At 53.2% G+C, this 61,423-nt stretch overlaps 1 protein-coding gene across 1 annotated transcript; it reads right to left on the reverse strand.

Annotated features, from left to right (window-relative positions):
* Positions 1-4,499: 4,499 nt before the first annotated feature.
* PSTPIP1 (proline-serine-threonine phosphatase interacting protein 1) lies at positions 4,500-53,301 on the reverse strand. The gene is made up of 15 exons (XM_029237448.1): positions 52,839-53,301; positions 32,355-32,455; positions 31,931-32,005; positions 24,322-24,356; positions 23,975-24,081; positions 21,601-21,663; positions 20,863-20,961; positions 19,868-19,913; positions 18,767-18,846; positions 18,060-18,158; positions 16,881-16,977; positions 16,250-16,340; positions 13,739-13,794; positions 13,410-13,543; positions 4,500-12,440 (listed from the first exon to the last, which is right to left on the reverse strand). Exons 1-15 carry the CDS (start codon positions 52,869-52,871, stop codon positions 12,309-12,311), a joined length of 1,248 nt encoding a protein of 415 aa, XP_029093281.1. The 5' UTR covers positions 52,872-53,301; the 3' UTR covers positions 4,500-12,308.
* Between the last annotated feature and the right edge of the window lie 8,122 nt (positions 53,302-61,423).

Genomic DNA, 61,423 nt, shown 5'->3' on the forward strand with positions numbered 1-61,423 from the left:
GCATTTTGGTGAGTTGTATAATTATTTCATTATATATTACAATGTAATAATAATAGAAATAAAGTGTACAGTAAATGGAATGCGCTTGAATCATCCTGAAACCATTCCCCTCTGCCCCCGGTCCATGGAAAAATTATCTTCCACAAAAGTGGTCCCTGGTGCCACAAAGGTTGGGGACTGCTGCTCTGGAGGGCAAAAGAGCCACTTTTTATGTCTGAATTTAATGAGTGAGCTCCCCCACTGCACCAGTATTTCCCACCCTTGTCTGCACATTGGAATCACCCAGGGAACTTGGAGAATACAGATGCCTGGGTCCCAGAGCTTCGGAAGTGGCTTGGGGTGTCCAGAGTGCAGTGAAGGCTGAGAACTACTGCTGTAACCTGTTGCCTTTTTTTTAAAGTTAATTTTATTTGGAAATGCGGAGTTACAAAAGAGTTGCAGGAATAAGAATTGTACATACGAGGCCCGAATATCCTTTACTTAGATCCACTGAGTGACATTTACCCCATTTGATTTGTCATTTGTATTCTTGCATATGCTCTCTCTCTGCGCGTGCATCATGGCCCTTTAACTCTAATACTTCAGCGGGTATTCCCTAAGAATAAAGATACTCTGTAACAACCCCAATACAGTTATCAAATTCAGTACATTTAACACTGATAAAATAGTTTAAAATACGATTCACATTCTAATTGATCTCATAATGTCCTTTGTAGAAGCTCACCCCCACCCAGTTCTAGATCTGGTCTAAGATCAAGTATTATAGGTAGTTGTCATGTCTCTTTGGTCTCCTTTAATCTGGAGCATTTCCATAGTTTTGTCACTTATGACATTGACATTTTGGAAGAATACAGTTTCTCCTTTTAAATGATGCCGCTCATTTTGGGTTTATCCGATGTTTCCTCTTGATTAGATTAGATTGAGTTTTGCATTCCAGGTGGCTGGAACACTATGTCATATGTCCTCTCAGGAAGCACAATGTCATCTGCCCCTCAGTGGTGATCTTAATTTTGATCACCTGGTGTATCATTCAGAGTCCAGTGAGGGGGAAAAAGTAAATAGGAAAACTTTAATATAAATAATTGTTAACTGAGTAAGAGGTAGTTAATGACTAAAAGGGAAAGAAGAGAGCTCTAAAGCATCTGAATAGAAAACAGCTACCACACCGAGGATCAAGGGACGAGAAGACAAGGAAGGAACTTAGAACCTCAGAGGAGGGCCCTGTAAGCCTGACCAACAGGAACATGCTGCCTGCCCTGTGCTGCAGAATCAACTCCCTGGAGGTGCCTGTCGAGACATGAGAGCAAAGAACAATCGCTGTGGAGGATGCTGCTGGGATCCAGGCCAGACTGAAACATTAATGGTCTCTTCCAGCCCTGCTTTCCCCTTCAGAGGCCGCTGTTGGCCAGCTGGCGAAGAGAAATGTAGTTTGCAGAGTCCCAGCTTCAGTGTGGCACGGAAGGGAAAGGAAGGCAAGTTTGGAGCTAAGAGGCAACAAACTCATACCTAGCACACCTGGACAGGATGTTTTCCACTTTCTCCATGGTGTAGTTACTGTTTTTCCCCTTCCAACTCAAGCAATCTCTGGAGGTATAAGACCATGTAAATATTCCACTCCTCACCAAACTTCTGCCTAGATTTAGCAAATATTGCTGACTCTGGCCTGATTCAATCTTTCCTATGATGATTGTTGTTTTAGATTCCATCTTAAAATGATGATTGTGAAATACTTTTTTCCAATTCAGCACTCCTTCCTCATTTACCAGTCTGCCCTACCTCTCTCTTCCCCAATTATTTATTTTTATATATCTTATTTATATTCATTGTGAACTGATGGATTCTTCTTTTTTCAATGGTCTGTAATTCATTATTGTCCTTTTGTTTTTTGTTTTGTTTTTGGTTCTTAAATAGTTCCAGATGTGACCAGTGGGAGCCCCTTTAAGTTGTCTCCTACATCCCAACATTTTTTTTAACACTTCTATTACTTCTGACATAACGAGATGTTCCAGATTCATCTTGTACCCACCTCCCCTCAGCCCTGGAATCATTGTTTCTCCAAGGAGCCCTGGTCCCTGGCTCTAGCTGTACTCATCACTACAGGGGTGTCTTTGCTTCTCATTCTATCAGAGTTATCTTACTGCCTTTTAAAAGTTGTTCCTAATTTTTTTAACAAAAGTAATAGTGCTTTAAAAAATGTAAACCATACAGACACAGATAAGGAAAATGTGCCCACAGGTAAGCAAGTTTAGCAGTGATATGTACCCTTCTAAACTGTTTTCTCTACATATACAAAAATAGACTTGGGGGGCTTCCCTGGTGGTGCAGCGGTTGAGAGTCTGCCTGCCGATGCAGGGGACACGGGTTCGTGCCCCGGTCCGGGAAGATCCCACATGCCGTGGAGCAGCTGGGCCCGTGAGCCATGGCCGCTGGGCCTGCGCGTCCGGAGCCTGTGCTCCGCAACGGGAGAGGCCACAACAGTGAGAGGCCCGCGTACCGCAAACAAAAAAGCAAAAAAAACAGACTTGGTCCTGGTTTGTGGTTTTGCTTTTTGCTATTATATGAATTCTATTCTATAGGTGCTCTTTTTTTCTTCTCAGCAAAATGTGTACTATTACCTGTATCAGTCTGTAGAATTTGTTCTTGCATTTTGTTAGCTGCATAGATATATTAATAGTATGATTAACCAATGTACAGTGGACAGGCACTCGTTGATTCCAGCCTCACTGCAGTGAACACCTTCGTACACATGCTGTCAGGCATTTAGAATGTTTTTTTGATTTTAAAAAACTTTATTGAGGTGAAATTCACACAGCATAAAGTTAACATTTTAAAGTGAACAACTCAGTGGCGTTTAGTACGTTCACAGTATTGTGCGGCCACCCCCTCTATCTAGTTCCGAAGCATTTTCATTACCCTGTGTTCTACATCTTTGCGTGGACTCAAGGATAGATTCTTAGTAGTGGTTTACTTTGTACTTTTAGATACATCCAGTTACCCTCAGAAAAGTTATACCAGTTTATATTCCCACTAGCAGTATATGAAATTCTGCATTTTCTGACAGCCTTGTTGATACTTTGGGTATTGGAAGATTGTATGTTTCTAGAAATTTGTCTATTTCTTCTAGGTTGTCCAGTTTGTTGTCATATAACTATTCATAGTATTCTCTTACGATTTTTTGTATCTCTGTGATTTTGGGGGTTATTTATCCTTTTTCATTTCTTACTTTGTTTGAGACCTCTCTCTTTTTTTCTTGATGAGCCTGACTAAAGGTTTTTCAATTATGTTTATCTTTTCAAAAAAACGGCTCTTGGTTTCATTGATCATTTCTGATGTTCGTTTGTTATGTTTTGGTCTCTATTTTATTTATTTCCTCTCTGATCTTTATTAGGCCCTTCCTGCTGCCGACTTTGGGCTTTCTTTATTCTTTTTCTAATTTATTTGGATGGTTGGTTAGGTTAGAAACAAGGCTTTTCTTGTTTCTTGAGGAAGGCCTGTATCATTATTAACTTCCCTCTTAGAACTGCTTTTGCTGCATCCCATGGATTTTGGAAAGTTGTGTTTCCATTTTTATTTGTCTCAAAGCATTTTCTGATTGTCTCTTTGATTTCTTCTCTGACCCATTGTATTTTTAGTAGCATGTTGCTTAGTCTCCATGTGTTTGTGCTTTTCCCGTTTTTCTTCCCGTAATTGATTTCTAGTTTCAGACTGTTATGGTTGGAAAAAAATGCTTGATGTAATTTCTATCCTCTTAAATTTGTTGAGACTTGTTTTGTGATCTATCCTGGAAAACACTCCATGTGTACTTGAAAAGAATGTGTATTCTGCTTTTTTTGGATGTAGGGTCCTGTAGCTATCTATTAAATCCAACTGGTCTAATGTGTTACGGCCACTCTTTCCTTACTGATTTTCTGTGTGGATGATCTCTCCGTTGATGTAAGTGGGGTCTTAAAGTCCCCTACTATTATTGTATTATTGTCAGTTTCTCCTTTTATGTCTGTTAATATTTGCTTTATGTATTTAGGTGCTCCTGTAATAGGTGCATATATGTTAATGAGTGTTATATCCTCTTGTATTGATCCCTTTATCATTATATAGAGTCCTTCTTTGTCTTTTGTTACAGACTTTGTTTTAAAGTCTGTTTTGTCTGATATGAGTATTGCTACCTCTGCTTTCTTGTCATTTCCATTTGCATGAAATATCTTTTTCCATTTCCTCACTTACAGTCTTTGTGTGTCTTTAGCTCTGAAGGGAGTCTCTTATAAGCAGGATATAGTTGAGTTTTGTATTTTCGTCCAGTCAGCCACTCTGTGTATTTTGATTGGAGCATTTAGTCCATTGACATTTAAAGTGATTATTGGTAGGTATGTACTTACTGCCATTTTATTACTTGTTTTTGTAGCTCTTCTGTGTTCTTTTAGTCTCTTCCCTTGTGATTTGATGACTTTCTTTACTGGTATGCTTGTGTGCCTTTCTCTCTAGTTTTTGTGTGTCTATTTTAGGGTTTTGATTCGTGGTTACCATGGGGTTTATATATGCTGATCTATAACTATATCTGCCTATTTCAAACAGGTAGTCATTTACATTCAGACACATTCCAAAAGGTGTATATTTTCTACTCCCCTTCTCCATATTTTGTTTTTGATGTCCTATTTTGCATCTTCGTGTTTATCCCTTTACTGATTGTTGTAGTTATAGTTGTTTTTACGGTTTTTTTGTTTGTTTTTTAATCTTCGTACTAGCTTATTTAAGTGGTTGATCCTCAGCCTTTACTATATATTTGCTTTTACTAGTGGGATTTCTCCTTTCCTGTAGATACTTCTTGTTATAGCCTCTTCCTTTACACTTAGGGAAGACCATTTAACATTTCTTTTAGGGTTGGTTTAGTATTGTTGAATTCTTAGTTTCTGCTTGTCTGACGAGTTCTTTCTCTCTCCTTCAATTCTAAATGATTATTTTGCTGGGTATGTGAGGTTGCAGATTTTTCCCTTTCTCGGTGCCTTTTTTTTTTTTTTGCGGTACACGGGCCTCTCACTGCTCTTGCCTCTCCCATTGCGGAGCACAGGCTCTGGACGCACAGGCTCAGCGGCCATGGCTCATGGGCCTAGCTGCTCCACGGCATGTGGGATCTTCCCGGACCGGGGCACGAACCCGTGTCCCCTGCATCGGCAGGCGGACTCTCAACCACTGCGCCACCAGGGAAGCCCTTTTTCGGCGCTTTGAATATTTAATCCCGTCTGGTCTGCAAGCTTTCTATAGAAAAATCAGCTGATAGCCTTATGGGGGTTCCCTTGTATATGACTCTTTATTTTTCTCTTGTTGCCTTTAGAATTTTCTCTTTAACTTTTGCCATTTTAATCATGATATGTTTTGGTGTGGGTTTGTTTGGGTTCATCTTGTTTGGGACCCTGTGGGCTTCCTATATCTGGTTATCTGTTTCCTTCTTCAGGTTTGGAAAGTTTTCGTACATAATTTCATCAAATACCTTTTTGACCTTTTTCTTTCTCTCTTCTTCAGCGACCCCTGTAACGTGAATGTCGGTATGATTGATATTGTCTCAGAGATGCCTTAAACTGTTCTCATTTTTTACTGTTTTTTGTTTTTTGTTTTTTTTTGCTGTTCTGATTGGGTGATTTCCATTATTCTCTCTTGCAGATCACTTTCACATTCTTCTGTATCACCTAACCTGCTGTTAATTCCTTCTAGTGTGTTATTCATTTCTGTTATTGCATTCTTCAGTACTGACTGGTTCTTTTTTATATTTTCTAGTTCCTTGTTAAAATTCCCACTGTGTGTATGTATTCTTTTTGCTAATTCAGTTAGCATTCTTATTACTAATGCTTTGAACTCTTTATCTGGTAAATTGTTTATTTCTGTTTCATTAGTTGTTTTTTTCAGAGGTTTTCGCTTGCTCTTCCAATTGAAACAAACTCCTCTGTCTTCTCATTTTAACTTTCTCTGTCTCTGTGAAATTAGGTGAAACAGTTACCTACTGCAGTCTTGAAAAGGGGTATCCTTGTGTGGGAGCAACCCTATACAGTCTGCACATGCCCAGTGGCTTTGGTGGGGAAGCTAGATCTGACGTGAACACAAGTCACATCTTTCTCCAGGGCATGCTGGCAGCTGTCACCTTGGTAGAAGGTGGGACTGCAGAGAGAGGGGCTAGGGCCAGAGCCAGGTGTGAGAGGTGATGTGCCTTATTCTCAATGGCTGTCACCATGCTATTAGGGGCAGGTTGGGTCTCAAGTTGCTGGAGCAGAAGTTCTGAGGGTCAGGTCCAAGCTAGCTCTGTTCCCTTTAAAGTGTGTGCCCTCTGATGCCATCGCTGGCACACTCACCCCAGAACGGAGCAGTGCTGGCGCAGGCTGCGGCAGTTTGGCCACAGTCAGGGATCTAGACTGCTTCTGACGTGCTGCCTGTGTAAGCAACAGTAATGGCTGCCTCTCCCCTGTTCAGATGCTGCTCCACATCTGAGCCTCCTTTGTCTCTTCACTCAGCCGCTGCCATGCTCACCCTGGTGTGCAGCTGCACCTTAGAGCAAGTGGGGCGTGTGTGGGCACTCGGTGTGGGTCGGGCCTGGGCTGTGGAGGTCTGGCCATAGTCAGCAGACAGCTTCTGAATGGGCTGCCTGTGTAAGCGCCAGTCATGGCTGCCCCTGCCCTACTTAGACACTGCTCTGGGTCTGGGCTACCTTTGTGCCTCACAGACGAGCTTTCCTCTTGGCCAAGACAGCCCTTGCCCCAGTGTGGAGCTGCTTTTTGGAACAAGTGAGGCCAGAGCTGTTGCTCGGCTCAGGCTGGGTGCATGCCAGGGCAGTGGTGGGAAACCGGTCAGAGACCTGTGTAGTTTCAATCTGCCCTGTTTCAAGAGTAAGCAAGTCTGTGCTTGTTCCTCATGAGTCGAGTCCAGGCTTCCCCCAGCCCTTCTGTTAGTGCCATCAGCCCTCCAGCCAACCGAGGGGTCTCATCTTCCTGGGGCACCCAATATGTGGCTGGAACCGCTCACTCCACAGGAAGGATCTCTGCCCGTGTAATCTCCGTGCTCGTTTGAGTCCCCTCCCGAGGGCACAGGTCCCAACCTGATCACTTCTCTTACCTTCCTGCCTGATTCTTTGTGCATCTTTCTTACAGCCTTGGTTGCACAGGAGTCTTTCTGCCAGTCTCCAGTTAGTTTTCAGTGAGCATTGTTCCACATGTAGATGTATTTGTGATGTGTTCACTGGGGGAGGTGAGTCCCCCATCCTACTCCACCATCTTGATCTGTTTTTGACACTTTGGATATTATCAGCCTTTACCTTTTCTTCCCATCCAGTAGATGAAAATATGTATGTCTTTGACTCTTAGCTAGGACTCTTAAAGCTGTTTCAGCCATTTGTATCTCCTGGATTTCCAGTTTGTATCATCTGCCCAGTTTGATAGGTTTTTTTTGTTTTTTTTTTTTTTTGCAGTACGTGGGCCTCTCACTGTTGTGGCCTCTCCCGTTGCGGAGCACAGGCTCCGGACGCACAGGCTCAGCGGCCATGGCTCACGGGCCCAGCCGCTCCGCGGCATGTGGGATCTTCCCGGACCGGGGCATGAACCCGTGTCCCCTGCATCGGCAGGCGGACTCTCAACCACTGCGCCACCAGGGAAGTCCTGATAGGTTGTTTTTTGTTTTTCTTATAGATTTTGAACAGAGTTAAGTTTACTTGGGAAACTTTTCTGTGAAACTCAATGTCTGTTGCTACTGTGAATGGGGTAATGTTGCTGATACATTTGCTAATTGGTTACTGTTGGTGCGTAGGAGCCCCTACTTTTTGGGTACTTGATCTTATATGCAGCATCCTTGCAGTTCTTGAAAATAATTTGCATGTTCTGTGTGGTTCTTTATTGCAGTGTCCCTGAGATTTCCTGAGGGTACTGTGCAGTACCTTGCAGAAATTTTCTGAGTTTACCTACTGAATACCTTTTTGGACAGTGCTGAGTACATGGCTAGTCGTGGGGGAAATTAACTCATACACAGGTCCTGGTCTCTTGAGTTTATCCACTGAAAGTAAAATAGATACAGAATTTATAATAGGATAGAAAAGAGACTTGTTTATGTTTGTATCCCCAGCACCATAGTGGGACACTCAGTGTCTGAAATGTCACTATGGTGCCATAAGAAGATGGTTTTCAAACTTTATTTTTTCAGCTGAAGAGCCCATTAGCTAGAAAAGTTCTCAGTGTTCGAAATATTTATGCTCAAGCTCAGCTGGCAGAGAATTGGATTCAGTTTGTCTAAGGTGTGACCAAAGCATCAACATTAAAAAAAAACTTGTTAGGTGATTCCATTGAGCAGCCAGGGATGAGAACCACTGCTGGTCCAATAGGTAAACTCTACAAGTAGAGCTTGAAATGGAGTGGGAGCGCTGCTTCTCCTCCCTTTGGCCCCTGCTAGGGCTTTGTAGAGCACAGTTAGAAAGCCACATCCCTGTGGTCTTGAGAATCCTGTGAGGGTGCTGAGGATGGGGTGCCCACTTGCTGGTGGTGACCTTGTTCTGGGCTTGTGCTGCTGCTTCACATGCCTGTATGGGAAATAGGCAGATATTCTGGTTCAGCCAGACAGAGCCTAACAGCTACCCCTGTGCTGAGGTTGCCAGGCCTGCGAATAGCTGTGGGAACGTGGTTGGAGTTAAGTGTTAGACCCCAGTGGTGCATGTGTCCAGTTCGGTCAAATAGTGCATTGCTTCTCCTTTCCTCCTTGTCACCTTTGGGAAGGAATTACCGACATAACCAGCACTCTCCAGAGGGCACGTTAAGTGAGGATGCTATACCAAGCGCAAAGTTACTGTTGATTATAGCCAAGATTTGGAGGTGGTGGACTTTTTTATTAAAAATGATCATCTCATGCTTTTAATTAGCGCTTATATCTAATTTTGAACTTTACAAGGATAGCAACTTACACAGGGGCTTATTGCACCCATCTTACTGATGATGATACTGAGGTCCAGAGAAGTTGTACCTTGCCTAAGACCACACAAGGAAGCATGAGCGTGGATTCAGACCCTGATAGTCTGACTTCAGAGGCCATGCTTTTCCTCCTGCTCCATTCTGGCTTTGAGCAGCCCTCTGTCAAGAAGTGGGCCGCAGTTATTTATACACCCAATTACACACACACCAACAACCTCTTTATCTGTCACCATCTCCTCTGCTGGGAAGGCTGTCTGTCCAGCTGAGGTTGTGACCTGGTGCACAGAGATTGGAGAAGGCTGCAGAGGCAATGAATCTGACTTAGATTCATTCGTGGGTTTCTTTTTTCCTGGTATAAATTGTGACCCCAGAGTTGCTTTCAATTCTATTCTCTGGCTGCCTAAATGACCGGAGTGCAGGCTCTGTTATCTAACACTCATTACCCATCACCCTCCAGGACTGTAGACACTGCGGCACCTATCAGAGATGATGATAAATATCTAGGCCAAAGGTTTTTAAAAAAATCTTTGCAGTTGAATGGAATGCTCAATCAAGATGACAAGGTATTTTCAAGGAATAAATAAAGCACTGATAACCTAACTTTCTCCTCTTTTCTTTCCTCTTGGCTGCCCATATATGATCTGATGCCAGTGGTCAGTCTACTTGGCTGTCCTGCCTCTTCTGGGCCTTTGCACAGACTTTGTCCCTGCTGCTACTCCTCCTCCACCTTCTAGTCCACCTGGGAAGGGGAATCTCTTCTCATCTCCTTCCTTTCCACTCTTTCCATTCCTGGCTCACATCCTGTAAGTTACCAAGTCCTGTTGATCTATTTCCCTCGTTCTTCCAGAATTGCTCTCCAGCCCAGTTGCCACTTCCTGGAGAAGCCACCATCATCTCTGTGTTGGACGGCCTGCACCTGGTCTCCCGGTCCTACTCTTGCCCTACTCACTGTCTACCTTGTATCAGAGGGGCAATAGTGTCTCTGTTCTACTTCTGGGGTGAGTGAGCTCTTTGACAGCACCCCCTTATCTTAGTACCCACCCCCCCATTTTCAAATACAGTGTCAGTCACACAGAAGTCATCAAAATACCTTGCTTGATTGAATTACTTCTGACAGCTCTCATATCTGGCTGTCCTGGGCAACGTTTCTGGGCCAGGCAAGCATTTGTGTAAGCAGGGCTTTAGTCACTGACTTCTCTCTCTCTCCTTCAGGGAGCATAAAACCAAGCACAAGTTTACATTTTTCTTTCCAAACATCCCTAGTTATAAACCTCAGCTGTGTCAGGGACAGGTATGGTCATTTGGTCAGTTCACTTGTACAATATGCTTTATAAAAGACAATTTATTTACCTTTCAGGAAGGATTTAAGCCTCAGTCTGATTTTTTTCAGAGGCCCAAAGCCCTTTCCCACCCCGTCTGCCATACACCCTCTGGCGGAAGCAGTGGTGGGGTGGCATCTAGCGGAGGGTAGTTGGAGCCGTGCTTCCAGGACCCTACCCTGCACCCAGGGGCTGCCCTGTGCCTTTTCACCTCTGCGTGGCCCCAGCATGAATAACACTGGGTGGAAACAACCCTTTCATGCTTTGTAGACTTTCGAGGTGTTCTCACACCTGATTCTGAGGTCAGAGGCCACAGTCCGGCCATCCCCCTCCTTGACCAGGTGTCATGTTTGCTTAATCAAACCCACTTTTTTGCTTAAGTGATGAAGATAAGGGCATAAAGATGGACGTCTGCAATAAACAGAGGAACAGCCCTCTTTACCAGCCCCTCCTGGTCATCTTCCTAGGGCAGAGCTTGGTCAAAGGCCTCATTTTTGCTACTGTGGCATCTGATGTTTGCCTGAGCACGTGGAATGTTCCTCCGTATGGCTGCCAGGTGGACGGCTGGCCAGGCAGAGCCAGGACCCGTGGGAAGCCACAGGTCCACGGCAGGCTTCCGTGGGTGCCATGAGCTCCCAGTCACAGAGATGTTGAAGCTGACAGGAGTGCCTGGTGCCCAGTCGTGCAGGACGTCAGATTAGATTCCCCCAGAGTCTCTTCTAGTTCTAAATCCTGGAGAATTCAGTGATGCCCCTCACTCCCTTCTCTGTCCCTGCCATCACAGGCAGGCAGGAGCAGAAAGGAACCCCTTTCCTTTCCTGGAACAACTTCCCCTTTTCCTTGGCTTATCTTGGTCACTTGTTCCCAGAAGCCTCAGGACTGCTTGGCACATCAGGACGTTTCCTGTACTGCCGCCAGCTTTCTGGTCTATCTGTTCCCCTCCACCAGGTCAAGGGCCCCTTGAGTAAAGCCAGTGTCTGAGGCATTCCTCCTCTTGAGCTCACAGGGGGTGGGCCACAAAGGTTAATGAACGAGCAAGCGAAGTGATGAAGTCCCAGGGAAGGTGGTCTACGGGGATAGTAACAGGCTCACTCAAGGTGTGCCCGGTGGAGGAGGCCCCCCCGCATGTCTGGCCCTGAGTCGGGGCGGGCTGCTGGCCTGCTGTGCTGGCAGAGTGTTGGGGCTCCCACAGGCGAGCACTGGGGAGGCCTAGGACTGCGGAGCGGCTGGTTCCCACTGGCTCTCCCCCCCGCAGTCACTCCCCAGGCCCTTGGCATGGCTGGAGCAGGGCCGTGGCAGGCCTTGGGCAGCAGTAGAAGTTACATTTCTGGGGCCAAAAAGACAAAGGCCGGAGAGCACCAAGAGTGGAAGAAAAGCTTGGCCACCTCTGTGCCCAGGTCAGCCCGCATAGACTCCAGGCCTGCCTAAGCAACAGTGCCACAGCCCCTCCGCCTCGGCAGACCTGTCACCTGTTTCCTGCCTGGAACTAAGCTTGGCTCATCCCCAGAACGTTCCAGGTGTCCCTCCTCCCTGTGCTCACACACCTGCCCTGTCCTGCTGCTCTTGCCTTCCCTGTGTTCTGTCTGCTGCTGCCCTGGTCTAGTCCCTCTGCCCCAGGAAGCCTGGTCTCCCCATCCCAGCTGTCCCGAACGTCTCCTTGCCCCTACCCCATCCTCCCTGACCGCTGCGGCCTTCTCCCATTGCCCGCTGTGAACGTGTCTCCCTGGCAGTTCCCCGGGACCCAGGGCTAGGGTACCTCCCCATCCCCAGCAGACCAGGGACAGACCTGAGCTGGGGCCTCAGTGACAACACTGCAGGTGGGGAGCTCTGCTCTCCTGGGCTTCTCCCCTCCTTTGCCTCCTCCGAATTGAGCACTTGGACACGGGTGCAAGGAGGAAAAAGAGCGCTCCTTTATTCCCTGTGGGAAGGACTGCTCGGGAGCAGCCGGTACCTTTCCTGAGGGTAGGCTCTGTCTTGAGGCCCCTGCGAGGCCAGGGCAGCGGTGGGGGCACTGCTGGCCCCGTGGACAGGACAGGTCCAGGCGGGGGCTACTGCCCCTTCCTTAAAGCTTCTCCAGGTAGGAGCCAGGGACAAAGCCACGCTGCCCATTCCGTTGCACTGTCCACCAGCCATCCTCCCCTTCCTGGATGACCTCCAGGATGTCCCCCGCAGAGATGTTCAGCTCATCGGAATTCTGGGCAAGAGAATGAAAACGCATCAGGCTGAAGGGGGCCTGCTGGGAGGGCCTCTGGTCAGGCGTTCCCCCAACCCCAGGCGGTAAATGCCAGCCTGTCTCCCAGATGGGCTGTCAGCTGAGACATGCCGGCCTCCTGGGGCTGCAAGACAAGGCCACTCTGGGCTAAGGCAGCCCTGGAGACATAGGGTGTGGGGTGCCTCGTGGGGCTCAGCCTCTTGTCCCCTCTGGTTTGTCATTGTGGGCCTCCCACACAACCTGGGGCTTCTTCCCCTGCTTCACCTCCCTGCCAATCCCTTCTTCCCCTCCCTGCTTCAGACGCTGCAACCTAGCAAGTCAGGTGTGTTTGCCACGCCCGCACCTCTGCTAGCCCTTGTCACACAGGCACACCATCATTCTCCTGGGCTGTCTCCCTGTCCAGGGACCAGGCTTCGGGAGTCAGTGCAGCCCGCCGAGCCCCGAGGAGATGCTTGGCCTCAGTCCCAGTGGGTCTGGAGTCCAGCTCTGTACTCCCTCACCTCAAACTGGGAGCAGATTAGACTCTTTGGGGATCTGGGCACAGCTGCCCTGTGGCTCCTTTACTCATCCTCCCCTTGTGGGCTTCAGAAAATCAACCCCGGCACAGCTGAGGGCCTCGTTCCGACCATGGCTTGTTCTGGGTGCCCGTGGTCACGGAGAACAAGGCCCTCACCCGTGGGTGCAGAGCCTGATCCTCAGACCGCTTCCTCAGATAGCTGCAGCTCTGCCAGCTGCTGCACACGCGCACACCTGCCTGTACACCGCGTGTGCTTGTGACCAAGGCCCTCGTGCCGTTCATCTTTCACTCAGCACGTCCACACTGGGCCCCGCCCAAGGGCCAGGTGCTGTTCTAAGGGCACCCACCCCAGCCCACTCAGTGCATGTGCCTACGTGCGAGCACACCCTTGGGCATGCTGGTGCCCTCCCAAGGAGGGGAGGGCGGGGCCTCACCTGGGCTGTGTAGTCATAGAGCGCCCTGTAATCCTGGGCTGGCAGGGTGTGGGGTCCTGGCACCTCCTGCACAGCGATGGCAGCATAGACACCCTCATTCCGATCAGAGGTGGGAGTCAGGGTCTCTGTGGAGGCTGAGAGCAGGGTGAGGCCTGGCACCCGCCCCTTACAAAGAACAGTGGTCCCTGGAGGCCCCCCTGATGTGGAGCTTCCCCAGACTTGGCCCAGCCTCTTCCCAACCCCTAACCTCCCAGCTGTTGGAAGGCCCATCTGTGCCAAGTAGGCATCCTCCCCTTCACCCCAGGTTGACAGTTGTCACCCCCAATTACCCGCAGAAGCTGCTGACGATGTTGTTCTGGGACTTCCATGCAGCAGCCCAGAGAACCTGGGGACAGGGAGGAAAGCAGGTGAGTCGGGGTGGGATGGGGGGAGTAGATGAGGCAGGGAGCCCACAGGGCTCCAGGGCTGGGGTTGCCCCTAGCCTCCAGGCACAGATGTGATTTATGGGCTGCCCCTCACCACGAGGGCTCCCTAAAGAGTGGTCCAGTGGCTCTTGCCCAGCCGCACTCTCCCAGTCCCTCACCCTGTAGACATCTTCTCAGTACCTGCTCCCTGCAGGGCCTAACTGGGGGCTCTAAGACCTCTGTGCTCCAGGGCCCAGGCCCTACACCCACCAGGCCCCTGCTCCAGCCTCCCCTGTGGGCAAAGGAGCTGCCCCCTAGAGCTTGGCCCACTCACACCTCGCTAGGACCTTCACCAGCCTGGGCAGCCCAGCCGCTCCCCGACCACACAAAGTGAGGTCCAGGAGGCAGTGCTGGGCTAATTCACCCCTTACCTCGTGCCTGGCTCAGACCTGGACTGAGCTGGAGTCATGGAAGTTTGTTGAATAAAAGAGAGGAAAAAAAGGCAAGAATCAAGAGGCAGAGGCAGACACTGGGGTACCTAGTAAGGAACCAGATGTGGGTGCCCCGAAGCAGACAGTGCTAAGGGCTAAACGAGTAGAGGCTGATGCTACTTCCCCCGCTCAGGAAAGGCTTCCTGGCCTGGTGGGGTCAAGCCAAGTCTGCAAAGACTCAACTTTATCAGGTAGAGACTGGAGTGCAAGGCATTGCTGGTGAATGGGAGAGGAGTGCAAAGGTGCAGATTGTACAGACAGAGGAATTTGGGAAGTGGAGTGGACCAGTTTGGGGTGTACAGGAGATAAGACTGAAATAGGGACCAGGCCAGACCCCCAGGGGTCTTGAGTGCCCAGTAAGGGGCTGGGCCCATAGGAGGCTGTTCTGTAGTGCCAGGTGGGACACAGAGACCTTTCCCAGGGTGGGAGAATCCGGGACCCCCGCCCCCTTGCAGGGTTTGTGGAGCTGAGGGCCCAGGATGGAAACACATGGACAGGCATGCGTGGACTTGGCACACGTGGGAAGGCCTGATGCTAACTTGGGCCCTGCAGACTTAGTGCCTGTGGCACTCCTGCCCCTGACAGGTAGGGTTAACCCAGCAGGGCTGGGGCTGGAGGAGCAGCTCGTCGAGGCTGTGTGTGCCAGGGCTGTCTGCGCTTTTGACTCCGTTCCTCTGTCCACTCACTTCCTAGCCAGTGGCCCCTGCCCGTCCCCAGCCCTGCCTGGCTTCTGGTCCCCACACGGTGGTCCCTGCCTGTCCCCTGCAACAGCCAGGCCTCTGCCTGTGCGACCTCCTTCCCTCTTTACCTTTCATGCTCATCAGACCCCTTTCTGTCCTTTCTTGATACTGCCCCAGGTGAGCTCTTCTGTCCCGCTGTTTAAGTGACCACGTGTGTTGGGATCTGGGTCCTCACTGGGAGTGCAGGGAGGTCTGAGTCCCCTAAGATTTTGGAATGATAGCGAGGGTAGGAATGCCCTCCTCCTGGGGTTCTTACTTTCTCAGGCTTCCCAGAGGAGCATGCCATGGTGCCCACAAGCCTCTGCCTCCCAGGAGCCTTCCTGCAGGGCGGCTCCAGAGGCCTCAGAAATGAGCTGTCCTCAGAGGACTGGGAGCCTGTCACCTCCACCCCACCCACCTCTCAAAGGCAGGGCCTTCTCTGCAGTGGGTTGGAGGGAGGGAGGAGGTCACGGAGGCCTGGGGGTGGGGGTGGGGCGCAGGCACCATGTGAAGCCCATGGATGCTCCTAGATGTGTACAGATGGGGAGCTCAGGGAACTGGCTCCTGGGTAGGGGGGCCCCCTGAGCAGGCCATGGCGCTCCCAGTGGGCTGTCACCGTCGTCACCCAAGGCCTGAACCAAGAGGGTCCTTAGGTCTGAGTCTGACCCCAACACGCATAGGCCCCGGGCCTAGAGGAGGTGTGTGACTTGTGCAAGTGACACGCTGGGGCCTGACACCAGGACCCTGGCACCTACCACAGCCAGGCCAGGGAAGGGGCCCTGGAAAAACCTGGAGAATTCTCCAAGAGTACTGGCTGTAGGGCCTTCTCCTATGCCCTGATCCCGTGCCAGTGGGAGACGGTTGCCACTGCAGCCTGACTGTCCAAGGCTCCAACCAGGCTAGCAGCAGAGCCCAAGGGGTCAGCCAGCCTGGGGTCTCCCTGGAGCTCTGAGCATAGTCGCTAGTGAATAAGGGAGCTGTGATTCTTTAATGCCTAGGTCCCCTCGGGCTGAGGGTGTCATGAGATTAGATTGAACCTGTCTTGTCCCCGAAGAGTGCCCAGCACCTAAACCCTGGCACCAGGCACATAATAGATGCCCAATAAATACATGTGGAAGAGCCAGTTGCAGGAGGAGAGGCTGGCCTCCCTCCCTGGCAGCCCCCGTTCCCCACCCCTGGCCCCACCCTCTGTATCCCGTCCGGCTGGCACCCAGCAGGCGGCTCACCTCTTTATCATGCCACAGGACGGCTGAACACCAGGGCTGCTGGACAACGGGGCAACCTCCCGATCATAGTAGTTCTGGTAGGGCACCGGAGCTGCAGGCAGCAAGCGCATGAGGCCGAGGGTGGCAAGGGCAGGGCAGGCAGGACCTGTGCCACTCGGCACCCCATCCTCTCCCCATCCGGAGACCCAGACTGGGGCCCCACCTTACCATCCTTGCCCTGGCCACCTAGGTGCTTGAGGACAGGGCCTGCTCCCTTCCTAGAGATATCTCACTGTGGGTACCGCCAAGACCGAATAGTCTAGACTCAAGATTTAGTGGTACCAAGCAGGCTGGAGCAGGTGCTCTGGAGAGGCTTCCTGCCTCTGTCCCTATCCTCATCTCCCCATCCAGTGTCAGTGTTCTTAAGCTCTGCTCATCCTCTATCTTGGATGAGGCGGCAGGCTAAGGACCCAACCAGGGGACTGCACTGTCCCTGACCCCTTCCCCGGGCCTGGCCAAGGCTTCTCCACCCAGAAAGGAGCTGTGAGCCACCCCAGTTCTGTCCTGGCAGTTGAGGCTCAGAGAACCTGGGCCAGGCCTAGGGAAGGCGGGCCTGGACCCAGAGGCTGTGCTGCCCGTACGTGGGCCTCACCTGGGGGCTCAGTGCCCGTGCTCTTGGCCTGGATGAAGCTGTCTATGTCGGCATCCACACTGCAGCCTTCTAGCGTCACTCGCACCTCTTCGTAGAGCTGGGGGCAGGAAAAAGCAGAGGCTGAGGGGCCAGGCCTCACCTCCATGCCCACATTGTCAAGCCTGCCCCCACTTCAGGTCTGAACTCTGACCAGGGGCCTTGAGGTGTAACTGCCCCAGGCCTGCCTGAGGGTTTAGAGCCCTGGCTGACAGCTTCGCCTGTTTCCGGAACACCTACTGTGCACAAGTTCCTTTGCAAGGGATTTACCCCACTCCTGTTCTCTGAGGTAGACACTGCTTCCTCATTTTACAGATGAGGAAATTCAGAGGAGAGTGACTTGCCCAAGGTCACAAAGCAGGAATTCAGTGTGCTGGGCTTTGGATCCGGTATGAGAGGATTCAGAGCCCACACTCCTTCCTCCGCTATAAGTAGGTCACCAGGTGGGCTCAAGTCATTTGGGGAGAAAACCCCCAAAACTCCTCACCCCATAGGCAGAAGGGGTTAGGCAAGTAACAACAGCGGGCATCAGGGAGTCAGGGCTGCCATGAGAGAGGGAACTTATGGCTCTAGGACTGCAAGGCCCCTGGCAAGGGAGGTGGCAGCCCCTCTCTGCTGAGGAGGACCCACCCAGCCCACCGGGCATGTAGAGCTCAGTAAGGGGGAACCAGGACACCCTGGAGATGTCTAGAGACAGAAGAGGGACTGGACCTTGGCTCCTGCAAGCGCCAGGCCTGGAGCAGGGCAACCGAGGGTCCCCCAGCCTCTCTGCAAACCTCTGAGGTGCTGTGTCCACCTCCCTTCCCCATCCCAGCAGAGGGAGCATGTGCTCTGTGGCTCTGATAGCAGAGCCAAGGCCTTGGAGCAGGGGTGAGCAGAGAGGGCAGATGCCAGGGTAACCACAAAGCCCAGTCTGCAGGCAGAGAGGCTGTGGCCCTTTGTGGTACTGAGCTCCCTGTACTCGGGGGCCTGGGGCAGTGGCTCAGCACTGAGGTCGGAGACCCCTGAGGCCAGGGCTCGGACCACAGAGGACTAGGTATTTGCTGACAGGCTCAGGTGGACCTGGGTGCGCCACTGCTAGGAAGCTGCCCTCTCCTCACGCCCCCCTCCCACTCCCTACCCCTCCCTGCCCTCAGCCCCTACCTCATCATCCTTGACGCACTGCATGGAGAGCTGGTTGCAGTGCACCCACAGAGCATTGCGGAGGATGGTCAGCCGGTCAAACTCTTGCAGCTGAAAGGCCTGGGGGAGAAGCAGGGGCGGGGCGGGGGCTGCTGCAGGGCTGGGCCAGGCCAGGCCCCACTCAGCTCAGCTGGGACTGACCAGCCAGACCCCTTCTGCTGAAGCCAAGCCGAAAGGAAAGACTCTTCCTGGGCATCCCCACCCCCACCTCTGTGCCAGCTCCTGAGGCTTCTGGGGAGGGAAGTTGAACTGCCTGTGGGCTTCCTGCCCCGTCCTTCCTCCAGGCGTGGGGGAGTGTAACCCTGGGGAGCGTCTTAAGAGGAGCCCTGGACCCTGGATCCTGAGGCCTGTGTCCCAGGCCCTGCTAATCAGCAGAGCCCAGGGAAGCTATGGGTTTTGTCTGAGCCTCAGTTTCGGCTTCAGCCAAAAGGGGCGAAGGATGCCTGCCTGCAGAAGGGGACCCAGAGCACAAAGCCAGGCGGTGAGCTCCCCAGGGGCAGGGACTCAGCACAGGGCCTGTGGAGTGAGTGGATGAGTGAATGAAGGAAGGAATGATGCCTTTCCCGCAGCACTGCCTCTTTTCCCCCCCCGTGAAGCGGCGGGAGCGGGGACGGGCGTCCCTCCCATTTCGTAGCTCGGGAGCAGCCTCCACGCCGGGAGTGTCTCACCTCACAGGTGGCCCGGTGCTCCTGCTCCCACTCGCCCCGCACCTTCTCCAGCTGCTCGATGTTCTGCCTATACACACGCTCTGGAAGCACAGGCAGTCCTTGGGGAGGCCAGCGGCCTAGACACCCCCCACAGGCCACCCCTTTGCTCCTGCAGTGCCCCTGCCCAGAGTGCCCTCCCCCTCCTTAGAGATACCTGCCCTGGCTGCTGGTGCTACATCTGAACGCTCGTAAGGGCCACCCACTGTGGTACTGCCCTTAGGGTGACTCTCAGCTCCCCCTGTGGTCCAGCTGCCTGGGGCTGGAGCAGAGCCTCATACACCCAAAGTCAGAATCTGGGCCTCTCACCATCCCCAGGTCCCACCGTCTCACTTTCCAAATGGGAAACAGGCTCAGAGAGGGCAGCCCTGGAGGAGGGGTGAAGGGGAGCATTGGGAGCTATCGGGCTGGGAAGCCAGCAAGCTTGGACCATGACCTCTGTGGCCCCAGCCAAGGGAGCAGCTGGGTCCTGGGAAAGGCAGTGCTAGCAGGAGGGAGAGCCTTCCCAGGGAAAGGGAGCAACGGTAAGCTCTCTGTCCTAGGAGTTGTGTCAGCAGAGATAGGGGTGTTGGGGTCTTCTGGCATCAGGAGAAGGATAGAAGAGACAGAAGCCCAGAGAAGGCTCTGATGGGTTTCAGTGTATGTAAGAGAGAGAGAGGTGTGTGCGATGAGTGGGCCTGTCTCCCTTGATTGTGGCTGTGAAAGTCCTGGGCCCTGGAGCCAGATGGCTTGCGTTCAAATACAGTTACTACCACTTATTGGCTGTGTGACCTTGGGCAAGTTAATTAACCTCTCTGTGCCACAGTTTCCTTGTCTGTTAAAAAAAAGGGGATAGTAATAATGACCACCTTGCAGGATTGTTTTGAGTGTTAGTTAAAACATGCAAAGCACCAAGAACAGTCTTGGCAAATGTGAGAAAACGAATGGTTTCGTTTTACTTGCATAAGTATGGAAATGAGAGTGATGAGCGTGACTGTGTCCCCAGGGTGAAGGAAGTGTGCTGTGGGGGAAGGGATGTCCAAGCCACCCTACCCCCTAAGCTGAGGAGGTGGGCTAGCCACGTACCTGCCTCCATGGCTGAGTCCTTGCACTGCTTGGCTTTGTTCTGGCTCTGAAGAGACAGAGGGAAAGCAGCATTGAAGCCCCGCCCCCGGGAACCCCCCAGCCCAGCCCTTGGGCTCCGAGTTTCCCTGGGCAGCCCTGAAGGGACTCTGTCAACCCCTCTCTGGCCACACAGGGGGACACTCAGGAGCCAACTGTGGGCAAGTTCTATCATTAACTCCAGCCTCACCCTACAAGGGCCCACAGCCTGGTTCCAGTAAAAAAGGAATAAAACAGAAACCTGCACTTCATGCAGGTACATGTGAAAACTAGATGTTGAGACCTAGAGGGAGAAATGTAGACCAGGGGCCGGGCCCTGGGGCCCCACGCCCACTGCTGAACCCACTGGCTGAGGCTGGGGCTCTGTCCCTGACTTGCTGCCACCAACTCACCTGCAGGCCCCTGCCCTGTCTGGGCCTCAGCTTTCCTGTCTGTGCAATGGGCAAAATGTGTTCTTGAGCCCTGGCATCTCTGACACTCCCACCCTGGCCAAGAGGCCAGAGCAGTCAAGAGCTTGGGTTCTGGACAACCTGGGTTTGGGTCCTTTCTCTGTTTCTGCCTGGCCCTCAGACCTTGAACAAGTCACTTACCATCTCTGGGCCTGTTTCCTCTCTGTGACATGGGCCTACTGAGCCCTTCTCCAAAGGGTTGTGTGAGGGTTAGCATCTGCTCTCATTGCCCTGTGAGCTCTGGGCCTGGGCTGCAGTGGGCCTGCTCTGAGGAATGGGTCCTTGGGTGCAGCCTGGAGATGGCAAAGGGGATCAAGCTGACTGTCTATCTAGACCCTGAGATTCTAGGAAACCCATTTCACAGACAGAGGGATGAAGGTTCAGAGCGAGGTGAGCAGCCAGGATATCCCAGATGCAGACCTTGCCTTGGAGTGTCTGTGGCACCCCTTCCCTCCCTCCCCACCCTGCCCCAGCCCTGTGACACCACATGGCCTCAGGGGCTCCACGCACCTTCTCCACCTGCTTCTGTTGACCATTGGTGCTAATGCGCTCGAAGGCCTGCTCGGCGTCGTCTGCATCTCGGCACTTCTGCTCATATGTCTTCTTGGACTGGGGGGTGTGTGTGGAGGGGCGTGACTTGGGGGCCCCAAGTGAGGCTCCTGAGCCCAACCTCCCTTCTCCCTGTTGGGGGCTGTGGATGGGTTGGGGGCCTCCTCACCAGGGACAAGGATTTGGGGATCCAGAATGGAGATGGAGAAGGGAGTCTTGTTCCCAGGCCCCTTCCCAGTGGGGACAATGTAGCCCTGCCCACAGCCCCGGCCTCTTCACAGGTGTGGTCACATCAAACCGCCAGCAGGGCCCTTAAAACGCCATGCATCATCACGATGCCAGCCTCTGCACACGTGGTGGAGCTATTTTTCTCCTTACTCAGTGAACTAGGAGACACACCTCAGGGGTCCCTTCTCCCTCCGCCCCTGGAGTCCCCAGCTGACAGCCTGGATGACCCCTGTAGACCGCTGTCCGGGACTGGCTGCTTGCCCATCAGTCAGGAGCCCCCCAAGGTCAGGCCGTGGGCCAATCTGCATGGCACCCTGGGAGCAAGTGCAACACCAAGAACCCGACAGGCCACTGTGCCTGTTGCTGGATGGAGGCCTGAGGCAAGCCCTGTCCCAGGTGCCCAGTCCAGGGCTCCTGGGATCCACACCCTGACCCCTGCCACCCCTCCAGGCCTAAGACCCTTGCACTCACCTCCATGGCCTTCTTGTGGAGCAACAGCTTGCTCTTCTGGACACGGTCCATGATGGCCTCATACTGCAGGGGACATGAGGCTCTGAGCTTGGGGCCGTGGCCTCAGGACACTCCCTTAGGCCCAGAGGACGGGGTGTCCTTGGGATGAGGCCCAGCATTCCTTCCTGGCTCTGAAGGGGGTGGTGACAAGATGCCCTCCCTCCCCCTCAGCCTGCTCTTTCACAACTACTGCTCAGAACAGAAAGCTAGAGGAGCCCGGGGCATGGATACACATGGTGTGTCCTCTCCCTGCAGACCCCAGCCAGGACTTGGTCTCTAGCCCGGGAATACCCAACCTACCTACGTGCACATGTGCACACACACGCATGCTGTCCTTCACTCACAAGCCTCTGTACCCACTCAAAGCCATCATACCCCGTGTACACACGCTGGCACACACACGCACACACATAAGTAAACGTTAACAGGCCCCCACACTCCCCCTTGCATATACACAAGGCCTTCACAGAGCAACCTCAGACACCGCTCACAAGTACACATACGTACACTCTCCCATGTCCGCCACACACAGCCATGGGCCCTGTGTACACACCCCAGACTTGGTCATGGTCACCCGCTGGTGCACACGGGGCCCCTGCACCTCCACCTCGCCTCCCAGGCTCCTTGTACAGACGGAGAGGATGGAACTCGGCCTGGACAGAGATTGACTCTAAGGATAATGGGAAATGAAACACCTCTCGTGTTGGGGCTGGAGCCGGTTCGTGCCTGGGGTCTCAGTGGGGCCGGTGCCAGCGGGGAGACCTCGAGAAGCCACCTGGTCACACACACACACACACTGAAACACATGCCCATGCTCACAGGTGTGTAGAGGTGTCCTCTCGTTCTCCTGGGTGCACACCCATGTCCATACATGCACACGTGTGCACACACACCCAGGCAGCCTTCCCCGCACACTACATCACGGCTGTCCTTCGCTTGTGGGAGCCCTGATCACACCCTGGAACTGTCCCTCTGTCCAGAACAGCTTTTTCAGGCATCACAGCCCCACTGGCCACAGGAAAGCTCAAAACGGCCATCCTGGGGCCTCGCTGTCACAGTAGATGCTCTGCAAGCAAGTCCCAGCTCAGAGGGGTCGCCTGCTGCAGCTCCTTAAGGCTGGGCCAACTTCTGGGGCTGGCTTGGAGGACCCATCGTCTGCTCAGGAACCCAAATTTAGAATCGTGAAAGCCTGAGGCCCCAGCTGGCCAGATGGGCAGACAGGGAGTACAGCCACACTAAATTTCTGTGGCCAGAGCTACTAATCGGAGCCAGCACCCTGCCTGTGAAGACTGCAAGGGGCCTAGTTCTGGGCTGGGTCCCCCAAAGCTTGGCAGGTGGATGTAAGTGTCCCATCCCACAAGAGGGAAACAGGCACAGAGAGGGTAAGTGGCTTGGCCGGGACACCCAGTCCCAGCCTGGCCCCAGCCATGAACTGTTGCCTTCTGTCCCTTCACACTCAGTTGTGTGGAATTTTCCATTTTCAGTTCTTTGGACAGTTTACAATAATGCTTCCTCTCCAAGCAAGAAGTGCTCCTGTGCCCTGGCCTCTCCCACCCTGTCCAAGGCACCACGCTCATCACTAAGGCCCTGAGAGGCTGATCATGTGTCCGTACCTGCCTTCCCAGAGGGCCACGTGCTCAGCCAGTCAGAGAGTCTCAGGCTTGGGAGGGGGCCCTGGGACACAGGGGTCACCAAGCCCACCTCCCATCCAACCTCTGCAGCTTCCCTGACAAGTAGCCTCCAGCCTCTGTTTGTATACCTCCCATGATGGGGACCTCACTTCCTCTCCATGCAATCCCTCCATCTAGGGACAGCCACACCCTACAGATGGGTGAACAGTACCTTTGGATGCTGAGGTAGGCTCGGCAGCCCCCACTCCCCACAAGCTCTGTCTGTTCCCCTCAGCCTCAGGCAGCCCTGCAGAGTGGCTGCAGTGACTGACTCCCAAGTCTTCCTTTCTCCCAGGTAAACAGCCCTGATCCTTGGGCTCAGGACCAGTTTCTGGTGACTCCCCAACTTAGGTTGCCTCCTTTGGATACCCCCAAGCTGTCATGGACCCTCTACAGCCTGTTGTAGTAGGATGATCAAAAAGACCAAGGTCTTTCCCTCTTCCTGGCCTGAGACAGCGCAGGGGGAAGACCCCCAGTGGGGCTTTCAGGCCCAAGAGCTGGGCCCTGGTCCCAGTACCAGGCGTCTGTCCACAGCCCCCTCTCCTCCTTCAAATCGCCATCACCCGCAAGCCTGGGGTGCTGCCCATCGGGAGAGCCCGTCCCCTACTGCCTCCACAGCGACAACAGCCACCGCCCACTCGAGGCCCATCCCCGCGCCCCCTTACCTTCCTCCTCTGCTCCTTCTGCCTCTCACGAAACTCCTCCAGGCTCCGCAACTCCTCACGCAGGGCCAGGGCCAGCTGGATGTGGGCGCTGCCCACGTTCTCCATTTCTGGGGGTGGAGTAAGGACAGTGGTCCCCGTTGTCAGACCTGGTGGGCCCCAGCCACTCACATATTTGCCCCTGCCTGGGCCAGCCCACCCCAACCCCACAGCTCATCTCTGTCACCCCCAAGTCCTCCACCAGCCTCGACTCCCGGCCAGCATCCATCCATCCCCAACGGTGGGGCATCTGGCGTTCCCAGAAGGTCCTGTCACCCTGCAGCCTGGAGTGGGGAGCAGGTGGGACTTACGCTGCTTCAGAGAGTCAAAGGAGGCCCTCAGGGAGCTGCAAAACAGAAAGACCAGGGTCAGCAGGAGGACAGTGCAGGGGAACCTGAAGTCCTGGCTGGGCCAGGGGACTTTTATTTTGGTGGGAGGGCCCTGGCTTACTCACACACACTGACCTAGATCCCAGGGACCCTCTAGCCAGACTGTGACCATCCGCTCAGAAATCAAACCTCCCACTGTGACAGAATGCTCTTGGCTTCTGCACATCTTCAGGGCCCTGCCTCGAAGCAGGAGAGGGTGGGGTTCAGACCTGGCAGGTGGCCTGAGGACATTTTGGAGGGGGCTGTGGGGGAAGAAGGGGACAAGCAGGGCAGAGGTGATGGAGGGGAGAGATGTAGGGGTCTTCGGACAGGATGAATAGGAGGTACAGGTGAGGACAGTGAGAAACTGAGGGGCTCCCTGGTCCCTGGCTAGGTGGCTGGGTGGATGGTGGTGACACCTCTGAGAGGGGCCAAGGAGGGAAAATGGGGAGTTATTTTAGGGTGCACTAAGCTTGGGGTGCCTGAGAAAACCCAGTAGGAGGAGTTAGGAGGCACCAGGTGTCCAGTCTGAAGCAGACATGCAGACACTGCCCACTCCAGAGAGGGCACCAAGGAGAAAGGAAAGGGAAGGGGCTGGCTGGGCATAGGAGGTGTGAGAGGGTTATGCCCAAGGGTAGGGTTGCCAGATGGAGCAAATAAAAATACAGGCCACCCAGTTAAGTTCAAATTTCAGATAAACAACAAATAGTTTTTGAATGTCAACATGCCCCATGTAATATTTGGAACACACTTAAATTTTAAAAATATTTGTTGTCTATCTGAAATTTAACGGGGCATTCTATATTTTATCTGGCAGTCCTGCCAGGGGGCTGTTTCCCAGAGCTACCAACGGAGTTGAGATCTGAGCAAACATGTCGGAGCCCACTCGGGGCCCAGTCTTGTCTGCTGCTTAGAGCAGGACTGACGGTAAGTGCCTCGCCCCAGCCCATCAGCTCTCAGGGGCAGGGGCCTCTCAGAGGAGTGAGCTCCCCCTCCTGGCAGAGGAGGGAGGTGACTTGGAATCCCAGGCTAGGAACCTGGGTAGGGGCTTCCTGCTCTGGACTCCCAGGTGCGTTAGAAGCAGATCCTGGAGCCAGACGGCCTGAGTTCAATCCAGGCTCTGCCACTGACTCTTTGTATGACCTTGGGCAAGTTACCTAGCCTCTCTGTGCCTCAGTTTCCCCTTCTGTAAAATGGGGATAATAGCACAAACAGAATGGTTATGAGGATTAAATGAATGTATATGTATAAAGCACCTCTGAGCTGGTGCAAAGAAGATGCTTTACAAGGGTTGCTGTTGTGCCACCCTCCCCTGAGCCCACTACTGCACACCCTGACCTGCGGGTCCCCCAGGCCTCTTAACCTGACCTGAGCTGTAGCTCCAAAATGCCCCACCTAAGGGCTTACTGCATGCCCCCTCTTATCAGAAACCCCCACTGGATTTGTCTTCAGGTAGGGGGTCCCCTTGAGGCAGCCGCATAGATTGGGCACCTTTCACCCCCACTCCCTGCAGCCCTGTGGGTACCAAGACTCCAAGTGCACAGAGACGGTGTGTGGAGGTTGCAGATTGGCCCTGAAGTGAGGCTTGTCTATCTCAAGGGTAAAATTCTCTGCCTGTGTTTATGGCCCCTTAACTCCCCCCTCACCAGGACGCCTGAGGAGCCACAGTCAGTCGAGGCCGATAGGGGAACTGAGGCCCGAGTGTGGCCAGGCTTGCTGGGGTCACACACAGGCAGCGGCGGGGATCCTGTTGCTGGCCGCATCCTGCTGCAGCCCATCCAGCCTCTCTGTGGGGCAGCGCTCCCGCCCACTGGTGGCCATATGGCCACATGACACCCAGTGAGACAGCCCTGCCCACCCGCCTGCATTTCCCCTCAATCCTTGCAAGGCAGGCTTCACAGGGGGGGCTCCCTCCTCCCATGGGGACAGTTAGGGAAACTGAGGCCATGGAGGAGCAGCAGACCAGCAGCAGCAGCATCACCTGGGAGTTTGTTAGAAACGCAGATTTCAGGCTCCACCCCAGTCCTCCTGAAGAGGAAGCTTGGAAGAGGGGCCCAGCACACTGTGTTTCAACAAATCTCCAGGGGCTGCTGATGTACGTTCAAATGCTGGCCTAAATTATGTAATCCTCACACCTCTGCCAGGCGGGGAGGGTACCATCATTATCCACATTTTACAGATGAGAAAAACACGGGTCAGAGAGGTAAAGAAACTGACCATGGCCACACAAGTGGAGAGAGCTGGAGCCTTCTGCTTCTTACCAGAGGAAGGAAGGGGCGATTGCCATGGTGACCCCACCTGCCCTGGCGGGGGGTGGAGAGGTCAGGACTCTTCTCTGACAGAATTGACACCTTGCCAGCGGTTACACCTCCTTCTCACACACTCATCTCCTGCCTCAGTCTCCCCATCCATGGTTAGAGCCTCTCTAGGTCCAGTATGGCCACTTCTCCATGCCCCATCATGACCCACAGCATGACCACACCCTGCCCAGACCCCTCCCACAGGCTGGGGCTTGCACACCCACTGCTTGGTCCTCACCTCCTTTTAGACTGCACGTCTCACAGACACCTCAAACTCAGAGTGTCCGAAACCGGACTCATCGCCCTACAAACCTGCTCCTCCTGCAGGGCTCCCTTCTCAGCAAAGGCACCACTGTCTACCAGGTTATGCACACCAGAAACTTACGAGCCGCCCTTGACTCGACCCTCCTCCCCCTCTGTTACCTTCTTTTTCACTTCCCAAATCTCCTATGTGTCCACCTCTCACTGCCACCACCCTATCCCCTGCCCCATCACCTCCAACCCTCCAGCTTCACTTCTCACCTGTTATCCCCTGTTCTTTGGCCACCTACCAGTTCCTTCTATATGCCATGTTCCTTCTTGCGCAGGGCCTTTGTACATGCTAATGCCCTATGTGCAGCATCTTTGCCTGGTTTCCTCTTCTGTCCCTTCGGAGCACTTGTTCCTATTGTCATCTTGGGTTGATACCTTGAGTGCCTGTCACAGCACTGAACTGTGAGGCCACTGAACAGCGGCAATGCCTGGTTCTCCTCCCCATTGTCCCTAGGATTACAGCCCAGAGCGATAAGTTCCAAGGCCTTTCTCAACTCCAAACCACTCAGGGAAACCATGACCCAGATTTCCCAGAGCTCTCCTCTACCGTGTCTCCATCACATGTCAAGGATGGGGACCCCTGGCAAGCCTCTGACCTCTGTTATCAGTCACCAGTGTCCTCATGTGTAACTCATCCCATTGCCCCTTTCAATCCTGCTCTCAGGACACTCAGCCTGGATTTCTGTTCCAAACAGTCTGAATTTCCAGTGTAAATGTCTCCTTCTGTACTTCTATACCACCATGTGACACGCATCATCTCGTGGTCCCTGCTTTGCCATCCCACCCCCTGCGCACCAGCCAGCCAGGAGGCCCCTGCCTCCCAGCTCACAGGAGATGGGCCTCTTGCTCCCCTTGCTGGAGGCTGGGCCTGAGTGAGCTGACCCCAGAGGAGCCCTGATGGGAACAGGGCCCGCCTCTCTCCCTCCAATATCCTCAGTGATACCTTCATGCTCTGAGCTCAGAGGAAGAGAGATCATGAAAAAAATCCCTCTCTTTTGACAGGAAAACACAGCGTTTTAGGCTGTGACAAGTGGGGGTGAAGCAGGGACGAGAGGGTGTGAGGACTCAGGTGGGGGCCGTCCTTGCTCGCGGCTACTGCAAAGGGGCTCGCAGGAAGCTGCCCCCAGCCCTGCCTCAAATCCCCTTTATTTCCTGAACCCCTGCCCCATGCAGCTTCTACAGCTTGTGACACCCGGCACCCTACGTGGCACAGGATGAACGAGAGGTGGGGGGAGGTGACAGCTTTCCGGGGGAGGTGGTATTTCAGCTAGACCTCGCAGGGGAGAAATGAGGGCAACAGCCAGAGCAAAGGCCCCAAGGTTGGAAGGAGAGTCAAGGTGAACTTTCTGTAAGGGCTGGATGTGTGGTTTAGATGTTATGGGTAAGCCCCTGCACCCACCTAGCGCTTCTTTAAGATGCATTTGAAAGGGCTTGTGGGGATCCCTCGAGTTGGGGACCAGGTCTTATCTGTGTGTCCTCCATTGCCACTGCCCAGCAGATGCTTGCTGAGTTAATGTGTGAAGGAGGAGAATGCTAAGCATCACTTGAAGGTGGGAGTAACCTTGTTTTAATATATGTGGCTGAGTCTCCGGCCTTCTGGCCAGTCTGAGGTCAGGGGATGACACAGAAATGCTCTATTTCAGGCAGCAGGGGTGGGGAGGCTGGCCTGCTTCACCCTCTCAGCTCTCGCTGGGCTATTTCTGGGGTCACTTCACCCCTTGGCTTTTGTCCTCCTCGTTCACCGCATCCAGCCTATGCACCCCCAGCCCTCCGCCCACCCTCCCAGGGGCTGAGAATGAGCATCCCACGAGACACAGGGGCCTTGGCCATGGGGAGGCAGGGGGCTCCCCCTGACCAGGAGACGGGCCCTGGAGGATGAGCTACAGTCCCCACATGGAGTGGCCAGGCCAGCTTTGCCAGGTGCCAACCCCACAAGTCTCCACGGCGACAAGGAAGCGACCCATGTTGTCATGGTTGCCACTCACCCTACCCACAAAGAGCCCTCCCTCCGCGTTGGTGTGGGATGGGGCAACCTGGTCTAAGCCAAGACCCTGACAGGCAGGCAAGGCCAGAGTTTCTGGGAGAGCTTCCTGGAGGAGGTGGGGCATGAGAGGGCCCTTGGAGTGATGTTCTGATGCAAAGGACTGGGGACGAGAGTGAAGTTACCCTCAATGTGCTAGACCCTGGCTTCAGAACAGTGAGGCCCTTTGTTTTAAAAATTCTGAATCCCTCCCAACTCAGCCTAGGGCATGGCACATAGTAGGTGCTCCAAACATGCTTGGCTGGATGATGGATGCTTGGCCCACGGTTAAAGAAAGGAATGACTTAATGGTGTCACCAACCCTAGTACGTGCCTTGTGGATCAACAGCAATAATTGTGAAGTACCTACTGTGCATAGTCAGCTGAGCTGGGAGCTGCAAGGGGCACAGCCCTACGGGAAGCAGCAGGTGAGCTGGGATGGTCTGCCTCCTGCCTCCTGACTCTCTGGTTCTGAATGTGCCCTGAGCTTTCCAACCTCCAGCCTTTGTCCGTGCCGGTCCTCTGTCAGGAAGGTGCCTTCCCTTCCCCTCCACCTCTCCCAGGAGGTGCCCTCTGCTCTGCCCTGCTCCTCTGGCCACCCCAGCTCGATGGGGAACTCGGGGCAATGCTGGTATGCATGCACTGCTCCCAGCCTGCTCTGGAACCCATGTGGCTGTGCAGAGGTGCCCCTGTGGGTTTTGTTCCTGCCTCTCCTTCCACTGGTTAGGCTGAGCCTTAGGGCCTGGCCCTCCCAGCCCAGGCACCAGCTCCTCCTTGGTAGGCAGCAAGGTGGACCCTGACTCTCCTCCCTTCCCTGGCCTGGGGCCCCACCCTGGTGCTCCCACCTTGGATGGAAGCTGTGTCTCTAAGGATAGGGCCAGGGCCAGGGAGGGGCTGGGCCTCAGAGGAAATGGTCTGGGCTGGCCAGGCAGGCTCCTTAGCGTTAAACTAAACCGGGTGACCCCAATTTATCTTACTTATAGAGGGGCCCATGAGATCGTAAAGACTCCTGCTGTTTACTGAGCATCTCTGTGGCTTGGCACTCTCTGCTTGACATTGTGACTGTCCAGAGCAACTCTTGGGAGTGATTGTCCCCTTTCACAGCTGAGGACCCAGGGCTCAGAGAGGGGGAGTGACCATCCCAGGGTCACACAGCATATAGGGTAGGGCAGACCTTGACCCACTCGGCCTCCTATAACCACGCAGGGAATCAGTGCTGCCCACAGCCTCGCCCTGGCCACTTCTGTGCACCTCTCTACCCTTCCCACTGCTCACCTGGCTCCATTCCCACTTTATTCTCTTCATTGGTGGCTTCTCCTTCCTTATTTTAAGTCCCCTGTGACTCACAGCCCCCTGAGTGTGCTTCACGCAGTCCATCTCCAGCCTGACCTCCCACCGTGACCCTGCCTGGAGCACTTCCCCCAGGAGGTCTCCTCTCTTGTTGGGAAAGTTCTCCTTTTCCAGCAGGCCTGGGAGGGCAGGAGGTGGGCAGGGACTCCCCCTGGGTCATGCTCCCTTGATTCCACCCCCTGCCTGGAAGACAAAGAAGGTCCCCACAGACTTCCATTCGTTCCTCACCATGTCCTGAGCCCTCCTCTGCGCTGGTATTCAACCTCGGCCCTGCCATCTTTATCTGCTCAACAGCCCACGGGAGTGGACAGATGAGAACCCAGTTCAGAGAGGTTAAGTCACTCGCTCCCAGTCACACAGCTCACAAAGGTCAAGTGGGGACTGGGGCTCCTGCGTTCGTACTCCTGAAGCTGCCGTTCACACTCTGTGGTCCAGCACAGGACCCTTGGGCCTTGAGCATTCAACTCCCCTGGCTCACACCACTCTTCAACCTTCCTCTAGCCCTCCCTAAGTTTTCCCCGACTCCAGGTTGGAAGCAGGGACCAGCCAGGGTTGCCTATGTCTTTAGGAGACTTAGAGCGTGTTGTTTATTCAGACAGTCAAACAAGGGGACCCGGTTCTGGGCTTTGCAGCTGACGGGGTCCAGGGCCACTTTCCTTGGGCAGAGTCAGACGCTCACAGGCCTGACCCCTGTGGGAGCAGGGGCAGGGGGCAGGGGTTGCTATGGCAGCCGTAGGCTGAGTGAGGTCTTGCGGCTCTGGGGTAGGAGGAGAAGGACTCATCAGAGCCCTACCAGGACTTGGAGTCCAGGGTCCTGTCTGCCCCTCAGCCTGGCTCGGTCCTCATGCAGTAGGGAGAGTCCACACGTCCCGAGGCAGCCCCTCCACTCCACTGTTAGAAAGTTCTCCTTAGCTGCCCTCAAATCGTCATTCTGTCTCCATCTGCGTCCCCGCCTGACAGTCCGCACACAGAGGCCCAGGCCCCAGGGCCAGAGAGGCCCAGCGGCTTCACAGCAGCAAGTGCCCTTACTACCTTCCCTCCCAGCCAGGCCTGAGCCAGCCCTGGACTCACATACTCCTCTGAGGAAGGTCGTACTGTCATCTGCTCACCGATGAGGAAATGGAGGCACAGAGTGTCAGTGACCCCCTCACCAAGGTCCCAGGGCTAACGGGTGAGGAACTGGCACCCCCACCTGTGGCCCCACAGTCCTTCCTGGAAGCCTGAGCCGATGCTGCGGGGTCTCGGGCAGCCAGTGGGGTCCTGTCACCTCCCCTCAGGGCTCTCAGGACTTAGATGGAGGCCGCCCAGAGGGTGCGGGCTGTGTGCAGGCACCTGAGGACAGATGACCTCACCCCCTGCCCAGGGCCTCCTTGGTGCTCAGACTGCTGGCTTTCTTCCCACACACAGAACCCGACCTCACCCAGAATGCCTGACTCCCAAGAGAGATGCCCTCCAGGCACCCTGCCCTGGGAGCCATCCAGACCCTCGCCGGCCCTCCCCAGTCCACCCCACACGGGGAGGCCCTACACCCTGTGGAAAGTGCCTGGCGAAGCAGGAGGGGCCCTCTTACTTGATCTCTGTCTGGCCGCCTGCCTTCCGGGCGATCTGCACCAGGTCCTTCCCATACCGTTCCTCTGCCTGGGCCCTGCAATGACAACCCATGGGCGCTGCGTCTCCTCCACTTCCGCCGCCCGCGGCTCAGACTCCGCCGGCGGTGGCAGGAGGACCTGACGGTCCACCCGCTCAGCCTCTGGGGGCCAGCTGGCCGGCGGGCTCCTCCTTGAGAAGGATAAGCCTCCAGCCCTTCGTCTAAATAAGTGTTGGCTAAATTCAAGGACATCTGGAGGAACATTAGATTATTTGCCCACTTGGGGGAGGCCCAGGCCGGGACAAACAGGAGAGTCGCGCTCCTGGCTTCTTACAGCGGGGTGTGGGGTGGGGCGCAGCCAGGACGGGGGCTCGGCCGCTTCCCAGGGGCTGGGGGAGGGGCTCACCTCTGCCTCAGCAGCTCCTCCACGTCCTTGCAGGTCCTCCTGCCGTCCAGCAGCCGCTGCAGCAGCACCTCGTAGCCCGTGTGGGCCGTGAAGTCCCTGCACTGGAGCACAGGACAGAGAGGCGCGTGAGGGCCGCAGCCGGGCTGCATGGGTCGGGGCAATGCAGACGGCAGCCTGGCGAGGATGCTGCTGACCTCCTCCAGCCTGTCCTCCCCGTCTGCCCTATCCAAGAACGAGCTCTTGGGACTCAGGACCTGGCTTTGAGACAGGCTGGGACCTGGGCCCCTTTGCTGCAGTGCTGCAGTGCTGGCACCTGGACACACCTCTCCTCAAGCTACAGAATACAAAGAAATTATATGGGACTAAAAATAACGGCGTGCGTGTGCATTTGGGGCAAATTCTGGACCCAAAGATACAAAAGACCGAGAAAACCTCAACTGCCACTTCTGAAGAGCCGGGGGAGCAAAAGCTCCTTGCACACAATACCAGCTAAAGGGTGGGCAAACCACCTAAGCTACCCCTCCAGCCCGACCCCTGGACACACCCCAACCCTCACCCCGTATAAAGAACAAGTTCTCCCCCCTTGAGCGAGCGGGCAAACAAGGGAACGTGTTGTTTGTTCTCGCTCCCCGGTGCTGCGGCAGGGGCCCCAATAAAACCTTGCCTGAATTTCTTGTCTGGCCTCTGATCAATTTCTATTTATTAAGGAAGCCAAGAACGCTGGTTGGTAACACTTCACACAGGCACACAGTAGGTCCCCCATCTGTGGAGGTACCAGGTGTAGGTGAGCCCCTTGTGGATCAGAGCTCATAGTCAGGACACAGCAACTCTAATCTAAGACAGCCATGGGAAGGGTCCCCACCAAGGCTCCGTGATGACAGCCTTTATGGGGTGCCCCACACTGCTCACTCCTGTCACCTTCTCAATTACCCTCTTATCTCAGGGGTCCAAGTGAGAAAACTGAGGCACAGATGGGTGAAGTGTACCCAGGGTGACACAGATTGAAAGCAGCAGGTGTGGCATTGAACCCAGGCTGTATTATTCAGGTCCGTGCCCTTCACCCCCCTGCACTCTACAGCCTCTGCAGAGACAAGAGCAACTTCTGTTCCCTGATCATCCACTGTGTACCGGATGCCACGCCGGGCTCCTGCACCCATCTGCTGAGGTGGGCCTTGAGGTGGGCCTTGAGGGTCAGGGCTAGGGCACATCCTAGCACACACTTAGGACACACCTAGTAGCCCAGGACACCCAGCACCCCCTAGGTCCGCCTCTTAGCCAGGATGGTGGGGAGAGGGCCATCTTGGAGAATTCACAGGACACAGCTGCCTCTCTGCCACCCGTCCTGCTGTTGATCTGACTCTCACCCCTGGAGTGGGTTCTGAGCTGCTGGTGTAGGAAGCTGGGGGCGGGAGGTAGTACTTGAGGAGAGGGTGTTTTTCTTCAAGGTCTAAGGAGAATCAGACGTGGTAGAGAAGGGCAGAGATGCCACAGATTGCTCCAGATGGCCCCGTGCCAGGCCCAGCCCACCTTCAGCAAACTCAGAATAATGGAATCTGCAGGCCTGTAGGATGGTTAGGATCCCAAGCTCACACCCTCCTCCTTAAGCAGCACTAGAAATTCCTGAGACCCAGGTTCAGCTGCCCACTGGGTGACAAGCAGCGGGCCTGGGCCTTGGCTGACTACTCAGAACCCCAGCAGGAGGGAGGCAACCCCCCAACTCCTGCAGGCCTGTCCACCACAATGTCCAGGCTAGTGTGCACCAGGCTTCCATTTCTGTAGCTTTCATGGGCCACTTGCCTACTAACCAGGCAGCAGACCACGGCTTCCTGCCCCTCAGCCTCTGTCCTCCCTCCGGACCCCCAGGACTAAAGCCTGTGGCAGCCAGCGAGGAAAATGGATCTGCCCTCCCCCCTAAGGGGGTCACTCTGAGCTGGACACCAGTATTCAGGGCCAAATTCCATAGACCACCAGAACTGGGAAGCATCTTGTCCAGTGCCCCTCAGTCCTTGGGGAAACTGAGACCCAGAGAAGGGAAGGACCTGCCTGAGGTCCTACTGGCGGAGGCAGGACAAGTATTTGGACTTGCAGGGCACCTGCTGTTACTCCCCGATGCCTCTGGGAGGGGGGCCTGAGCAGGGAGACGCTGACCAAGCCCAGCCCTGCAGCGGACACTCTGCTTTTCCCTCCCAGCCCCATGCCCAGTTCCCACTCCCCAGGGAAACCCCACTGTCCTTCCTGAGACCCCCAGAGTGGAAAGAGAAGCAAAAGCAAACCTACATTGGCCATTCTGGAGGAGGTGGCAGGCAGAGGGGTCCTGCAGACTGGGTCCTCAGGAGCTCAAGTCCCCAAAGCACTCCAGATTTGAGAGTCTGGTCCAGCCCCTGCTCAGAGCGCGCTGGTGCCGGCAGGGGCTTTGGCCAAGTGAGCCACCGTCACAAGTGACTAGATTGTTCCAAGGAAGTGCCTGAGTCCCTGGGGCCTGCTCCCTGCCAGTCTGTACCCCTCCTCCAGCCCACCACTGCCTCTTCCTCCAGGGCTTCTGACTCATGGTTCAGAGCTGGGCACAGCTGGGCTCAGGAAGCTGCTGAGGAAATGAACTAACCAATCATTCAATCAGTTAATCAATCAGTCCTGCAGGCTTACTGTCTAAGGCCCAGCACCAGAGTCACCTCCTCCAGGGGGCCCATCCTGGCCTTTCCTCCCTGCACCTACCCAGCTCCATCCTCTAGGCGTCCAGGGCTCCCTTTCAGGGCCCTTGCTGACAGGCTCAGCCTGCCATTTCCACAGTGCAGAAGCTACTAGAAGGCAGGGCCTCCCATCTCCTTCTGTCTACCTGCAGCCTCTGTCACCTGAGACCTGCCTGTGGCCTTGCCCTCTGTGAAATTGCTATTTATTGAGTCCACTTACCACACACCATACCAAGAATATCACAGCTGTTTTCTTATTGAAAACACCACACACCCAGGGAGGTAAGGACGGTGATAAGGAGGAAAAGAGGGGAAGTGACTGCCCAAGTCCCTCAGCTGGTAAAGATCAGAATCTGGGATGTGAACCCAGGTCAGCTTGTGCCCAAACTCACATACCGACATCAGTCATTCAGTAGACAGTCCAGCAGCTCTTTTACATTTTGAAACATCAAAAAATGATTAAAGGGGCTTCCCTGGTGGCCCAGTGGTTGAGAGTCCGCCTGCCAATGCAGGGGACACGGGTTCGTGCCCCGGTCCGGGAAGATCCCACATGCCGCGGAGCGGCTGGGCCCGTGAGCCATGGCCGCTGAGCCTGCGCGTCCGGAGCCTGTGCTCCGCAACGGGAGAGGCCACAACAGTGAGAGGCCCGCGTACCGCAAAAAAAAAAAAAAAAAGATTAAAAAAAAAAAACTTTTGAAAATGATTTCCCAAATTCTCTCTGCTTCAAACCAAAGCTGTGTTTCAGTCTGTCATTCAGTTACCATGGATTCACAGAGGCCAGCTCTGTGCCAGGCTGGTTCAGAGGAACGCTGCCCTGGAGAAGGGCCGTGCTGGCTCTGCAAATGAGCTGCTGAGAGCCGGCAAGCAGCCAGAGGCCCCGCCCTCACCATGTGGCACTAGGGCGATCCACCCCAGGGGAGGGTGCCAGGTGGCAGGCAGGTGCGGTCCCCTCTTTTGGGAGACCTCCCTCAAGCCAGATGTGGGACCCCAGGCCTTGCCACCCTCACTGTGTGGCCATTCTGGACCTCCTTTTCCCCATAGAGGGGTCAGATCGGGGCTGCAGGAGGAGGTGCTCAGGACAACTCTGGCAGGAGGAAGCATGGTCCTACCTCAGCCTGAAGGCAGCATGTGGGAGGCCTGGGTGCCGGGTTGTGCTCAGGGACAGCCCACCTGCTCCCTTCTCTGGGTGTCTCTGGCTGTGAGCCACTGTCCAGGCCCGCCAGCTGACCCCAGCCCTGCCATGCCCCCACTGGGTGGGTAGAGAGCTAGCCTTTGTACACACTGCCACTTCCTCCTTTTTATACCCATACAATTCTTGGTGGCTGCACGGGCTAGGCCACAGAGACCAGGGTGCCAAGCAAGCCACTTCCCTTCTCGGGACCTGGTTTCCTCATGGAGGAAGTGAGGGCAGAGGCCAACCTCTCCTAGCCCTGACAGCCCACCCTCTAGGGCACAGCCCTATCAGGGCAGATTGGCCGCCAAGTCAGGGAGGGGGCCCGGGCCTGGTCTGAGAGATTGGACAGAGTTCAGCAGACCAGATACAGGTTCACACCCCACCCTGTGGTCCTGGTCATTCTCAGCCTCTACTTCCCTCCCTGTAAAGAGAAGCCTAATTGTTCCCACCACCTAGGTTTGATCTGAGAAGCCAGTGAAATAATGTACACAAGAGAGAATAGTAAAAGCAAGGTCAGAGGTTGCCCTGAGCCGGGATTACCCCCATTTTACAGATGAGAAAAATGGAACCCAGAAAGGTTACCTAATCTGCTCAGGGGCCCTGAAGGGCACAGCAGGGATTTGAACCCAGCTCCCCCAGACCAGATCTTGGCTCATTCCCTCACCTCTCTGCAAAGCTCCAGGCTCAGTGGCTGTTCCGCAAGTGCTAGCTCCCCATATGCCCTACCCTGTCCCTGCCTGCCTCTCACCGCGCCCCCCCCCCCCCGCCCCCACCACCACCAGACAGAACCCAGATGTGCCAGGCTGGAAAAAACAAGTTATCTCCCTACCACACACCCTCCCCCACCAGAGGGTCCATTTAAAAGGCTGCAGAAGCCTTTTCAAATTTTCCCTTATGTGGAATTCCAGAATATAAAGTCCCTCAGAGGACAGCTAAACCTCTAACCTTAGAGGGAGAGGCCTGGGTTTTGGTACCAGGTCTGATCTGCCAGGAAGAAGCTGGGTAGTCTTAGTAAAGTCCCTTGCCCTCTCTGGGGCCTCCTGACTGTGAAACAGGTTTAGGGACAGGAAGTGACCTTTAATTGCCCTTCCAGCAGGGAGGCTGCTGTCTGTCTGCTGGCTTTTGGAAGCCATGGCAACCATGGCTGCATCTTACCTAGAGAAGTCTGAAGTCTGGGGTGGGCTGGAGCTCCCTGAGGGGAGTGAGGCCTGGGGAGGGAGCAGTTGGGAACTGGCACCATGTGTTTCCTGGGAACCAAGTGGAGGCCGGGAAGGTGGCTGGGAAGAGCTGCCGGTAGTAAGCGAGGGAAGAGTCCCCGAAAGAAGCTGCCTGGAGTGGACAGTGGGGAGCAGCTGGGAGGGGTCAGACGTGGACAGCTGCAGGGGACAGAGCCCGCCGAGGCAGCCAGGAGAGGAAGAGCTGACCAGTGCGCGTTTGCTACCCGCCGCACCAGCTACAGCAGCACCAGGGAAATAAGGGGTGAAGTACCCCTTTAGAGCTTCCAAGCCCGCGCCCCACGCCATCTGTGGAGACACAGAAGCAGCAGGCAGTGGAGGTGGCAGAACACGGCGAGTGCAGAGACGGACCCGTTCTCTGTCCCCCGGCATCGGCTTCCAATCACAGGCCAAGTGGGGAGACTGGGAAACTTTCAAGTGAACAAGAGTGAGATTTTGATATGTGGTGGAACTGGAGGGCGTTAGACCTGAAAAGGACTAGAAATGCTCTAACACGTGCCCAGGGTAGAGGAAGGGAGAGCTACCAGTGGCTTTGGAAGGTGGAAGGAAAAACATTAAGTTTCCTGCTTGCACCCTAACCAAGTTCAGAAACCTTCTGTAAAATGCTAGCCATGCTTGTCAAAAACCTTTCTAATAACTGATGTGCTCTTGGGTTGCTAGGCGCTCTCCCTCTATATATATATATATGTATATATATATATATATTTTTTTTTTTTGACTGCTCTGCACGGCATGCAGAACTTCCCCAATTGAACCCACACCCCCTGCAGTGGAAGCGTGGAATCTTAACCACTGGACCACCAGGGTAGCCCTATATATTTTTTCTAACATTTTTCTTTCTTTCTTTTTTTAAAAAAATCACCTTTTACTAGTGAAGAGGAGACAGAACAGGGAGACTGGACTTACTCCCTTCATCTCAGGAAGCCCCAGAAGCCAAGGACTGCGATTTTGAACACGGTTACAGGCCTCATGGTGCCCAGGCTGCTTTGCCCTCTCCTTTTACCGCAGTTTAACAGTTCTCTGCGGCCAAGGTGCCTACCATGGCTGGTTTATTAACAACTAGTCCACTGTTGCTTGTCTGCTGTGGGCTGAGAAACCAAACCACTGGGATTGTCAGCACACCTGAGGTAGTAAGCACTGAACTCTGGAGAAGGCAGCCCCCTGGAGGCAGAACGTGGGTCTGTTTGCCCACTGGGTCCTGGTGCCCTGGTCTGCACGGCAACACTCAGCAAATACACTGGACAACGGCTGAGGAAGCGTCTGAGGGAGGCCCTCGAGCTGACGTGGGTTTATGACAGCTCCTGAGCTGCCCCATGGAGAACACCAGACCATTTGTTTGCAATTCAATGACTCGTTATCCAGCACCTTTAAATAAGCCAGACAGACTTGTCCCCTCTACTTTGTACAATGTATTATTATCCCTGTTGTACAGATAAGGAAACTGAGGCTCAGAGAGGATAAGCCAATGAATAGCAGCTGGGCTCTTTCCACTGCCTCACAGCTGGTACCCCGCATCTCCACCATTATTGGCTGCTAAACTGAGGAAAAGCAAAGGACCAGACACCCATGTATGGCTTGGTTGGATGGATGGATGGATGGATGAATGGATGGATCAGAGACTTAAGTGAGCAAGCCGGTTGCTTACCCAGAGTACCCCAGGAGGAGGGTTGGGTAAAGAGAAGTTCCCTAGTCTCAGCCCTTGAGGAGCCATTGGGGAATGTGGTCATTTGCAGAGCTTTGTGGGGCCATCAGGAGCAGAGGGCGTGTCTGTGGTTGGTGCCCCCAGAGAGGCCAACTCCAAGAGCCGAAGTGGCCCCAAATGTGCAACACAGGTGAGCCGCTCTGATGCATGGAGAATGCCCCATCGCCGGGGTCTATAATCAAGTTAGGGATTCCGCAGAGAGGACTCGAGCCTCAGGTGATGTGCTGAACTAGGTGTTCTGGGTCTAGCTGTCCCCTGACTCAGAGACTGGAGGGGTCCATTCATAAGCAGACAAATAGGGGGGTGATTTACAGCTTTTCTAAGATGGCCCAGGATAGGTGGCAAAGGGAGAGAGCCAAGAAAGCTTCCTCTTAAGGAACAAAAGCACATTGAGTGTGGTTAGATGAGCTACTCTGGGTTCAGCTGGGCTGACAGGGGCTTGGGATTAGAAATGAGTTTCCAGAGGGCTCTAGCTCTCCACTGAGCCCCAGTCTGAGGCCTCCCCTGGGCCTTAGAGGGCCCCTTACTCAAGCAGCCCTGCTGGATGGGCCCCTGAGACATCCAGGCCCTTGACCTGGGGCCCAGCTGGGCCCCAAGATTTGGGGAATCTGGAGGCGGGGTGCTGATGGTTACCTGCGGCCTTCAGGGGGCCCCGTTGGAGCCCTGTGAATGTTCAGGAGCTCTCAGGAATCCCACGGAGCCGGGTGTGGGGGCCAGGGGAACAACACAAGCAACAGAAGGGGACCAACTGTGCATATCTGGGGCCTCTTATCTCAGTAATACCGACCCGGGGAGAATGCGAGGATGAGAGAGGTTATGTAACTTGTCCAGGCTCAAACAGCAATTGTGTGGGCATGTGTGGCTTCCGACTTTGTTCTTTTAAATAGGCCTCTTCCAGTGTCAAGCAGGAAAGGCCTCCTCTACTGCACTGCCCTCCCCCATTCTGTGATGTACTTCTCACTTCCCCTCTGCTCTTAAAAGCCCAGCTCGATCCCCCACTTCTCCCTCCTGCTTTATGAAACCAAAACGTGTAGTAGTTAGCACAAGAGGTGGGGCAGGGAGTGAACACGAGTTGGGGCAGAGGCCTGGAGGTGGGGATGAGCCCCTCCGGTTTAGGAGACCGGAAGCTTGATGCTCAGAGCTGTGAGTGGCTACAAGCCCAGCAGAAAGCAGCAGTGAGGGGTCTGAGGGGCTGGAGCAGGTGTCTGAAGAGGTAGCCTGAGGCCAGCTGAGGTGGAGCCCTGAGTCAGGCAGACCAAGTGGTGGGACCCTCCCTGGAGGTAACGAGGATCCAGGGCCAGGTTCCAAATTCAGGGGAAGGGAACAGGATGGATGGGATGTGGATGGGTAGAGGCCAGTGTTCTCCATGCCTCTAATTCCCAGAGAAGCCTGCAATGTCAGGACTGTGCCCTTACTGCCCCACGTCACAGATGAGCAACGGAGGCTCAGCAAGGTGAGTGACTTGCCCAGGTCACACAGCTCCTCTGTAGTGCCCCCCACTCAAGTTGATTAGGCAGGGAGTTTGTAGGATCCAGCAGTGGCCAGGGCTGAGGGCAGGTAGGGAACATGGTTGGAGGGCAGAAGGGAAATGAGCCACCCGATGCTGAGCCCCAGAGGAGACTCTGACCTGTCAGCAAGGGCAGGCACTGACCATCCCCTGCACGTGGCCAGCTGCACAGGGCTCCTTGCTGCACGGCCTCCAGCTTGTAAGTAACCGGCCAGGGACTGGGGACCGGCGTCTGTGGCCCAGGCGCTGTCTCTGCACGTCTCCTTCTGCAATTATCACCCCTCCCACACCTCCTACACCTGCCGGAGGATGGCCCACAGGGAACACCTCGACAAGAGAAAGTCCAGGTAGGGGGCGTGGGAAGACCCCAGGCACTGCGTCCTCGTCCTGGCCAGTCCCATGCACACAAGTTGAGCAAGTTACTTAAGCTCCTGTGCACAGATTCCCTCCTCTGTAAAATGAGTGTGAACACACTGTCCACTTTCCCTGGGACTCTGAGGACTAAATGATATAATATATGTAGGAGCCCAACAAAGGGCACCCTGAAACTTAAGGAGCTCCTGGAAAATGGTGGCCATGGTGATTAGTACATATCAAGTAAAAGTAAACCAAGAAAGGAAATAAAAAAGGAGAGCTGGGTTTGAATCCTAGCTGGTTGGAATCCAATCGACTGCTTGCTTCCGATCTCTCAGCCTTAATTTTTTCACCCGTATAGTGGAACGCACACTGGACTCCAAGCCCTCACTGGGCTGACGTGGGGTGTCTTGCTTGGTAGCTGTGAATTGCTTCAGGGTGAGGACTGACAGCCTCCTCTGGGCTTGAGACTTGCTCAAGAGACAGAGATGGGCCCCTGGGGTGCAGGAGACCCCCACTCCTCACACCTTTCCCCAAAGGCAGGAACAGACACCCACAGCCCCTGGATTAGGTCCCTCAGCCTCCTCTGCTGGCCTTGGTAGGTTCTGGGCCTCAGAGCTGACCCTGGGCTCTGGCTCCAACGCCTTCCAAGCCCAGGGGCTTCCTGGGCTCCTGTACCTGCCGAGGGTCTATATGCGGGGCTTCTTGCCCTAGGCCATTAACATTCATTTCACCACGTCTATCTTTTAACCACAGTAATGGATTTAATACAGACAAGGAGCCAGAGGCTGAGAGAGTGGAGGGACTCACCAGGGCCACACCGTGAATGCAGTGGAATCCAAGCAGTGCATCGGGTTCTAAAGGCAGTGTGAGAGACAAAGACGGCGCCTTCCAAGCAAGGGTTCTGTGTTGGAGACTGGGAAATTGCTTCACCCTGCCCAACACAGCCAGTGTGCATCCGGCATAGCGCAGCACTGTGGGAAAATACATCTCTAAGTGGAGCAAGATGCCACCTCCAGGGTTCTGGGGCACTGGGGCTGCCTGAGGGAAGCCTGTGCTCTCTGGAACCATTCACTGCTTACCTTTCCCACTCAGGCCCTCACTTGCACCCGTACGTTGGTAGGACTCAAACCAAGACCTTTGGACCCTGGAATGCAAACTCCTCCCCTCAATGAATCTGCAGTCCCTCTAAGGTTGGGGGTGATCTGAGGACTAAAATAAAATTCCAGCAGCCTCATGGCAGCTCCCGCCCTGACCCAAGACCTAGTCTCAGCTGCTGGTCTTCCCCTGGCCCTGGAATTAGCCGCACTGTTCCTTTGGTTCCAGTGTCAATTTGCATCCTCTTCTGGGTCAGACTGAGAACAACTGCAGACGCCAACACAGCACCTACCACGGTGCTGCTCTACGCTGTGCAGACCCCCACAGCCCAAGCTGTTAGTATTCACGACAGCTCCAGAGACACTGATCCAGACTTCTGTGTTGATCCCCTGCCTACCACCTCAACCCTGCTTGCATGGACTGACCCCAGCTGACCTCCTGGACCTTCCTACCACCTGCAGTCTGGGGGCCCCAGGCCTGGGAGAGTGGGCTCAGAGCTGGTCCAAATGAAGGGAAAACATTCAAGAGGTGACAAAGAAGAGGACCCCTTCTGCTTCAGTGGCTGCCATCTGGGCAGTTGGGGGTAGAAGTCCTGGTTTTCAAAGACCCCTCAGGTCTAGGCAGGCCCAGGCCAGGGTGGACATCAATTCCCTCAGGGCCGTCTCATGATCCACTGAAGAAGTCGGTGACCCCAGCCTGTGGGACAATCCTCCTTGAAGAGTGAGAGCTGGTGGGGCCTCAAGGAAGCTCAGAAGTCATGGGCCTTCTCAAGGGGCCAGAGGTAGGGCAACTGTAAGGAGGAGCCCACCATCCCCAGGGGATTCTCTCTAAGGACGGTGTCTCTCCAAGTATGTCCAGGTTTGGGAGAGTTATAGGGGGTTTGTCATAGACTGGTGGCCAGTCCAGGTTGGCAACCTCAGGAAGGCTCAAACCTCAGTTTCCTCACCTATAAGAACATCTCTAGTGTGGAGAAAAAGGAACTCTCCTACACTGTTGGTGGGAATGTAAATTGGTGCAGCCACTATGGAGAACAGTATGGAGGTTCCTTAAAAAACTAAAAACAGAACTACCACATGACCCAGCAATCCCACTTCTGGGCATATGTTCAGAGAAAACCGTAATTCAAAAAGAACACACACCCCAATGTTCATAGCAGCACTGTTTACAATAGTCAGGATGTGGAAGCAACCTAAATGTCCATCGACAGATGAATGGATAAAGAAGGTATGATACATATATATAATGGAATACTATTCAGCCATGACAAAGAATGAAATAATGCCAATTGCAACAACATGGATGGACCTAGAGATTATCATACTATGTGAAGTAAGCCAGACAGAGAAAGACAAATACCATATGATATCGCTTATATGTGGAATCTAAAAAAAAAAGATACAAATGAACTTATTTACAAAACAGAAATAGATCTGCAGACATAGAAAACAAACTATGGTTACCAAAGGGGAAAAGGGGGGAAGGGATAAATTAGGAGTTTGGGATTATCAGATAGATATACATTACTATATATAAAATAGATAACCAACAAGGATCTACCATATAGCACAGGGAACTACACTCAATATTTTGTATAACCTATAATGGAAAAGAATCTGAAAAAGAATATATCAATATATAATATGTATAACTGAATCACTTTGCTGTATACCTGAAACTAATACAACATTGTAAATCAACTATATTTTAAAAAATTAGAAATAAATTAAAAAAATAAAAACACCTCAACTCAGGACCTCAATAGCTGATAATTTTGAAAAAAAAAAAAGAACAAAGTTGGAAGACTCACAATTCCTGGTTTCAAAACTTACTACAAAGCTACAGTAATTAATATAGTGTGGTACTGCCATAAGGACAGACATGCAGACCAATGGAATGGAACAGAGAGCAAGAAATAAGCACTCACATATATGGTCAACTGATTTTCAACAAGGATGGCAAGACCATTCAATGTGGAAAAGACAGTCTTTTCAACAAATAGTGCTGGAGAAACTGGATATGCACATGCAAAAGAATGGAATTGGACTCCTAACACCATATACAAAAACTAACTCTTAAAACTGAACAACAAAAAGATAAACAACCCAATTCAAAAGTAGGCAAAGGACTTGAATAAACATTTCTCTAAAGAAGATATACAGATGGCCAATAAATATAAAAAAATATGCTCAACATCATTGGTCACTAGGGAAATACAAATCAAAACACCAATGAGGGACTTCCCTGGCAGTCCAGTGGTTAAGGCTCAGAGCTTCCACTGCAAGGGGCACGGTTCAATCCCTGGAAGGGGAACTAAGATCCCGCATGCAGCGTGGCACGGCCATATAAATAAATTTTTAAAAAATAAAATAAAAAGGCAAAGTTTAAAAAAAAACAAACACCAAAGAGATACCACTTCATACCTACTAGGATGGCTATGATTGGGGGAAAAAACACACAGAAAATAACAAGTGTTGGTGAAGATGTGGAGAAATCAGAACCCTGTGCATTGTTTTGTTTGGGGTTTTTTTTTTGTCTGTTTGTTTGAAACCTTCGTGCATTGCTGATGGGAATGTAAATGGAGCAGCTGCTGGGGAAAATAATTTAGCAGTTACTCAACATGTTAAACATAGGATTACCATATGATCCAGCAACTCCACTCCTAGGTATATACCCAAAAGAATTGAAAGCAGGGATTCAAACCAGTATAAGTACACCTGTGTTCACAGCGGCATTATTCACAATATTCAAAGTGAGGGAACAACCCAAGTGCCCAATAACAGACAAATGGATAAACAAAATGAGGTATATACGTAGAATGGAATATTTTTCAGCCATAAAAAGGAATGAAATTCTGACACATGCTAAAATATGGATGAACCTTAAAGACATTATGCTAAATGAAATAGGACAAATACTGTCTGATTCTACTTATATGTGGTCCCTAGCACGGCAAATTCATAGAGACAGAAAGCAGAGTAGGGGGTGAGAAGAGGGATATAGGGAGTAATTATTTAAGGGGTACAGAATTTCTGTTTGAAATTTGAAAAAGTTCTGGAAATAGATAGTGGTGATGGTTGTACAACATTGTGAATGTGCTAATGCCACTTAATTGCACACTTAAAAATGGTTAAGATGGTAAATTTTACATTACGTATACTGACCACAAAAAAAGTAATTGTATAAGGTTATAAGGTTAAAAAAAAAACGAACCCTCTACCCTCTACTCATTCACAAGTGAGTCAGATGAGGTCACGTAAATGGTAAAAGCCAGATATATGCTCATTTTCAGCAACAGCGATACATCCGAAACACCAAAGTTATCTACACCAATGGTTCTCAGCCTTGGCTGCACTTTGGAAACTGGAGAACTTTGAAAAATACTGCTCCTCCACCCCGAAATTTGCATGCAATTGACCTGTGGCAGTGCCTGGGCATTGGTATTTTTGATCCCTGTCACATTTCTGATCTTATCTCCAACTACTTCCTACCTCTGTCACTCTGCCCCAGCCACACAGGCCTCCTTGTCCCTTGAAGAGGTCAAGCATTCTCCTGACTCAGCCCATCACCCCCTTTTCCTCTCCAGTATAGCTCAGCTTCCGCTTTTCCATTTCTGCAGTTGGGAAGCCCTGATCCCATCTGGCTGCCCCATCCCCACCCAGGCTGCTAGTCTCTGGAGCACCAGCAGACACTTCCTGTTGCCCAATAGTGGGTGGCCTGTCAACACCAGCAGAAGAGGATGTCACTCACCCGCCTCCTCTGTCACTCATTGCTCAGGGTACCAGGTCTCGGCAAACCACCACACACTCTCACTGACGCCAAGGGCTTTCTGAACTGGCCTGGGAAGGTAGCAGTCAGGTCTAGCCCAGCAGCCCCAAAGTCCAACGGAGTGGTATCCCCAGGCCCACATCCCCTCTATAAGCCTCAGTCTTCTCTATAAAGCAGGAATAAGAATACCAACCTCATGGGGCTATTGCATCTTGTCACCTGAAGCCATAGGAGTGACTCTCTAATGGTGGAATTTAATATGCAACGGTGAACAGAGTTGGGGAGGCATCCTGAGACTGGGAGGATCCACATATGAGGCTCACCCTGTAGGTGCCTATCCAATTATAAGTAGGGATCCCTTGGGATCTGTTACTGGTCTGCTAACTCCTGATGCTGAGCAGAAGAATGTGGTCCCCTGAGCCTCTCTATCTTCAAAGCCTTTATCTTAGGTGAGAATCACTCTGACATCCTACAGATGAGGTAACTGAAGTTCAGAGAGGGGAAAGGATTCTCCAGGTTCCCCTCAGCGAGTGAGGGTGGAAGCTTCACAGAGGCCTATTCCCCATTCTGAGACTGGAAGACAGGGAGTGACTGAGCCCATGAGCGAGGGGCCTTCCGGAGCTAGCACAGCAGGGAGCCCTAGCATGGGCAGCCCGCAGGGCACAGGGTACCACTCTCTCTAGCTGGACGTGAGGCAGTTTCAGTTTCCACAAGTTCCCTCCATCTTGTGGTTTGCAGCGTCAGCCAGGCTCTAGGCAAGGTGGGCGGGCATCCTACCCACAGCCTGCCGCCTCCAAGCCTCTGCATGAGTGGAAACATCCATCCCTGGAGAGGGTGCAAAAAGGAAGAAAGCATCTTTGCCTTCACTCAAGGTTGGTCAAGACCTTTCACAAGCCGGCAAGGGCCTTCCCTTCCTACCAGTCACCCTGCACAGTCCTCTGGGCCAGAAAACCATCTTGCAAACCCACTGTGCCCTCTCCCCCTTCCACACCTTTGCCTGCACCATTCCTTCCACCTGGAGCACCCTCTGCCCTCCTGCCACCTCCCAAATCCTCACCAACCCTTCCAAACCCAAGCAAGGCTCTCCTTCTCCATCCCAGGAGCTGGCAACCCCGGCTGGGGGGAGGTGCCAGGAGCAGCTAGGAAAAGTCCATGAGTTCCTGGGAATTGGATCAAAAAGAGGGTCTGGAGAAGCAGATCTTGTTTTCCACCAATAATAAAATCAAAGGTGTGGGTTATGTTCTTGGCTCAGGACACCGCCTCCAGGAAATCCTACAGGAGAGCATCTGCAGGCATCACAACGGCAGGGCAAACACAACCACAGACCTCTGCAGTTACCTATTGCCATTAGACAGCCAGCCGTGTCCTGTGGAGTGGGCGCTGAGGAACCAAGTTCTCAGGTCCCAGCGGGCACACGCGCCACAGAGTGTGCACAGAGTACGTGGAAGAGTTCATGCTATTGAGCTACAAATGTCGCCTAAAAACACCATCTTGGCCTTGAAAACAGGAATTGCTTAGCTGTGTTTTTAAATATTTTCCTTTTAATGAAATACGTAATCCGTGATCACTTGCAGAAAATTATGGAGAGAAAAATCACATTACTTCCAAAACCATGGAAACCAGTGTTAACCTATAGGGAGCCGCCCTTATATCCAACAGGAGTTATAATTGAACCAAGAACTGGTCAATTGCCTTGGAGTCAGGGGCAGAACGGGATGGGGTCCGACAGAGCTAGGTGGGTGCCCCTGCTTTGTCCTGGACATATGACCATGAACTAGGCCCTTGACCTGCCCATGCCTCCGTTCTGCAGACAGGAGGACTTTGGCAAGTCTTTCCCTGCAGGGTGGGTTTGGGGACACACATGGAATGACTGTCGCAGTGCTTGGCGCCTAATAGGCACTGTTGCCGCTCCTCTGGGGATGATTTAAGTAGCTGGGACTCAGAGAAAAAAATCTTCACAGAACAGGAAATAAACATTGTCTTTTTCATTTTTAGTTGTGTAATTTAATTTTTCAATAGGTAATATATTTGCATGGTTCAAAAATTAAAAACTATAAAAAGATACATAGTGACAACGCTCACTGCCACCCAGCCCTGTAACCCATCAATCGCTTTTCTCTGACTCCCTGCAAGGTCATCAATTTAATTAGTTCTCTGTGTGTCTTTCCAGAGACTCTCGTTGTTAATACAAGCCTGTGCCGACATAAATGCTTATTTCCCCCATTTTTCACAACAGGTTGCATACAAGACACACCGCTTGGCTCTATGCTTTTTACACAGAGCACCATGCCTTGAAGAGCTTTGCAACCAGCACAGAAAGAGAGTCCATCCTCACCCCTTCTGACAGCCATGGCCAGGGAGACATTGGGAAGGCAGTAGGTGGCGGCAAAGGAAGGACAGCCAGGGGCCTCCCTCCCCCACCTCCTGCCTCTACAATCCCCTGTTTCTCGGGAGGACACCCTCCTCAGCCACTGGCCCCCTCAGCCTTCAAGGCCACAGGGCCCTGCCCTGCTGCAAGTCCACCCACAAAGCCTGAGCGGCCTTAGGTTCCCAGCAGAGCCCCTCCAGGCCCAGTCTTCCCAGCCCCTTCCAGGTCCCTCTGGTCCCTCTTTCCTGGATGAAAAGGCTCCTGCCCAGCCAGAGGACTATGAAGGGTCCCAAAGTGATGGCTAGTGCCAAATGCTAGAGAACTGGGCCCATTCTCTCACCCAGGAATGCCTCCTCTTCTGGGAAGCTACCCAAAGACGTAGTCCTCAAGTGCAAAACCTTGATACACAAAGATCTACCCAGTACATCACTGTCCAGAATAATAAATAATTGGTAGTAACCTAAATGTCCAACAATAGGGGATTGGATAAATAAATCACAGCATGTCCACCAAATCCACAAGCCGGAGGACCATGCAGTCATTAACAATGGTGTTTTGAAGATGAGGAAATCATACCCAGGCCCACACACATTCAAAACAGAATTATGCTGAAAAGAGGGTCGTCCCCACCTCAGTCTCCTCCTCTGTGGGGAACCTCAGAGTCTCAGAACTGGGAAGGAGAAGAGGCAACAGTAGCTGATCAGACACACGGGGCCTGAGTCCCCTCTCCCCACCCTCACCCGGTGCATCCTGGGTGAGTCATTCCCCCACCCAAGGATGTGGTACCTCCTTCTGTCCTCTGTTGGGGAGCTCAGCTCCTCCCAGCTTGGCACAGAGGTTTCCAGATGAAGCTGGAGCCCAGCCTCAAAGGGGAGAGATGTGATCTCAGGTCAGAGGGAAAAGTTCAGGCCTGTTCTCTCTGTCCCCATTGATGGTTCCTGCCCAAAGCCGGGCGGCAGGGAGGGAAGGGCAGGGAGTGAGAGGTAGTATATGCGGCCCTTACTTTTCCTTTTAACAACCCCAAGTGGGACAGGATGTGGATCTTAATAACACCTGGTCCAGACGTAGATTTTCCCTCTTGAAGCAATATCCAGTGACTTCTTTGCAAAGGCAGTTGGACATATAGGTCTGGGAGGCAATGAGGGGGTAGGAGGGGAAAGCGCAGCTCGGAGCACCCCTCTGGGTATGCCCCGTGCCTGGCCGTGTTATCAGAGAAGCTCAGTCTCCAGCACTGGATTCTGGCCTCCTTGAGGGCAAGACAGTCTCATTCATCTGATTGGACGTGGGGGTGGGAGGCCCAGCTTAGGCTACCTGGTAGTGAACCCTTCTCAACAAACATTTGCAGAATGTAACTAAAGTAAAATGAAGGAGAAGATAGGTTCAGGAAGGGATTAGGACCGTGGATGTATTTACTGTTCATTCCCTTATTCTATAAACATTGACTGAACACATACCCCACTCGCCAGCCCTATACTGAGGAGGCAGACAGGTGTTTCTTGCAATACAGTTTGGCAAGGAAAGCTGTGTGTACTGGGGAAGGGGGGTGGTATCCCCGCATTCTGGGGGCTTCTGTGCCGCGCGGTGCTGAGTCAGGTTATATGAGCTCTAAGTCCCCTTCGGCTCGAGCACCTGGCATTCTCACCCTCAGCCTCGTCTCACCAACAGCCCCTGCTCTGCGGCCCAGCCGCAAACTTCCTGCAAAGCCGTGATGTTCTGTATCACTGTGCGTGTACAACAGACATCAAATGATCCCTTCCCTCCCCCTGCGGCTAGGCCCGCCCCTGCCTCACTCCCACAGCAGCCTGCCTCTGAACGTTCTGCTGAAGATAAACGCAGGCTATAAATAAATACCGTGTGGCCACACTGGCAAAAGTTGCAAATATCGGCGTACTGAGGGACGGGACCGGTCTGTTCCCATGCTGAATGTTCCCACCACTTCTGAACCACTATGTCTGCCTTTTATAATTTTTGTGTCTCCTCTTGCTATCAGGCTACCAGCTATCTGTGAAACCGTCTCTAACAGTTCAGGCCCACCAGTATTTAACCAAATGTAGATCCCTACTATTTGCTGTATCTATAGGTTAAAAGACCACACGACCAAGCTTGTTATAACTGTGGGTAAAATCAGAGTTCATGGGCCCTAACCACTATAGGGCATCTCGTATGAGTAAAGTGTATAAGCTTCAATGCAAGCTCTTAGCTCCTCAGAAAACACTTCTGTTTCCCTCCTCACAACGGAGCTGGTGCGCCTTGGACTGGGGTGGGGGAAAGCCAGGGGGAGGGGCAGGCAGGCCCCTGTCCCTAACACCCCCATGGCAGTTAGATCATTAAGTCTTTTCCATTTAACAGATTTGTCTGTAAATTGGGCTTTAAAAGACTTCTATGGACCTCATCTGATCTTACTTCTCTGGGAGGTGAGAAGGACAGTTTTTCTCCCTCCTCCACCAACGTGGCCCAAAGATCCAGTGATGGGCCCTGTTGCTAGAAGAGCAATGAAGCACCTGGGCGAGAGTCCACACACTGGGGCCAACCTGTCCGGTTTCATCCCAGCTACATGACCTTGGGCAAATGACTTAGGCTCTCTGTGCCTCAGCCTTCTCTTGTGAATAATAGGGATAACAATAACATCTACCTCCTTGGTTTAAATGGGTGAATAGATACATAGTCCTGAGAACAGGCGGCTGGCACATCTTTAAGGCTCAGTAACTGTTAGCTGTCCTCGTGGGCTGAGTGGGGCTGAGCTCCCGTGAGAGGTGTTAGAATTCAGAGCCCTGGGGGCAGTGGTGCTGCCACCGACCTTCTGGGGCATCTGCCCAGGCTCAGTGTGAGAGGCTCCCACTGGCCACTTCTCCCGTTCTGCTCCAGCCTTCCCTAGGGAAGCTGCACCCTCACCCCAGGCCCAGGAAGCGAGCAGTGGCGGAGAGGGGGCACCTGTAGGCCGTGAAGCCCGCAGCAGCTCAGAGGTGGGGAGAGCACAGAGCGTGGGCGGGATACCGCTCAGGAAGCTGCCACAGGTGGGCTGCTGCCACCATACCCTGCTCTCCCTCATGTACCATCCCCCGCTGCCCAGATCCTGCCTTAGGGCTATTCCTTGGCCCAGCTCTGTCCTAGGGAAGGTGGACCCAGGGGCTCTGGGCTGGGACAGATGTCCTGGAGCTAAAATATAGTCAAGATGTCCTGGCCTGCCTTGGGCTACTAAGCACCTGGATTTTCAGGCCCTGTCCTTTCCCCAGACTTTGCACTCCAAGTCAGAGCAGTGATGTAGTGACCCACTGTCCGGCCTGTCACCCCACCCCTGCAGCCCCTCGCCCCTTGCCCCTTGCACGGGCCCCATTTGCCAGCCTGGTGCTTGGAATGGGCCGAGCCAGGTCTGCCTCCCTTGGCTTCTCTGGGCCGGTCCCAGCCCCTCTTTGTAGATATGGGGAAACGGAGGCCCAGAGAGGCATCCCTCTGCCCACTGTGCAGTCAGTGCCGGCGGGAAGCAGGCCACTCACACGCTGGCCACGGGCCCCAAGCGGAGCGTAGTCTGGGAGGCAAGGAAGACCTGGCTCGTTAGCTTTCGTCCTCCTGGCCGGAGGCCCCAGGAAAGAGCCCAGGGAGGCCAGGCTGTTGACTGAGGCCGTGCGAAGTGAGCAAAGAGCCAGGTGTCCTCTGCAGGGCTGGAGGGGTTCCCTCAGGACAGCCACATTCCCCAGCGCTAACCAGAGAGGTCTCAGCTTTTTCCTGTGAGCCACTGGGAACAGCCAGAGCTTGGGGAGCAGAGGGAGAGGTTGAGAGACAGCTGGAAAAAAGCTGAAGGGATCTGGGGTCCAAACTGGGCTTGCGGGCTGTGTGGCCTGGGCCAAGCATTTCACCCCCACGAGCCAGCTGGGTGCTGGAATTTCACAAGGAAAAGGCTTGATTTATATGTGCACTGGATTTAAGAAAGCCAGCAAGGAATTGCCCAGCCCTGTTGCCTCTTCAAAGGACCCCTGAGGTCTGCAAGGAAGAGGGGTTGGGTGAGGGGAAGAGAATTCCCATTTGGCGCTCCAGCAAGGTGCGGGGAGTTTGTTACCTCACCTTGTTTTAACCCTCCCATCCAGTTGGTGCGTTTATTAATATCTCTCTCTACTATATAGATGGGGGAAAATGGAACTCAGATAGGTTAAATGACTTGTCCAGCCTCTAAATAGCAGAGCCAACATCCAAAGTCAAGTTTTTCTGGTCCCCAAACCTGACCCCCTCCCTCCTTTGCCTCACAAGACCTCCTCGAGCTCCCACCCATATATCAGACACTCCTAAAAAGTTCCTGCTGTGGGGAGAGGGTCACTCAGGGGAAAAACCAGCCCTGGGAGCACAGAGACTATCCCCCACTCATTGTGTTGAAGTTTGCAGAGAAATCAGTACCCCAGACTGAGGATCCCCTTCACCTTCTGACTCAGAAGCAGCCCAAGTCACCTCCACGATGATAAAGACCAAAAATCAACCACTATTTTTATGAGAAATCCCCCTCTTGGAGCCGCATCCCCACCCACCACCCCCGGGGAAACTTCGGCCGGACTGGCCTCCCCGGGGCCCACACCACTGGCTCAAACCGGCAGCCGTCTTCACTCACCCAAAAGGCATCTTTGAACTGAAGCTGGGGCATCTTCCTCAGCCGACTGCCACGGCAAAGCTTCCTCTCCTGCCACAGACAGGGCTGAGTGAGGGCCAGGAGGCAGGCGCACCGTCCCCGTCCTGGCAGCGCTGGCCCAGGGCCCCCCTTCCAGGCCGGCGCCGTCTGCAGTGCCTCAGAAGGCAGCTGTAAGCCAGAGACTGCTGGAGGGAGGAAAAGGGCTCAACCTGTTTTGTTTGGGGCTAGAATCAGCAGCAAAATGAGGAAGGGCTGGTGCCCAGTGATGGGAGGGCGGGTCCCAGTGTCCGGCCCGGCCCCTCACCAGCCCCGTGGAGACGGAGGACACAGCCCAGGCTTCAGGACTGAGAGCAGGGATGCCAGCCCCGGGCTGTAGGGAGGCAGGGGCCAGTGGGAGACGCAGCCCGGGGCCTGTGCAGGTAGGTTTGTGCAACCTCCCCCAGGGCAGGCTCCAGGGCCGTCGCCCCACAGGAAGTGGAGCTGCCGTGCTCCCCTGTGCAGCCCCGCCTGCCATCTGCCACCCAGCTACTTGCCTCCACTTGCCTCCTTCCGATGCCCTAGCTGGGCCATTCTCAGAGGCCATAAACTTAGGGAGCCTGAGGCCCACTGAAGCTGTGGGTAAGGAGGAGGGCAGGATCCCAGGTGCTGTCACCTGCCACCCCAAGCCTCACCCCAGACTGGGTCCACAGACGCTAGACTCTCCACCCCTCACCAGCAAACCAAGAACATCATCAAACCCTGGGTGAACGTTGCCCCAATCCACATCCTGAACTCAAGGAGCTCACGGTCTGGGTGCAGACAGAGCTTTGTGCTGGGGGGAGCCGTAAAAGCACAGAAGTGGGGTGAGCAGGTAACTAGCCAAGGGGTAACAGCCTATGGATACTGCCTTCCCTCCAAGTCCCCAGGTTAGGCACTCTCTGGGGCAGGAAGCCCCCCTCTGAAGATGGCGTCTTCAGGCTGGAAGAATGTGGTTGGACCGAGAGACACAGGATTACAAAGGCATAAACGTGGGAGTTTGAAAAGCCAGGTTGAGGCCCCAGTTTCTGTTCTGTCTGGGCCTTACCCTTCAGAGGGACCTTAATCCACCCTCCAACTCTCTGAGCCTCAGTTTCCCCATCTGTCACCCCCAGTCTTTGGAAAAGACACAAAGTAATGTTGAGAACATTACTGGAGTTTCTGGTTTTGATGGGGCAGGTGCTGGGGGCTCTGTCTGGTATCAACTTGGGAAGAGCCCTGGGCTGGAGCTCCAGATACTGCCCTGGGGAGCAAGGGCCTGCCCACTCAGCAGAAGACATCAGCAGGGGGACCGGAGCCCAGGGTGGGTTGGCAAGAAGGGATGAATCAGGCTCGTCCACAAATCACCACCCTTGGCGATGCCTCCCTTACCATTGACTGGTGGTGATTAGATGGATGAGAGCTGCCACAGGAGAGAACTAAGAGCCCAAGTGCCAGTTAAGTAAGCCCAGGGTTAGAGATGGGGCACACCCACACTTCTGCAATAACCACCCAGGAGAGAACATGTCAGGGAGAGCTGCAGGGCAGTGGGGCTACCGTGGTAGCCCCCTACCTCCAGAATCCTTGGGGTCAAGCTAATAAACATCTCCAGCATTGAAGGCATCCCAGTCAGGCTGTCTGCTGCTTGCAGCTGAAGACAGCTAATGTAAATATAACTCTGAACCCCGAAGGCCAAGTGCTGAGGTTGTTCCTCATCCCAATGGTATCACCACCTCTGATAGCACCGACTCAGCCTCCCTGGCCTTGGTTTTTCCATCTACCAAATGGGGTGACGCTTCTAGTTCTGGAGGCGGACTAGAAACTTTCTGTCGATAGACGGCTCTTACCCTCTTATCAGCAGGAAACTTCATAGCCAGGCTCTTTCCCCTGCCTCTCCAGGGGCTCCTCCCATCACCCCTCACAAAGTTCTGCTCCAAACAGGCCTCTTCCCTCTCCCCAAAGGTACCCTCTCTACTCCTACCTCCACAGCTTTGCCCCTCTGCTCCCCAGCCTCCCTCCTGACATGCCTTCCTTCATCTTCCTTCCCTGGGCCAATCCTCCCATCCCCCAAGGTCCATCTCAAGGCTCCCACACATGAGGCCTTCCTCTCCCAGCTGCTCTGGTCCAGTCAGGGCAGCCCCAGACGGATGGCCATGCTGGTTGTGGGGTGAAGCAACTGGGGAAGGAAGTAACAGGAGACATCAATCTAAAGTACTCTGCTGCAGAGAGGTCTTCTCCCTCCCCACACCTCACCTTTTGCGGCTCCCAAGTTTGGGCCACCAGGACAGCCAGCTCGGCTTTGGAGCACTTGCTGAAGCTTTTTACATGGACAACCTCACTTAGTCCTCACCCCATCCTGTGGGGCACACATTATCATCATCCTTACTTCACAGAGGAGCAAACTGAAGAGTTTATGCAACTTGCCCAAGGCCAGTAAGTAAAGCGCTAGGCTTCAGACCCAGGTCTGCCTGATGCCAAAGCCCATGTCTTAACGTTCACAGGTGTCTGTAATCAACAGCCCTCTCGTAACAATGGGTTTCATCCTTCCTTTCTCCAATTCTGCCTCCAGAACCTGTCACCCTGATCCGTATCAGGAAAAGCTGAGTCCAGGGAGGCTGCTGGGGCTGGTGGTGACACTGGGTGAGAGTCCAGCCCTGGCACGTGATCTTCCAGGTTCACTTTGTTATTTGCACCCATTGAGGATGGCTTGGCCGCAAGGAACATAAAACCAGAGGGTCTGACATGGAGGACATGTGTTATCACCCACACAAGGGGTTTGGAGGCAGCATGGCCTCCAGGTGAAGTGCATTAGAGCCCCAGCTCAGTTTCTCTGTGATTCTCCTCATTGACTGTCTCCCTCCTCCATCTGCAACGGCTCTGGTCTACAACTCGACACAGCCACAGAGGAAGAAACGGGACCCCTCTCCTTGTCTCATTTTCTCCAAAGTCCTCCCCACCCAGTCTCCCGGGAGACCTCCCCATGTGTCTCACTGGCCAGAAGGAGACTGAGTCACATGCTCATATACCACCATCACTGGCCTCAGGAAGGGGATGCCTTGATTGGGGTGTTAGGGATGTTGGGAGCCAACCACCGTGACCACTACAGCCTTCTCCCAATCAGGTCCATGAACACTGCTGGGTACCAACTCCTGGCAGGCCCTGCTGGGACTGGGGCTCAGAGAGGACACAGACCTGGTCTCTGCCCTGGAGGACCCACAGACATGTTCTAGAAAGATGTCTCCAGAGGGGAAGTGGTTGGGAGGGGGTGAGACAAGAAGAGGGTGTTGTTGTAACTCTGAGAGAGGGATGAGGCCTAGATGGGCAGGCAGGGAGGAGGGGATGGATTGGTGGGACATCAGGGAGGTGGAAGAGGGAGACGGAGTCACCTGAGCTCCCCTCAGAAAAGGGAGCTGCCCTCAGGACTCCCTTCATCACCAGCTCCCCCAGGGAGGGGGATCCAGTCCTGAAAATCACTATCACAATTGCCTCAAAACACAATTTGCCTTAAGGTCTGGGCAGCTGTGCTTGAGGCAAGCTTTGCTCCTTTTTTTAAAGGGGGAGTCCCCCTGTGCAGACAGAGCCCCATCCTGTTTTGCATGACATTTGAACACATCTACTTGAAGAATTTAAGAGGTAGTAGGTCTGAGGATTGAGAATAAAATGCAAACTCAGTTATTACAACATTGATTGCCACAGCAAGCCCTCTGGCGGGGTTCGGCTCCTGAAGCCACTTCATCCATCCTTTTGAGCCAAAGAAACAACAAAAACAATAATACTAGCCAGCACCAAGGGAGTATTACTGCCTGCAGGGCCTGCATGTATTTTACATGCTTGATCTCATTGAATGCTCTCTACCAGGACCAGCCATGTAGTTTGCAGCATCAATGTAAAATGAAAGTATGGGGCCTATTATTAAAAAGGTAAGGGAAAAATTGCCATTCAAAGTCCTAAAATATAAAGTCTTTTCCTCTCCCATGTTCTCTCAACCTGTCCTGGTGCTTCACTTGCTATTTAATGTTACACTCCCTTGGGCATAGGAATACGTGAAGGACAAGCACCCTCCATCTCTTGACTCACTTCCATAGGAGACCCAAGCTGCTGGGTTTTCCATCCTGCCAGTTACCAGGCTGCATTCCCCAGCAGCGGTGGGGGGGGGGCAGAGAAGTCAAGGCGGAGGGTGATCCCCAAGAATATTGCAAACTCATGCCAGGATGCCCTAGGCACCCGGAGCAGAAGTGAGCAGGAGACCCACTGTCCTGAGTCACCTGCTGAATGCGCCATGGTGCTGCCAGCACGGCACAGGGACAACCACTGCAGTGCCCCGTCCTGATATGCCACCAGTCAACGCTGAGCCTCCCCACACCTGCACCAGGTTCCTGCTGGGGGCAGAGGGTGGCAGTGGTTGCTAGGCAGGAGTGGGGAGGGGAAAGCTGAGAACCCATCAGGGGTGGTAGTAGGAGACAGGACCACGCATGAGCCGAGGCTCCGAGCCCTGAATCCATGCTTCATTGTCCCATCAGACTTCACTTAAAAATACAAATCCAAAGATAATATTATTAGGAATTTCAAGATGCACATCCCTGTAGCCAACCCTGCTCACTATTGTCAGTTCTCCACACAGCAGGGTGACATTTTCAGACCCAAATCTAATCGTCACCTTCCCGTTGTCACCTTGCTATGATTTCCCATTGCTCTTAGAACAATGGTCATTGTCCTTACATGGCCTGCATGATCTGGCCCCAGGCTACCCTTCAACCTCATCTCATACAGGAAGAATCTTAAAGCAATAGCTTGGAGCCTTCTGGAAAGGGGAAGGGGCTGTAGAAACAGAGCATTTCAAAGCTCCTTGGTGACATCAGGCATCCGGAAGGCCCTTACCACGAATTTCATTTGGAAACAGCATCACCACTGGTCCAAGGGACAATTTGTTTTGGCCCTTTCATTGCTAACATGCTGTCTTGATAATATCTGCCATTCTCTAGGCAGGCCAGGTGACACATGTTATCTCCTTCCTTCCTGGAGGAGCAGAGTGCACTGCCATGATGCTGGCATGGCTGTGGCGTGCCCTCCCACCCCACCTACCCCATGGTTGAACTGGAATGTTCATGTACCCAGCTACTGTGGTCCACTGTTCCTGGGGGAAATGCCTGTAGGGTCCCTCCAGGGGGCCAGGTCCACTGGGCTGGGGCTCCCACTCTCGACCGCAGCTACCCTGGCCCAGAATAGAACAAGCTCCGCTGCAGGGCACCCACCAGCATTTACTGAGCCTTCTTGTCTGGAGACCTGGAAACAAACAAGGCAGGGCTTCTGCCTATCTCGGCGGGGAGGCAGCCCAGGTGGGGAAATGTGCCGAACGGCAGGACAGCAGTGGGTGCAAGGAGAGAGGGGCTCTGCCTGGGAAGTTCTCCCTCAGGAGGGGAGCTGGGGCCTGATTAACCAGAACAAGCTCACTGGTGAGACCAGGCAACAGGGAGTTCCAGGACGACAGCGGTAAGCCTGCTGGGGTCTCACTGCCCAGGGCCCTGTGCTAAGCACGTCACATGCCTGAGGTCTCACCTAATCCAACAGATAAGGAAACTGAGGCTCAGAGAGTTCAGTTAACTTGTCAGAGTTCCATCCTAAGCGGAGTCTTTCCTTCCTAGAGTGTGGGGCTGGAGGTGAGGGGCCAGGGCAGGGTCTGGAGCAGAAGCATGATGAGGAGGAAGGGGAGAGAAGGGAAGTCAGTAGCAGAGGAGGAAGTATGGGGACAAGGAGCCATGCGGGATGGGGGCCAGGGCTCCCAGAAAGTATGTCTGCCGCCTGGAGACGTCCTGGCCCCAGATCTTCGGAGGGGACTGAGGGTGTGGCTCTTGGCCCTCAGGATGTGATATAGATTCTGTTTTTCAGTTTGCCCCAGGAAAGCAGTTGCAAAAAATAAAGCTTCTTCCCGCTCACACAGCTTTTCTGAGTTGACAAGGTGCTTTCAGATTTACTAATGTGAAGCAACCAGGGTGTGACTCTGAGTTTCCAATCATCGTTGGTCTTCAGAAGCTGGGTGTTGTTGGCCAGGATCCTTAAAAGGCATCAAAGAAGTGCAAAGTGGCCAGTGGGCAGCCAGCAGAGTAATCAGGACCCCCTGCCCAGCCCGGTAGACATGGGGGAAGGGCTCCTTCAGTGAGGGCTGAGAACCACCACCGCTCACTGGTCAGAGGGTGGAGGACTGCAGTGGTGGAAGGGCCCGCAGAGACAATCTGGAGGTTCTCAAATGGAGGAAGGGTGCCTATCAGAAGCCCTGTGGGACTTTGTTAGAAAACGTAAGGCCAGGCTCCAACTTAGACCGCCTGACTGGGTCGGGGACACGGACTCCGCCTAGTTTCTAGTCACAGTCCGCAAGTCAGACATACACGCTTGGATGGGAACTCCTTCTATCCTCTTACTGCTTCATTTTACAGATGGGGAAACTGAGGCCCAGTGGGACAGAACAACTGACCTGATTCTAACAGGGAAGGCATGGTATAACCACCTCCCACGCCAACACCTGCCCCCGTCCTTTCCAGCCTGCTTTGTTTTGTGTTTTCCATCATAGCTCTTTTCTGTCTCAAAACAGTTTTTCAGCATCCTCTCCTCTCCTCAGTTGGGCTGGTCTTAATTTAGTCAGAAAATGCCTTGTTCACAGTAAGGCAAAGCTTGATTGTGGCCCAGCTGGTGTTCAATTATCACTGAGAACCTGGGATTCAGAGGTAGGAGACCTGGACTTCAGTCTTGGCTGGGCCAGAAAATCACTAAGTTGAGAAATGGGGAAGGGAGCACGGATGCAGGCAAACGAGACAGCATGGGCCAAAGTGCGGAAACAGGAGGGTTCCAGGCATGTCCAGCCGGGGCGGGGATGGGGGAGCAGGGAGAGCACTAGACTGGGAGTCCGAAGAGCGGGGTTTGAATCCCGGCTCCAGCCTCACCTTACCGAGACTGAGTTCCTCATCTGGAACACAGGGATGATAAGTCTATGTATTTAATAGGGTTGCTCTAAAATTTAAATAAGATGTTTCTAACGTGCCTAGCCCAGTGCTTGAGAACATGAAAAGACATCTAGCTCAGATTCCGCGCAGAGCGGGCTTTCAGCCCACAGTGATGATGCACCCACAGACCTGGCATTGTTGCTGCTGAGGCCCTGTCCTCTCAGGATCGACTGGAAAAGCCTCATTCCCAGGACTTCAAACAGCAGAACAAAGCCGAGGAGTGACTGGTAGCTGGAGCATCATGGACGGCGTGACAGTAGACTCTCACCAGACGGTGAGACCCCACATTCCTGGGGTGCAGGTGCCCATCTCCCTAGTTTCCTCCTAAGCCCTGTCCTCACCAGCACTCTGCTATGGTGGTCAGTAAAAGGCACATTTTCTCATGTTTTGGTTTGGCTTTTAAAATTTTTACATTTTTATTTTGATATAATTTTAAAAGTAAAGAGTACAAAGAACTCTTGTCCTCTTTCCCCAGATTCAGCAGATTATTTAAATTTTACCCACTTGCTTTATTATTATGTCTCTCTATATACTTACATATGCATATTAATTAATTATATATGTTTAATAATATAGTATATATTATCTGAGTAAGCTGGAGACATGGAACTCTTCACCCCTAAATTCTTTAGTGTATATTTCCTGAGAAAAAGGACATTCTCTTACATAACCACAGCACAATTTAACATTGATACAATGCTCTTGTCTAGTCTGCACTTCTCATTCAAATTTAACTCCATCAATTGTAATGTCCCTTAAGTCTATTTTTCCCTCCTGGTCTCCTTCAATCTCTGACGGTTCCTCTATTTTCCCTTGACATTCATGACATTGACACTTCGGAAAGCAGCAGGCTGGTCATTTTGTAGAATGTCTCAACATTTTGGGACTTCCCTGCTGGCACAGTGGTTAAGAATCTGCCTGCCACCGCAGGGGACAGGGGTTCGAGCCCTGGTCCGCAAAGTTCCCACATGCCGCAGAGCAACTAAGCCTGTGTGCCACAACTACTGAGCCTGCGCTCTAGATCCTGTGAGCCACAACTGCTGAGCCTTTGTGCTACAACTACGGAAGCCCGCACACCTAGAGCCCATTCTCTGCAACAAGAGAAGCCACTGCAGTGAGAAGGGCCCACGCACCACAACGAAGAGTAGCCCCCACTCGCTGCAACTAGAGAAAGCCTGTGTGCAGCAATGAAGACCCAACATGGTCAAAAATAAATAAGTAAATAAATTAATTAAAAAAAAAGAATGTCTCAGCATTTGGATTTGTGTCTGGTTCTTCCCTCATGATTAGATTCAGATCGTGCTCTTTTGGTAGGAACACCACATGAGTGCTTCTGTGTTCTTCTCAGTGCATCACATCAGGAGGCACATGATGTCAACTTGTCCCATTGTTGGTGATGTTAACTTCGGTCACTCGATTTCAGTGGTGTCTACCAGTTTTCTTCGCCATAGAGTTACTGTTTTCCCCTTTGTGATTAATAAGTATCTTATAGGAAAATTCTTTGAGGCTATGTAAATACATGTATCCTGTTCCTCATCACATCTTCACCCACTAGTTTTTTTTGTTTTTTTTTTTTTT

Source organism: Monodon monoceros, unplaced genomic scaffold (assembly GCF_005190385.1).
Source record: "Monodon monoceros isolate NGI ecotype Baffin Bay Population unplaced genomic scaffold, NGI_Narwhal_1 Super_Scaffold_21, whole genome shotgun sequence".
NCBI lineage: Eukaryota > Metazoa > Chordata > Mammalia > Artiodactyla > Monodontidae > Monodon > Monodon monoceros.

What these genes read in the sequence shown, in the direction of transcription:
- PSTPIP1 (XM_029237448.1), bottom strand. Translation starts at nt 52,871, where the DNA reads ATGCCCCAGCTTCAGTTCAAAGATGCCTTTTGG. An exon ending in AGAAGGAGCAGAGGAGGAAG is followed by an intron (nt 21,664 to 23,974) that starts GTAAGGGGGCGC and finishes TGTCCCCTGCAG; the next exon opens with TATGAGGCCATCATGGACCG. An exon ending in TCCTGTGGCATGATAAAGAG is followed by an intron (nt 13,795 to 16,249) that starts GTGAGCCGCCTG and finishes CCCTGTCCCCAG; the next exon opens with GTTCTCTGGGCTGCTGCATG.